Raw genomic sequence first — 72,089 nt, forward strand, 5'->3', positions numbered from 1 at the left:
ACAACATCACCGCTTCTTTGAGAAACTCTGTGTGTGACAGGGTGCATTTCACCACAGACACTTGGACGAGTAGGCATGGACAGGGGCGTTACATGTCGCTGACAGGGCACTGGGTAACTATGGTGACAGCAGGACAAGGGGCTGCTGTTCAAGTCTTGCCATCCCCGCGAGTTGTACGTCAATCCTCTTTATCTAGAAGTTCCTCCACTGCTTCTGCCTCCTCAACCTCCTCTCGGTCCTCCACCTGCACCCAAAGCCTGTCTGCTAATGCCACCTGCTTTCTAACTGCACACCTCCTTACTATGCTGGCAGCAGGGCTCAACGGCATCAGTGTTTACTTTGAAATGTCTGGGAAATGTGAGTCACACAGCTGAGGACTTGTGATCAGCTCTGGAGACCCAGTTTCATGAATGGTTGTCTCCACTGGACCTGCAACCAGGGAAGGCCGTGTGCGACAATGCTGCAAACCTGGGTGCGGCCCTTCGCCGGGGCAATGTTACACACGTGCCTTGTATGGCTCACGTGTTGAACCTGGTTGTCCATAAATTTTTAGCCCACTATCCCGGACTAGATGGCCTTCTGCAGAGGGCACGGTCGCTGTGTGCTCACTTCCGCCGTTCACATCCCGCAGCTCAACGACTTACATCTCTACAGAAGTCGTTGGGCCTGCCAGTTCACCGGCTGAAATGCGATGTGCCGACACGGTGGAATTCAACTCTGCACATGTTGCAGCGACTGTGGCAGCACCTACAAGCCCTGGTGCAATAGTTTCTGACGTATAGCCTGAGCCAACGAGATCCAGAGGTGGGGCAAATCACACAGCAGGAGTGGTCTCAGATCAGGGACCTATGAAGTTGACGCGCCCCCTGGGCCGTGGGGTACCTGGAGCCGGGCCGGTAGACGCTGGGGGTTGTAGTCACTGTGGCAGTGACCCGGTCAGTGACCCAGGGCGGTCAATCCAACGGTAATTTGTATATATGGATTTTATAATGTCCGACTACGCCACCTGTGGAGTGCGGCCAAAGGGGCCGCCACTGCGGAACAGTCCTCTGAAGCTGGTGGTTTTGCTGCAATGGTATTATTACTCACCACAGGAAGAGTGTAGCTTCAGGGCAGTGTGGGTGGATGATGGTGGTTGTAGTGCAGGGAGTCAGTAATGAACACAGAGTCCGTGTGATGCAGTCCCAAGATCTTTACTCACAGTTGTTGCAGTCCAGATTACAGGTACCAGAGCTATCTCACCCGTCGTGCTGTGCGTACTCAGTGAGGGGCTCAGTCCACCCCCAGATAGCTCCGGAGTACTTAGCAGGACCCCCTTCTGTGTGTCCTTTCTCTGGCCTACTCCCTGCACCTCACACCCAGTGACACTTCTATCCGGTATCCTCGGGCCTTGGCGGGCGACTTGTGTTCCGTCCCCTGGGTCCTATGTGGCTACCTTCTTAGTGAGACTGGTGTGGACTTTTGCCTGCAGTACATGAAATGCTGCAGCCTCCGGTTTCTAGTTGAGCCTTTCTGTTTCTCCTCTAGTTGAGGGACCGGTTCCCCTTATCTGGCCTGACCCCTCTACCTCCTGGTAGCAGCGGGAGTACAGGTGGCCTTCTGCATGGCCCGTAGCCCTAGGGTCCCTTACGGTTCCTGGAGCCTTCCTGCTCCCACTCCTCTCTTCTCTCCTTCAGTCCTGGGCCTCCCAGGCTAGGCCCGCCTCCGGAGCAGAGCTCATGCCGAGCCTCTGCTCCTGTCACTATTCCTCCTCTGACTGGCTTGCTCTTTCTAAGATGGCTTCCTATTTATACTCTCCCTGTCATGTGCTCCCCTAAGCTGCTCCTCTAAGCACCCACTACATAGGATCCTCCCACCAGCTAGGGACCTGGGACTGTGCTCTCCCTTAGGAGCAATCTCGCCCTAACCCCACTGCGGGTATGTGTTGGATGCAGGTGTTAGGGTCCCGAGCCATACGCCTTCCTTACCTGAGGGTGAGATACCACACCTCTGGGTGAGATGCAGTAACTCTGTGGTGACTGCACCCTCAGGGGCGCCACACACCTTTCTGCACAGTTTTGAAATGGCGACGAAGATGTTTAGTGCTGACGACGATGCCATTATCAGCATAACTATTCCGGTGATTTACATGCTGGAGCACACATTAAACAGAATTCAGAGTCAGGTGGTCGGACAAGAGGAGGTGGAGGAAGTAGAGGAGGAGTCGTATGCGGAAGGGATAACATCTCCAAAGTCCAGACGGTTGGCAGCACCAAGGAGGCAGGCATGGGAGGGTGGGGGAGAGGGATTAAACAGGGCGCATGGTAGCAGCCAAACTGTTGAGGAAGGTGCAGGAGCCGAGAAAGAAGTGGAGGATGAACTGGCGATGGGCATGGAAGACTCATCAGATGAGGGAGACCTTGATCACATTTCTGTTGTGCGAGGTTGGGGGGAGAGGGCAGAGGAAAGAAGCATGATTCTTACCTCGCTACCAACACAACAAGGACTTGGTCCTCCTGGATGCGCAAGACACATGAGTGCCTTCTTGCTGCACTACCTGCAACATGACCCTCAGATTGCAGAATTCGAAGTAATCTCGACTACTGTGTTGCCACACTCTTAGATCCCCGGTACAAAAGTAAATTTGCCGAAATAATTCCTGCCATAAAAAGGTATTGACGCATGCAGGAGTATCTGCAGACGCTGTTGCAGAATCTTACATGTGCTTTTCCACAAAACACCAGTGGTGCACGAAGTGAATCTCACAGTTCTAACTTGCCAACCGCGGGACTGTCGAGTCTTCATCACTCAAACCGGAACAGTAACACAGTATCTGCTGGTAACAGCAATTTTGTGAAATCGTTTCACCACTTTTTTAGACCATCCTTTGCAAGGCCACAGGAGACAAGAAGTCTGACACATAGTCAATGCCTAGAGAGGATGGTCCAGGAGTATCTCCAAGTGAACATCGAAGCCATGACTGTGTCACTGGACCCTTGCTCATTTTGGTATTCCAATCTGGAAAAATGGCCAGAGCTCGCCACTCACGCCTTGGAGATCTTGTCATGCCCTGCAGCCAGTGTTCTCTCTGAACGTGTGTTCAGCGCTGCTGATGGTGTGCTGACAGATAAGCGCACGCGGCTGTCCACTGAGAATGTAGACAGACTCACGTTCATAAAGATGAACAAATCATGGATTCGCAAGGACTTTTCTAATCCTGTGTTATCCTTGGGAGGCTAAAAGCTTGAGGATTTGGTAATATCACCTCACCAACCGTTTTAAGCAACTGTGGGGCAATTGATGCCACTTAACCCTAGAACGCATGACCATAAAAATCTACACTTTCATATACCTGGGGCCTTTTAGGCCCGTGTGCAAATAACATTGAATAACTCAAACTCAAATGACAAACAACTATATACATGAAGAATACCTAGAGTTTCAAAATTCTAACTAAAGTAATCTTGCAGAAAATAGAAAACAATTAACAGGGCGGGACTGCGAGGCCCCAGGTATGCATTCTAGGGTTAAGTGGTGTCTGTGCCACAATTTTGGGAAAAAATGGAAACTCTTTTTGGAGTCCCCTTGCTGTGTCTTACGTGACGTTGGCATCGTCAATTCCAGGTGGGTTGGGTCGCTCCCCCCCCCCCTTTTAACTGTAAGAAACTACATACACTATGGCTTGGGGTAACACAGATGATTGAGTCTGAAGAGCTGTTTACTCAGAGGTCTGCTCCAAATATTCAGTGTCTGCTAGTCAGTGCAGAATTTTTAACTGCATCTAGCCTAGGCAATACTTTGGGCGTAGTAGCCCAGCTGCGAAGCAAGCTGCACCGCCTGTGTATCTAATAAGAATTTTTAAATGCATCTAGCCTAGGCAGACTGTGGGGACCCCCAACCAAACCCAAACGCTCAGCCCCCCTACCGCCCCCCTTTCCTTGACAATAAAATAATGTAACTCTTACAACTGGATGGGTGAGGATCGGTCACAGCTTTATTAACTCTTTATACTCATTCCATTAGAAAGACATTTTATTTCTAAAATAATTCAGCTTGTTGCAGCATGCCCTGGGTCTCCACTCCGGCAACTTGGCCAACAAGTGTAACTCTCCAACATGTCCTTTCTATTTCCAGGCCACGGAGGATCCTGCGTACTCGTATGCAGGACTCTGACCCCCACCCATCACTCTTAACGCTTGTTCCACTCCGTCCTGGAGTCCTGACAGGAATATGTCCAGTCCAATATCCATTAAGTGAACACCGTCGGGCCGTATGAGGCCTGCTTTATCTCCTTCCAGTTGTCGGTGTCGTACCACTACACCACCTCTGTCTCTTCTAAATTTTGTGAAAAATTCTCTGAAGCGCTCAGTGTCTAGTTTCATTATTGCCATTAGTTATGCGCTCTTGTGATGACCTAGGTTGTTTCCCCCGGCCTGTATAACTAAGATGACCAGACATCTTGCCTCTCTCCCTACCTTGATTACCTCCATTAGTACCTGTGGCCATAGCAGGCCTCTAATACCTCTCCAGTTGAAATATGTGTTATGAAACTCTAATTTCCTCCCGCCTGGGCGGACTTTCGCCCTTTAATCTGCCCAATATATATACGAGTGGCCTATCACCCACACTGTTGGCTTAGCGTCACCTGTAAAAGAAACAAACCACGCTAGGATAACAAGTCCGGTCTTATGTATCTTGCCAAACACGTGGATCACCATCTCTCTATTCTCTGATTTTCCGTTTCTGACAGTCCTGCTCTTGCTGCTTCTGTGGCCGCGCCTATGCGGAATGAGTGTGTCCCGTAATCTTTGGGGTGGTTCCCTGCCGATGTTATGCATTTATTAAATATAGCTTGGAAGTGGTATCTTGATAATGGCGTCCCATCAATGTGTGATAGGAACAAATTACTTTGTGATCTGATGGTTAGCTATGGTTTTTCTATTGTTACCCGACTCAGTGTACCGTTTGTGGGTTGTAGAAGTACCCAAGTGCCCCTGCCCGCTGGAACCATTTTCGATTTGTGTATGCGTAGACGTATTGCATTATTGCCTATGACTACGTCCTGGTGTAATAAGCCTCCACTGGTGCTAATTTTGGATTGAGGGACTAATTCGCTTATGCATAGCGCCCCGTAGAAGGCGATCACAAATGCAGTAGACAGTAGTGTTGCTTCAAATTGTGAGTGTCATGTTAATGGTGTTAGGGATATGATGTGAGAAATCAGTTTTAGTGACACGGGACGGGACGTCTACACTCCTGACTTGGCTGACCCCTTTTCCACCCTTTTATGGATTGTCTGATGATGAATCTTTGTCACATCTCCCCAATTCAGTAGTTGGAAGTGAAATGCTACTCCGGTCAGACACCGCTGCGCTGACGCCCCTGATATGCCCCTCATCATTAGCTGGTGGAGAAATTCTATGGTGACTTGTGATCTGGCTTGTTCACATTGGTCAACCCGTCTGCCTGCTACTAGTCGTGTCCACTCTTCCCATGCCTTACCGTATGCTTGCCACGTCGACGGGGCAACTGACGCTCTGATTAATGGCATCAACTATTCGCCACTAGATCCCATAGGGAAGGTGGGCAACTGTTGTCCCGATGGGTGGGCATTGTGGAAGAGCTCTGTGAAAATCTGCCAATTGAATTGTTATAAAGCGTTAGCAGCAGCTTTAGACCCCTCAGCATAGTGGCTAGCGCGGACCCATACATTGTGTTTTAGGCACAGGAATGCTAGCCTGGGTAGTAGGCCTAGCACTGGGAGAGACGATGATGCCATCTTATTAATGCAGTGCGCTAAGCTGGTGTTTTTTGTTATGAAGCATATATTTTTGTAAGCCAGGAGCGCGCCCCATATTTCTATTGCTACCACTATTGGGAAGAAAAATTATTTTCAGGGCTAGATGCAGCGAAAAATTATTATTAATTGAAAAGCTGGTGGAGCTTGGTATAGATGGCCTAATACAATGAGACCCACACACTGCTAGAAGGCCAAATATTTTTTCAGAGTTAGATGCAGAAAAAAATTATATTCAGTTTGCAACCTAATGTAGGTCAGTATAGATGGACTAATAGAACAAGTCCCACACACTGCTAGAAGGCCAAATATTTTTTCAGAGGTAGATGCAGACAAAAAATTATTTTGAATTTGCAACCTGATGGAGGTCAGTATAGATGACTAATAGAACAAGTCCCACACACTGCTAGAAGGCCAAATATTTTTTCAGTGCTAGATGCAGAAAAAATTATATTCAGTTTGCAACCTTATGGAGGTCAGTATAGATGGACTAATAGAACAAGTCCCACACACAGCTAGAAGCCCAAATATTTTTTCAGAGGTAGATGCAGAAAAAAATTATATTCAGTTTGCAACCTGATAGAGGTCTGTATAGATGGATTAATAGAACAAGTCCCACACACAGCTAGAAGCCCAATATTTTTTCAGAGGTAGATGCAGAAAAAAATATATTCAGTTTGCAACCTGATGGACGTCTGTATAGATGGATTAATAGAACAAGTCCCACACACAGCTAGAAGCCCAATATTTTTTCAGAGGTAGATGCAGAAAAAAATATATTCAGTTTGCAACCTGATGGAGGTCTGTATAGATGGATTAATAGAACAAGTCCCACACACAGCTAGAAGCCCAATATTTTTTCAGAGGTAGATGCAGAAAAAAATATATTCAGTTTGCAACCTGATGGAGGTCTGTATAGATGGATTAATAGAACAAGTCCCACACACAGCTAGAAGCCCAATATTTTTTCAGAGGTAGATGCAGAAAAAAATATATTCAGTTTGCAACCTGATGGAGGTCAGTATAGATGGACTAATACAACAAGTCCCACACACAGCTAGAAGCCCAATATTTTTTCAGAGGTAGATGCAGAAAAAAATATATTCAGTTTGCAACCTGATGGAGGTCTGTATAGATGGATTAATAGAACAAGTCCCACACACAGCTAGAAGCCCAATATTTTTTCAGAGGTAGATGCAGAAAAAAATATATTCAGTTTGCAACCTGATGGAGGTCTGTATAGATGGATTAATAGAACAAGTCCCACACACAGCTAGAAGCCCAATATTTTTTCAGAGGTAGATGCAGAAAAAAATATATTCAGTTTGCAACCTGATGGAGGTCTGTATAGATGGATTAATAGAACAATTCCCACACAAAGCTAGAAGCCCAATATTTTTTCAGAGCTAGATGCAGAAAAAAATTATATTCAATTTGCAACCTGATGGAGGTCAGTATAGATGGACTAATAGAATGATGCTATGCCCAAAAGATTTTACTTCACTAGGTGCAGTAAAAAAATTGATATTCTATACACAGGTGCTATATCTTGCAACACAGATAGGCTACTCCACTGACTAACACACTCTGCAATAGGCCAAAAAGGATTAACTTTGCTAGATTCAGCCAAATGCTGTGAAAAAAACTTGCACAGCCCTGGCACAGACCTGCCTGGCAAAAACTGATAGGAACTGATGTAACCTAGTCCTGAAAAGGACTCCAATTACAATTAGTCTTTACTCCCACAATCTATCTATTTAAGAGCACAGACCTGCCTGATAAAAGTCGTAGGAAATGCTGTAACCTAGTCCTTAAAAGGACTGCAATCACAACTATTCCGTACTCCCAAGCTATCTGTAGATTTGTGCGAAAATTGGCTTGAAATTAACAAGGTATAGCGCACACAGCAACAGCGGTGCCGTCTAACACGCAGCTGCAGCAGTGAGAAAATGGTGACGACGGGGAAAATGGCTTGGTCTTATAGGGCAAGGACATGTGACATACACTGCCAATGACACATGCCCTTGCTTGTGTGAAAAAAAGCACTTCGCTCCGTGTGTGCGCTGCTGATAGGCTGACAGATTGCACCTCCCCACTGCAAATGCGGGAAAGAGAAAAAAAAATGGAGATCTTCATTGTTCCTGCAGAGATCCATCCCCTGCCCCTCCCCACCCCGCTGTACACTCAAACTGCGTATTAACATTAATTTTCATCATTACTGAGAAAAAATCCAGTTATGATTTTGGTGCACGAACAGTTATCGAACATAACCTCGAACAGCCGAATTTTTCTCAAATTGTTCGTGTTCGCCGAACGACTCGAACAGCGCCCAAAACAGCTCGAATTTGAGATTGGCGAACAGTTCGAGTAGAACAACGCTCATCTCTAATGGTAACCCGATGTGGTCATGATGACCACCGGGTCTGCCAGCTACAGTGGACTGTTTGGACCATGTCCAGAACATAGTCTACAAGAATTCTATCAGTGTAATCAGTGTAACACAAACAGGTATAATAAATTGCTGGTGCACTGCAATGCATTATATCAGCGATTAGAGTATTAAAAGTTAACCCCTTTACCCCCGAAGGCTGTTTGCACCTTAATGACCAGACATAAATTATGTGGTAATAACTCTGGAACGCTTCAATGGATCCCAATAATTCTAAGAATGTTTTTTTCGTGACATAATTTACTTCATGATAGTGGTAAAATTTCTACGATATGACTTGCATTTATTTGTGAAAAAAATAGAAACTTGGTGAAAATGAAGAAAATTTTTAGCAATTTTCAAACTTTGAATTCTTTTGCCCTTAAATTAGAGAGATATGTCACAGAAAATAGTTAATAAATAACATTTCCCACAGGTCTACTTTACATTAGCACAATTTTTTTAAACAATTTGATTTTGTTAGAAAGTTATAAGGGTTAAAAGTTGACCAGCAATTTCTCATTTTTCCTGCAAAATTTACAAAACCTTTTTTTTAGTGACCATATCACATTTGTAGTGACTTTGAGAGGTCTATATGACAGAAAATACCCAAAAGTGACACATTCTAAAAACTGCATCACTCAAGGTGCTTAAAACCACATTCAAATAAGTTCATTAATCCTTCAGGTGCTTCACAGAATTTTTTGGAATGTGGAAGAAAAAAAATAACATTTAAATTTTTAAAAAAAAAAATTTAATTTAGGCCCAATTTTTTTTATTTTTACAAGGGTACATGGAAAAATTCGACCCCAAACTTTGTTGTGAAATTTGTCCTGAGCATGTCTATACCCCATATGTGTGGGAAAACCACTGTTTGGGCTCACACCAGAGCTTGGAATGGAAGAAGTGCCATTTGACTTTTTTAATGCTAAATTTGCTGGAATAATTAGCGGACACCATGTTGTGTTTGGAGAGCCCCTGATGTGCCTAAACAGAAGAGAACCCCACAAGTGATACCATTTTGGAAACTAGACCCCTCAGGGAATTTATCTAGATTTGTGGTGAACACCTTGTACCCCAGATGCTTCACAGCAGTTTACAACATTGAGACATAAAAATAAAAAAATCACATTTCTCACAAAAATGTTTTTAGCTTCAAATTTTGAATATATAAGGGTAACAGGAGAAATTGCACCATACAGTTTGTTTCGCAATTTCTCCTGCCTGAGTGTGATGATACCGAATATGTGAAGAAAAACTGCTGTTTGGGTGCACAGCAGCCTTGAAAGGAAAGGAGCGCCATTTGACTTTTTGAATGCAAAATTTGCTGGAATAATTAGCGGGAGCCATGTTGCATTTGGAGAGCCCCTGATGTGCCTAAACAGTAGAGACCACCACAAGTGACACCATTTTGAATGTAGACGCCTCTGGGAATTTATCTAGATGTGTGGTGAGCACCTTGAACCCCCAAGGTGCTTCACTTGAAGTTTATAACATTGAGCCACGAAAATGTCATATTTTTCTCCCAAAAATGTTCTTTTAGCACCAATTTTTTTATTTTCAGAATAGTAACAGTTGAAAATGGAAAGCAAAATTTGTTGTGCAATTAATCCTGAGTACCCAAATACTCCACATGTGGGGGTAAACTACTGTTTGGGCACAAGGCAGAGCTCAGAAAAGAAGGAGTGGCATTTTTGAACACAGTTGGAAACACAGACTTTGATGGAATGGTCTGCGGGAGTCATGTCGCGTTTTTGAGAGCCCCTGAGGTGTCTAAAAAATGGAAATCCCATACATGTGACACCATTTTGGAAACTAGACCTTACAGGGAACTTATCTAGATGTGAGGTCAGCACCTTGAACCCACAAGTGCCTCACAGAATTTGACAACGTTGATCTCTGAAAATGAAAGAAAAATATTTTTCCCAGAAATATGTTGTTTTAGCCCCCAATTTTGTCATTTTCACAAGAAAAGCAGGAAAAAATGGATGCCAACATTTGTTGAACACTTTCTCCTGAGTACGCTGATACCCCATATGTGGTCAGAAACTACTTTTGAGGCACATGGGAAAGTTTGAAGGGAAGCAGCACCATATTGGAGTTCATATTTTGCTGTACTGGTTTGACCGTGCCATGGCACATTGGCAGAGCCCCTAAGGTGCCAAAATAGTAGAAACCCCCCATAAGAGACCCAATTTTACAAACTACTCCTCTCAATGAATTCATCTAGGAGTACAGTGAGCATATTGACACCACATGTGCCTCAAATAATTTTACACCATTGAGCGGTGAAGGAAGAATAATTATAATTTTACCACTAAAGTTTTGTTTTAGCCCAAGATTTTACTTTTTCAAACTGGGAAATGGGTAAAAATGGCACCAAAAGTTGTCACACAATTTCTACTGAATGTAGAAATACCCCATATGTGGCTATGCAGAACTGCTTAGCCACACGGCGAGACTCCAGAGAGATTGAGCACTATTTGCCTTCAGGAGCACAGATTTTCCTAGAATAGTTTTCTGACTCCATTTACAGAGACCTTAAGTACCAGAAGAGCAGCATCCCCCTCAATTGACCCTACTCTGAAAATTATACCCCTTTGGGAATTTATCTACAGATGTGGTGAGGATTTTTAACTACATGGGTGTTTTCCAGAAACAAGCAGCAGCGGATGTTGCTGAGTGAAAATTGCAAACTGCCGTTGTAGTGACCAGTACGTTGTAGTGAGCAATACATTATGCCCAGCTCATGCTTATGGAGACGATATTTCTGTTAACAGATGATGGACCTGAGTAGGGAATTGCTTTTTTTTGGATTGAGTCAAATCTTTTATTGTGATCCAAAATGTTATGTAAAATGACCCCATTTATATTATGCTCTACGCTGAGCACTGATATCGGGGTTTCAATTTAAATCTCTTAGTGACATAATTCAGATGAAACCCCTGAGAGATCCATTCACTATAATGAGGCAGCAGAGTTACTCTGGACTCCGTCTAGCCTCTGTTCAGAGGCGTACTTTTTTCAGAGGTGCACAAAAAAGTGGCCGACGGCGCTTTTAGGCATGCTAAAAAGACGGACAGTGCCGGATCATATGCCAGATGGTGTCCACAGTGCCTCCATCTGCCTTGTTATAGGGAATCTTCCGCCTGGGCTTGCGTCTGAATAACGTATTTCAGAGATTTACATGGAAACCCCGATTTAAGCACTCAGCAAAGGATAAATGTGTGCTGAGTCTTACTGCAATATTTGGAAGGCAGAAAGAACAAATCAACAGCAGATGAAGTTTTGGTTTTATCTATTTTTTATGCTGTTCCTCGTGCGGTATAAGTGATTAGACGACTTTACTTTTCGGGTCGGTGTGATTACAGCGATACCTGATTTTTATGGGTTTTTATGTTTGGCTGCTGTCAAACACTAAAAGACACTTTTTTTGCAAAAAATTTGCATCGCCATATTATGAGAGCTATAATTTTTCCATATTTATGCCAACAGAGTCATGTGAGGTCTTATTTTTTGCAGGACGGGTTGACATTTTGATTGGTACCATTTTCGGGCACATGACATTTTTTGATTGCTTTCTTTTCTGATTTTTGGGAGGCAGAATAAACAAAAACCAACAATTTAGGAATTGCTTCTTATTGATGCCGTTCAGCGTGTGGTAAAATTGATAAGGCAGCTTTATTCTTCTGGTTGGTACGATTGCAGAGATACCACATTTATATTGTTTTTTTGATGTTTTGGCGCTTTTGCACAATAAAAACTATTTTGTAGAAAAAAATATTTTGGCATCGCTTTATTCTGAGAGAAATAACTTTTTTATTTTTCGGCTGATGGAGCTGTATTGCAGCTATTTTTTTGCGGGACAAGATGATGTTTTCAGCAGTAACATTTTAATTTACATTCATTTTTTGATCACGTTTTATTCCACTTTTTGTTGGGCAGTAGGATGATAAAGCATAGTTTTTTCTTCGTTTTTTTTATTTTTATAGTGTTCTCTAAAGGGATTGACTAGTGGGATAATTTTATAGGTTGGGCCATTCCGGATGCAGTGATACCAAATATGTGTACTTTTATTGGGTATTTTTGTTAAAAAATCATATTTATTTATGGGTGCAATATATTCTTGATTTTTTTTATTATTTTCTGTTTTTTTTTAATTATTTTTACAATTTTTTTTTACATTTCTGTACTTTTTAACTTAAACTGACTATAGGACTTTCACTTGTAGCAGCTGATCACAGTTATAAGGTACTATAAAAAATAATAAAAAATATAAATTACTGATAGGGGTTTGTTTTAAGTCTCCAAAAATAATGGATTCAGCAGAGAATATCCTCGTAAAGCAAATAGATGAAGCAGCGACTCAAGGAGAAGTCATTATTATGGGGGACTTCAGCTACCCTGAAATACATTGGGGACAGAAACCTGTAGTTCAAGCAAAGGTAGTAGGTTTTTGACAACTATGAGAGACAATTACCCTTCACAACTGGTTCAGGACCCAACAAGAAGGGGGACACTGCTAGACCTAATATTAACCAATATGCCAGATCGCATATCAAACATACGAGTTGGGGGTCACTTGGGTAATAGTGATCACAAAATAATACTTTTTCATGTAACATTAAATAAGATGTGTAGTAGAGGGGTTACAAGGACCCTAAACTTCAGGAAGCCAAATTTCCAACGGTTGAGAGATGATCTTTGTGCAATAAACTGGGATGATATCCTGAGACATAAATCTACACAAATCAAATGTAATCAGGATGGACCCAAATGGGAGAAAAAGATCCTGAAACCTAAATCCACTAACATGCCTTCCTTGCATACATGACCTGCGGTCAAGGTTTTTGTGCACTTAGTTACTAGAGATATAGTAGCCCTGCCGGAAAGAACAGCTATATTCCCAACTGATCTGGAATATAGGAGTAATATTGATGAATTGAAAGGTTGGGATGATGTCATTTTTAAATCAAGCGACAAGGGTGGTAACATTGTTATTTGGCAAATATGTCCTGGTAGACAAGAAACAGCTGATGAATAAACAATGTTACAGACCCCTTTGGAGTGACCCTACAGAACAATTTCTGGATGAATATAATTATATCATACAGCAGGGATGGGAAAGTGTAGCAATTTTGAAGCACGAGAAGGAGTTTCTTTTAGTTAAGAATCGTAGAGTGGCAACTAGTGTTGAACCACCCCCGTAGTGTTCGAGTTCGGTTCGGTTCGTCGAACACCCGTGTGTTCGCCGAACTGTTCGTCGAACTGTTCGTCGAACACCTTCGAACACCGTTAAAACCAATGGCAGGCAAACAAAAACACATAGAAACACATAGAAAACACCTTCAAAGGTGTCCAAAAGCTGACAAATTGCTCAGAAGACACAACTAACACATGGAAAAGTGACAAGTACATATAGTCATGCGAAAAGAAAAGAGGTGGAGGAGTAAAAGGAGGGGGAGACACAGATATAGGCATGTCATGCCCTTCTAAAATCCAAAAAGTGAGAAGCTGACACGGCCAGTCCGCTCCTGCCCGTGCCACCTCGGTGTCGCCGCGTTTGTGCCAGAGCCGCGGTGAACCCTGACCGCCAGCCCCCCTCTCCCAATGCTGGTGCCTGTCCGCTGGTGGGTCGAGCGAGCCCCCCTGTGGTGGAGGCAGCTCTAAGCTTTATAATTGAAATTGTCTCTCTAATTTGAATGAATACACTTTAAATCCATTTACAAGGATCTATTGGAGGGCAAGTCTCATGCCAGCAGCCGCGTAATTCCAGCTCCAGGAGCGTCCACTAAAGCTGCTGCAGTTAAAAAGCTTTTATAAGGATCGAGCTCGGCTGTCCACCGCAAGGCATCCTACTGCCAGTCCCAGCCCCTATGCCTTGGGGTGCCTCCTGATGCTCTTCACTGAGTATTCCGTGGTCCCGAAGCATTTCCTTTGAAAAAATTAAGTGTCCAAACTACAGGTGGTGTAGCTTGCTTAACAGCCGGGATAATCCGCTGACTAGCAGACACTGCTACTAGGCACAAAGTATTTCCTGGGCTAGATGCAGTTAAAAATTTGTAATTAGATACTCTCATTGGATGCTGAGAAAGCATTCCATAGAGTCTCCTGGCACGCCATATATGATTCTCTTAAAAAGCTTGGGGTAGGGGTCTAGGGGACCCTTTTATAGCCAAAATCACGGCCCTGTATTGCAATACGTCACCTAGGCTGAAGATAAATGGAACTGTAGCACCCTGAGGGCTCGGTTGCTACAGAGGTATGGCACCTCACCCAGAGGTGTGATATCTCACTCTCAGGTAAGGATGGAGTGTGGATCAGGACCCGACACCTGCATGCATTACACCACATTGCCGTGGGGCAGGGTGACCAATATGCCCCTGAGATGGGCATGACAGTCCCTGTCCCTGGCTGGAATGGGGGGAGGGAACACTGAGGAAGGGGAACCCTGTAGTGCAGGAGCAGGGAGGAAGCAGTTCCTGGGTGCATTGAGAAGGGAGTATAAAAGGTGGGCACCATCTTAGTTCAGTGCAGAGAAGTCTGAGCAGAAGTGGCAGGGAGCAGGGGCTCTGCATGAGCTCTGCTCTGGAGGCGGGCCTAGTAGCAGAGGCCCAGGCCTGGAAGAGGGAGAAGGAAGGAAGAGGAGCTGAGAAGGAACTAGGAATGAGGAATGAAGGGATCCCAGGGGGGCAGACGGGCGAGTCACCACCGCACGCCCGAATCCACCTGCGTGAAGGGGTCAGGCCAAAGGGGGAGACCGGTCCCCGAAACTAGTGGCGGCAGGAAACGACCCTCAGCTAGAAACCGGAGGCTGTGACATTTTATGTGGCGCAGCCCCTCGCTACACCCGCTAGGAAGGCACCACATAGGGTCAGGGAAACTGGCGCCAAGTTTACCAAGAGGAGGCCCGAGGCAGCCGGACAGAAGGGTTGGTAAGAAAGGCCAGACTGTTAGAACCTTGCTCTTAGGTTTTTTTTCCTTTGCTGGTCACATGACCTTGTTGGCCTATTTAATCCTGCTCCGCCCTTTTGGCTTTGTTGGACTTCATTGTATATCTACTTTCTAGCTAGCCTGTGCTCTGTGTCTTGCTCTGTTAGTTTGCTTGGTCTTCTGACCTCTATGTTCTATATATTTTGTTTGTTCGTCTGTCTGCTACTATTTCTGTTAGGAGGTGTCCCATATTCCTCCCAGTCCTTAGTGCTTGTAGGGATTCCTTCCCCACATCTATAGGTCTCCGTACAGACTAGCTTAGGACTTTAGCAGGTCTGATCGCAGGATCAGGTCCCCTGTTACATCGTAGGGATTAAGCTGAGTTCTATCGTAGGGACAGATCTCCTCTCTTTCCTTAGCTCTGGTAGCAGAACATAACAGCAAGTCCAGCCAGCAAATTCTCTAAGGAAAGATTTTTCTGTTCCATCATGGTGTCGGTTCAGGATTTGGTTCATCGCCTGCAGGGACTCTCTCTGGAGGTGGCCGAGCTCCGTCAGCACGTGAGTAACTGTCCTGGAGCACATTTCTTGGAGCCTAAGGTATGTTTGCCGGATTTATTTTTTGGTGAACACCGAGAATTTTTTTCATTTAAAAATGCTTGCTTATTGTATTTTCGTTTGAGACCTAAGTCCTCTGGGGATGAATCCCAGCGCGTAGGGTTCATAATGTCACTTTTGCGCAAAGAGCCTCAGGAGTGGGCCTTTTCTTTGCAACCTAGTGATACATGCTTCAGATCAGTGGATAGTTTTTTTTCTGCTTTGGGACTATTATATGATGATCCTGACCGTGTCGCATCAGCTGAGACTGAGTTGAGACATTTAAAACAGGGATCAGGTAATGTGGAAAAATATTGTACTCATTTCCGTCGTTGGTCTACTCAAACAGGGTGGAACGATTCTGCTCTGAAAAGTCTATTTCTTGCTGGGCTCAGTGAAAGGGTTAAAGACCTGCTAATTGCTTATCCTACACCTGAAGATTTGCAACAGGCTATGCAATTAGCTATACGGGTGGATAGAAGACTGCGTGCAAGGGTTAATGAGAGCAAATCATATATATTAAATCTATATTACTCTCAAGGTCTGTGAATTTCCTCTCACTATTAATGGTGTTCACCATGAGAAATTGGATTTGGTAGTGTTGAATAACTTGCCTTCTCCAGTAATATTGGGATTGCCCTGGTTAAAATTTCACAATCCTGTACTGGATTGGTCTACCAGTGAAATTAAATCCTGGAGCCATAAATGTTATGACAAGTGTTGTAACGGGCGTATTGCAGCTTTGGATAGGGGAGAATTGCCTGTTCCTATTCAGGATTTTTGGAGAGTTTTTTCTGAGAAGGATTCGCAGGTTTTGCCTCCCCATAGAGACTATGATTGTTCTATTGAATTTGTCCCTGGAGCGACTCTTCCTAAAAGTCGTTTATTTAACCTTACTATTCCTGAGAGGAAGGCTTTGGAGGAATACATACAGACAAGTTTGGCCGCCGGTCACATTAGGCCCTCTAAGTCTCCTGTGGCGGTTGGATTTTTTTTTGTAAAAAAAAAGGACGGCGGTTTACGTCCTTGTCTGGATTTTCGTGAGATTAACAAAATTACTGTACGCAATCCTTACCCACTGCCATTGATTCCTGATCTGTTTAACCAGTTAATGGGGGCCAAGTGGTTCTCTAAAATTGACCTTAAGGGGGCATACAATCTGTTGCGCATGAAGGAGGGTGACGAATGGAAGACTGCTTTTAACACTCCTGTGGGTCATTTTGAGAATCTGGTTATGCCTTTTGGTCTTACTAATGCTCCTGCATTTTTTCAGAATCTGATTAATGACATCCTTAGACCTTTGATCGGCAAAAATGTGGTTGTGTATTTGGATGACATTTTGATTTATTCGCCGGATCTGGAGTCTCATTGGCAGAGCGTGCGTGAGGTATTACAGTTATTAATGGACAATTCGCTTTTTGCTAAGCTGGAGAAATGTGAGTTCGCTGTACAGAGAATTAGTTTTCTGGGCTACATTATCTCCAGCAAAGGTTTTGAGATGTATCCGGTTAAGGTTCAGGCTGTGCAGGAATGGCCTAGGCCTATTGGTTTGAAATCGATACAGAGGTTTTTGGGTTTCGCCAATTACTACAGAAAATTCATAAAAAAATTTTCTAGTATTGTCAAACCTCTGACTGATCTCACCAGGAAAGGTGCTGATGCGGTTCAGTGGTCTTCTGAGGCCATTGAAGCTTTTGTGTATCTCAAGGAGAGGTTCACCTCTGCTCCCATCCTTATGCAGCCTGATGTTACTAGGCCGTTTTTGGTTGAGGTTGATGCTTCCTCTGTGGGGGTTGGCGCAGTATTGTCTCAGGATAACGGGGATGGATTACATCCCTGTGCCTTTTTTTCAAAAAAATTTTCGGAGACTGAACTGAATTACGATATTGGTAATCGGGAATTATTGGCTATTAAACTCGCATTTGAACACTGGCGCCACTTCTTGGAAGGTGCGGAATTTCCCGTTCAGGTTCTTACGGATCATAAAAATCTGATATATCTTGATGCTGCCAAGCGCCTGAATGCCCGTCAGGCTAGGTGGGCACTGTTTTTCTCGCGGTTTAATTTCTCCGTTACTTACATCCCTGGTACTAAGAATGTTAAGGCGGATGCCTTGTCTCGCAGTTTTTCTCCCATAGTCGGTGCTGAGAAAGAGGAGAACATTTTACAAGAAGGTGTTGTGATAGCTGCTTTGGACTCCGTTTTGGAAAATGAGATTCTTAAAGCACAGGAGAATGCCCCTTCTAACACTCCTCATGGGAGGTTGTTTGTGCCTGGGACCTTTAGGAGAGATTTGTTTGTTGAGTGTCACGAATCTCGGTTGGCAGGTCATCCCGGTATCTCTGAGACCAAGAGACTGGTGGGTCGCAGTTTTTGGTGGCCTGGATGGCAGAAGGAAGTCATTAAGTGGGTGCGTCAATGTACTAAATGTGCTAGATCTAAGTCCTCACATACTCCTGCTGCGGGGTTGCTTTGTCCTTTGGAGGTTCCCAGTGCTCCTTGGACACATTTGGCTATGGACTTTATAACTGACCTTCCCCCCTCTGAGGGTTTTACTGTCATCTGGGTGGTCGTGGACCGTTTTAGCAAGATGTGTCACTTGGTTCCTTTCGTCAAACTGCCCTGCGCTAAAACTCTCGCTAAGGCCTTTGTCAAGGAAATTGTCAGACTTCATGGCGTTCCTACTGACATTGTTTCTGATAGGGCTCCTCAGTTCGTGGCTCGTTTTTGGCGTGCCTTTTGTGATAGGTTGGGAGTTCATTTGTCGTTCTCGTCCGGATATCATCCTGAATCTAATGGCCAGACAGAAAGGAAAAACCAGGATGTTGAGCAGTTCTTGCGTTGTTTTGTGGCAGACAATCAAGAGGGGTGGTCTGAGTTTCTGCCACTTGCTGAATTTGCTCTGAACAATCATACATCTTCTTCTGCTGGTTGTTCGCCTTTTTTTTGTTGTTCTGGGAGACATCCGTCGTTTGGGTCGTTCTCCAAGTTGGGATCTGCCGTGCCTGAGGAGGAGAATTTTTCCGGTGATTTGGAGAGAGTTTGGACGGATGTGCGTGGTAATCTTCAGGAGGCCAACAGAAAATCTAAAGACTACTTTGATAGGAAACGACAGGAGGTTTTGTTCGCTGTTGGTGACATGGTTTCGTTGTCCTCTAGGAATCTGCGGTTGAGGATTCCTTCAAAGAAATTGGGTCCCAAGTTTGTAGGGCCCTTTAAGGTGCTTCAGGTTGTCAACCAATCTGCTGTTAGGTTGGAGGTTCCTACCTCCTGGAGAATTAATCCGGTATTTCATGTCTCTCTGTTGAAAAAAGCTGTTGTATCGGATTGTGACGCCTCTGCCTCTGTTCCTCCGGTGGTGGAGGACGGGGAATATGAAATTTCTCGCATCCTTAACTCTAGACGGTATAGAGGTAGTTTGCAGTATCTTGTGGCCTGGAAAGGTTTCGGTCCCGAGGATAACTCTTGGGTGAGGTCGGATGATGTTTCCGCGTCCAGACTTATCAGAGCGTTTCACAGGAGATTTCCTGATAAGCCTGGTCCTAGGGGATCCGGAGGATCCTCTTAGAAGGGGGGGTACTGTTAGAACCTTGCTCTTAGGTTTTTTTTCCTTTGCTGGTCACATGACCTTGTTGGCCTATTTAATCCTGCTCCGCCCTTTTGGCTTTGCTGGACTTCATTGTATATCTACTTTCTAGCTAGCCTGTGCTCTGTGTCTTGCTCTGTTAGTTTGCTTGGTTTTCTGACCTCTATGTTCTATATATTTTGTTTGTTCGTCTGTCTGCTACTATTTCTGTTAGGAGGTGTCCCATATTCCTCCCAGTCCTTAGTACTTGTAGGGATTCCTTCCCCACATCTATAGGTCTCCGTACAGACTAGCTTAGGACTTTAGCAGGTCTGATCGCAGGATCAGGTCCCCTGTTACATCGTAGGGATTAAGCTGAGTTCTATCATAGGGACAGATCTCCTCTCTTTCCTTAGCTCTGGTAGCAGAACATAACACAGACAAAGGACACACAAAGGGGGTCCTGTGAAGTGCTCCAAAGTTATCTGGGAGTTGTCTGAGCCCCACACCTGGAGAGCACAGTACGATGTGGGCAGCCGTTACCTGCAGACGTGGTCTGGATAATAAGAACTGTGAGTAAAGGCCCTGGACTGCATCACTGACTCCGTGTCGTTTCTGCTGCTGCCCTGCACGATAACCCCCATCCTCCGCATACACTGCCCTGAGGCTATACTCCTCCCGTGGGGAGTTATGCTACTCTCTGCTGCACCCACAACACCAGCCTCAGCGGTCTGCCCTGCAGCGGCGGTTCACTCTGACCGCAATCCACGGGTGGCGTAGTCGGACATTTAAACATCAAAACCACATAAATAGTTCCGCCACTGGTTTGACCGCCCTGAGCCACGGAACCGGGTCGCCGCCACGGAGACTACAACCACCAGCATCCACCAAAAAGGGTCCGGCTCCGGGTGTCCCAAGGCCCAGGGGGTGCATCAGAACATTTTCATCACCTTTCACAATCACCAATGGGACAAGGCAGGGATGTCCTCTGTCCCCTCTCTTATACATCCTAGTGATGGAGCACCTGCTCTCATCAATTCGCCATAACCCCAATATTAGGTGGATTGAGGTGGTAGGCACCGAGTGCAAGTGCTCTCTATTTGCTGATGATGTCCTAGTATATATCACTCAATCACATATATCCATCCATGCTGTTATGGCTGAAACAGATCACTTTGTTACATAGTCAAATTTTAAAATCAATGCAGCGAAGTCTGAGGCCCTCGATGTCTCCCTCCCCAAATCCATACAGGATTCCATCCAGTCCAACTTTCCCTTTGCCTGGCCCTCACAGGGTATCAAACAATTAGGAATTCCTATTCATAGAGACCTCTCCCATCTATGTTATCTTAATTTTGGGCCCTTTATTGAACAACTCCATACAGACCACGTTTGGCAAGTTAGAATTGTAAGATTCACTACGTGAACCACTGGTGTTTTGTGGAAAAGCACATGTACACTGTGTTCCAAATTATTATGCAAAAAGTGTTTAGGAGTGATAAGGGAAGAATTTGTTTGTTTGTCAGTTAAACTCATTGATGGTGATGTGTGTCAGGGCTCTTTATATCAATGTAAGCAATTGCAGACACCTGTGCTAATTAGTTTGGCAGGTGTGTCCAATGAAAGGCAAGACTACTTAAGAAGGCTGTCCCACATTATTAAGCAGCCTACATTTTCTGCCAAAATGGGAAAGAAAAAGGATGTGTCGGGTGCTGAGAAGCAACAAATTGTGAAGTGTTTAGGTCAAGGCATGACTACAATCAACATTGTGCGATGATCAGGATGAAGTGTCTTGGCAATCAAGAAGTATGTAGCTGATTCACAGTACACACGTGTGCGTGCTGATAAGGGCAAATTGAGGACTCTTTCCTACAGGCAATTACGTCAGGTTAAAAGAGCAGCGGCAAAAAAGCCTTGTCATAGCAGCAGACAAGTTTTTGAAGCTGCTGGTGCCTCCAACGTCCCCCGAACAACAAGATTCAGGGTCCTTCAGAGGTTTGCAGCTGTGCATACGCCATCCTGTCGACCTCCTTTATCCACTTCACACAAGCAGAAACGGCTCCAGTGGGCCAAACATTACATGAAGACTGATTTCAAAACTTTTTTTTCACGGATGAGTGCCATGCAATGCTCGATGGTCCAGATGGATGGAGTGGAGGATGGCTGGTTGATGGACACCCCACGCAAACACGGCTACAGCGCCAACAAGGAGGAGGTGGAGTAATGTTTTGGGCTGGAATCATGGGGAGAGAGATTGTCGGCCCCTTTAGGATCCCTGAAGGGGTAAAGATGAACTCCATAATGTATGTGGAGTTTCTCAAACAGCACTTCCTGCCATGGTTCAAGAAGAAGAACCGTGTATTCCACAGCAAGATCATTTTTATGCATGATAATGCACCATCTCATGCTGCACATAAAACATCTGCATCTCTGGCTGATATGGGCATAAAAGGGGACAAACTTATGGTGTGACCCCCATGCTCCCCTGACCTCTACCCCATTCAGAACCTCTGGAGCATCATCAAAAGGAGTGTCTATGATGGCGGGAGGCAGTTCACATCTAAGCAACAGCTCTGGGAGGGTATTCTGTCCTCATGCAAAACAATTGAAGCAGAAACCATCCAAAACCTGACAAATTCAATGGACGAGAGAGTTCAGAAGCTCCTTTCGAACAAGGGGTCCTATGTGAAAATGTAACATCACCTAGAATAAAGTTTTGAGTTGAAAACTGTTTGATTTCAGTTTCTAATAACCTGCTAATGCTTATAATTTCAAAAATGACCATTTTTTTGGTCTTTATTAACCCCTTAAGCCCCGAGGGTGGTTTGCACGTTAATGACCATTCAAATTTTTACAATACTGACCACTGTCACTTTATGAGGTAATTACTCTGGAACGCTTCAACGGATCCCCCTGATTATGAGAATGTTTTTTCTTGACATATTGTACTTCATGATTTTGGTAAAATTTCTTCGATATCACTTGCGTTTATTTGTGAAAAAAACGGAAATTTGGCGAAAATTTTGAAAATTTTGCAATTTTCAAAATTTTAATTTTTATGCCCTTAAATCAGAGAGATATGTCACACAAAAGAGTTAATAAATATCATTTTCCACATGTCTACTTTACATCAGCACAATTTTGGAATCAAAATTTTTTTTTGTTAGGGAGCGATAAGGGTTAAAAGTTGACCAGCGATTTCTCATTTTTCCAACAAAATTTACAAAACCATTTTTTTACGGACCACATCACATTTGAAGGCACTTTAGAGGTCTTTATGACAGAAAATACCCAAAAGTGACACCATTCTAAAAACTGCACCCCTCAAGGTGCTCAAAACCACATTCAAGAACTTTATTAACCCTTCAGGTGCTTCACAGGAATTTTTTGAATGTGGAAGAAAAAAATGAACATTTAACTTTTTTCACAAAAATGTTACTTTAGACCCAATTTTTTTTATTTTCACAGAGGTAACAAGAAAAGATGGACCCCAAAATTTGTTGTGCAATTTCCCCTGGGCACGCAGATACCCAATTTGTGAGGAAAAAACACTGTTTGGGCGCACGGCAGGGCTCGGAAGGGAAGGAGCGCCATTTGACTTTTTGAATGTAAAATTTGCTTCAATAATTAGCGGACGCCATGTTGTGTTTGGAGAGCCCCTGTGTGCCCAAACATTGGAGCTCCCCCACAAGTGACCCAATTTTGGAAACTAGACCCCCCCAAGGCACCTATCTAGATGCATAGTAAGCACTTGGAACCCCCAGGTGCTTCACAAATTGATTCGTAAAAAAGAAAAAGTGAAAAAAAAAACACTTTTTCATTTTTATGAATCAATTTGTGAAGCACCTGGGGGTTCCAAGTGCTTACTATGCATCTCGATAGGTGCCTTGGGGGGTCTAGTTTCCAAAATGGGGTCACTTGTGGGGGAGCTCCAATGTTTAAGCACACAGGGACTCTCCAAATGCAACATGGTATCCGCTAGCAAATTGTCGGCTCAAATTGTTAGCGGACATCATGTTGCGTTTGTAGAGCCCCTGTGTGCCCAAACATTGGAGCTCTCCCACAAGTAACCCCATTTTGGAAACTAGACACCCCAAGGCACCTATCTAGATGCATAGTGAGCACTTGGAACCCCCAGGTGCTTCACAAATTGATTCATAAAAATGAAAAAGTGAAAAAAAAACACTTTTTCATATTTATGAATCAATTTGTAAAACACCTGGGGGTTCCAAGTGCTCACTATGCATCTAGATAGGTGCCTTGGGTGGTCTAGTTTCCAAAATGGGGTCACTTGTGGGGGAGCTCCAATGTTTGTGCACGCAGTAGCTCTCCAAACGCAAGATGGCATCCGCTAACAATTTGAGCCGATTTTCCATTCAATTTGTTAGCGGACACCATGTCGCGTTTGGAGAGCCCATGATGCGCCTAAACAGTGGAGCTCCCCCACAAGTGACCCCATTTTGGAAACTATACCCCTCAAGGATTTTATTAAGGTGTATAGTGAACATTTTGAACCCAGAGGTACGACACAGAATTTGTTTACATTAGGTCATCATATTGAATAAGTTGTCATTAGTCTTGAGCACAAGTGCTCGCTACTTGAGTTTGCATCGGGTACTCAGGTATGCACCATGTACAGCGTGTGCTCGAGTGACATGCTCAAGTCCCTGCTTCGCATGTTTCACGGTTATTAGACACCCAAAAAAAACCATGCGGGGATCGCTCGTGCATGGCAGGCAATCCCCGTAAAGTTTTTTTGGCCGCGAAGCATATGGGGCAGAGACTCGAGCATGTCGCTCAAATACCCACGATACTCAATGCATACCAGAGCACCCGATGCAAACTCAAGTAGCGAGCACTTGCGCTCAACACTAGTCGCCATATCGTCATCTTTTTTCTTACTTTTGAAAAAAATCCCAACCCCATCACAACCCTAACCCCAACCCTAACCCCAACCCTAACTCCAACCCCAGCCCTAACCGTAGCACAACCCTAACCATAGCACAACCCTAACCGTAGCACAACCCTAACCCTAGCACAACCCTAACCCTAGCACAACCCTAACCCAAAACCTAGCCCTAACCCTAGCCCAATCCTAACCCAAGAGTTTATTTTTTGCGCCTTTCCTCGTGCGGTATAAGTGATTAGATGACTTTATTCTTCGGGTCGGTGCGATTACAGTGATACCAGAATCATATCGGGTTTTTATGACTGACAGCTGTCACACACAAAAAGACGCATTTTTTGTAAAATCTAGTTTTTGCATCGCCATATTTTGAGAGCTATAATTTTTCCAGATTTTGGCAGACAGTCATGTGATGGCTTGTTTTTTGCGGGATGAGTTGACGTTGTTATTGGTGCCATTTTCAGGCACGTGACATTTTTTGATCGCTTTCTATTCCGATTTTTGGGAGGCAGAATAAACAAAAACCAACAATTCAGGAATTTTTTTTTTTTTTTTATTCTGTTCCGCGTGTGGTAAAAGTGATATGGCAGCTTTTTTCTTCGGGTCAGTACGTTTACAGCGGTACCACATTTATATCGTTTTTCTATGTTTTGCACTTTTACATAATAAAAGCAATTTTATAGAAAAAAATATTTTTTAGCATAGCTTTATTCTGAGAGCTATAACTTTTTTATTTTTCAGCTGATCGAGCTGTTTGTCAGCTTGTTTTTTGCGGGACGAGATGACGTTTTCAGCGGTACGATTTTTATTTATATTCGTCTTTTTGATCGCGTGTTATTCCATTTTTTATTTGGCGGTATGGTGATAAAGCATTGTTTTTTGCTTTGTTTTTTTTTTTTTTTTTACCGTGTTCACTGAAGGGGTAAACTAGTGGGACAGTTTTATAGGTAAGGTTGTTCCGGACGCGGCGATACCAAATATGTGTACTTTTATTGTTTTTTTTGTTTTTTTATAATAATATTTATTGATGGGTACATTATATTTTTATTTTTGGTGGATTATTTTATTTATTTATTTTTAATATTTTTGCAATTTTTTTTTTTTTTTTTTTCACTTACTGACAGTTTTTATACTTTATTACTTTGTCCCACTCTGGGACTTTCATTTTTTTTTCTCTGATCGCCTGCATGGCACAGGAATGCAGCACCATCCCTGTGTCATACAGGCTATCAGCGCTGCACAGTGAGAAGATTGTTTGGAGATGCACTGCGCATGTCCAAACAATCTTCCTGCTGTCTGGTGACCCGGATGTTGTCATGACGACATCGGGTCGTCATGGTAACACCCGGGAAGCCTTTGCAGACAGCGCTGGAAGCCGGAAGAGGAGGTGAGTATCTGCGATCACCTCCCCTTGCCCCCGCAATGCTGCGATCGACTTCGATCGCAGCATCGCAGGAGTTAATGTGCTGGGAGCAGTGCAGGACCACTCCCTGCACATAGTACCGGGTGTCAGCTGTGACAATCAGCTAACACCCGGCGGCCATCGCGCCCGCACAGCCTGTGTGCGCGCGCGATCGTGATGACGTACTAATACGGGTCTGGCTCTTAAGTCCCAGGGCACAGACGCGCATTAGTACGTCAGATGTTATTAAGGGGTTAAAATGAAAAGGTTGATCGAAAAGTTTGGGGGATCTAAGAGTGTGGCAACCAGTAGTCAGGATTACTTCGAATTCTGACAATATGAGGGTCATATTGCAGGTAGTGCAGCAAGAAGGCACTTATGTGTCTTGCGCATCTCGGAGCCCCAAAATTATTTTCCGGGCTAGATGCAGCTAAAAATTATTATTAATTTTAAATCTGGTGGAGCTTAGTATAGATGGCCTAATAGAATCAGTGCTGCACACTGCTACAAAGCCCAAATTATTTTCCTGCCAAGATACAGATAAACAAGATTATTAATTAATTTAAATCTGGTGGAGCTTAGTATAGATGGCCTAATAGAATCAGTATTGCACACTGCTACAAAGCCCAAATTATTTTCCAGCCAAGATACAGATAAACATGATTAGTAATTTTAAATCTAGTGGAGCTTATTATAGATGGCCTAATAGAATCAGTGCTGCACACTGCTACAAAGCCCAAATTATTTTCCAGCCAAGATACAGATAAACATGATTAGTAATTTGAAAGCTTAAAACGATTGGTGAGGTGATTTTAACCAATCATCAAGCTTTTACTCTCCCCAGGATGACACAGGGGTAGAAAAGTCATTTCGGATCCATGATTTGTTCATGTTTATGAACGTGAGTCTGTCTACATTATCAGTGGAGAGCCGCGTGCGCTTATCTGTCAGCACACCACCAGCAGCGCTGAACACACGTTCAGACAGAACGCTGACTGCGGGGCATGACAACATCTCCAAGGCGTAAGTGGCTAGCTCCGGCCATTTATCCAGATTGGAAGCCCAAAAAGAGCAAGGGTCCAGTGACACAGTCATGGCTCCAATGTTTACTTGGAGATACTCCTGTACCATCGTCTCTAGGCGTTGACTATGTGTCAGACTTCTTGTCTCCTGTGGCCTTGCAAAGGATGGGCAAAAAAAGTGGTGAAATGATTCCGCAAAATTGATGTTACCAGCAGATACTGTGTTTCTGTTACGGTTTGAGTGCTGAACACTCGACGGTCCCACGGTTGGCAAGTTGGAACTGTGAGATTCACTACGTGCACCACTGGTGTTTTGTGGAAAAGCACATGTAAGATTCTGCAACAGTCTCTGCTGATACTCCTGCATGCGTGCATCCCTTTCTATGGCAGGAATAATTTCTGCAAATTTACTTTTGTACCGGGGATCTAACAGTGTGGCAACCCAGTAGTCAGGATTATTTCTAATTCTCACAATTCGACGGTCATGTTGCAGGTAGTGCAGCTAGAAGGCACTCATGTGTGTTGCGCATCCAGGAGCACCAAGTCCCTGTTGTGTTGGTGGCGAGGTAACAAACATGATTCCTTCCTCTGCCCTCTCCCCCCAACCTCGCACAACAGAAATGTGATCAAGGTCTCTCTCATCTGATGAGTCTTCCATCAGTTCGTCCTCCACTTCTTCCTGGGCTCCTGCACCTTCCTCACTAGTTTGACTGCTACCATGCGCCCTGGTAAAACCATCTCCCCCACCCTCACATGCCTGCCGCCTTGGTGCTGCCGACCGTCTGGACCTTGCAGATGTTAGCCCTTCCGCATACAACTCCTCCTCCTCTACTTCCTCCACCTCCTCTTGTGCCACCACCTGACTCTGAATTCTGTTTAACATGTGCTCCAGCATGTAAATCACCGTTCTGATTTATCATTCTGATAATGGCATCGTCAGCACTAAACATCTTCGTCGCCATTTCAAAACTGTGCAAAAGGGTGCATAGGTCCCTGATCTGAGACCACTCCTCGAGCGTGATTTGCCCCACCTCTGGATCTCGTTGGCCCAGACTATACGTCAGAACGTATTGAACCAGGGCTTGTCGGTGCTGCCACAGTCGCTGCAACATGTGCAGAGTTGAATTCCACCGGGTAGGCACATCGCATTTTAGCCGGTGAAGTGGCAGGCCCAACGACTTCTGAAGAGATGTAAGTCGCTGAGCTGCGGGATGCGAATGGCGGAAGTGAGCACACAGCGACCGTGCCCTCTGCAGAAGGCCATCTAGTCCGGGATAGTGGGCTAAAAATTGGCACGTGTGTGACATTGCCCCGGCGAAGGGCCGCACCCAGGTTTGCAGCAATGTCACACACGGCCTTCCCTGGTTTCAGGTCCAGTGGAGACAACCATTCATGAAATTTGTTCTCCAGAGCTGACCACAACTCCTCAGCTGTGTGACTCACATTTCCCAGACATTTCAAAGTAAAAACCGCCTGATGACTTTGAGCCCTACTGCCAGCACAGTAAGAGGTGTGCAGGATCCCTTCTGCGCAGTTAGAAAGCTTGTGGCATGACCAGACAGGCTTTGGGTGCAGGTGGAGGACCAAGAGGAGGTTGAGGAGGCAGAAGCAGTGGAGGAACTTTGAGATAAAGAGGATTGACGCACAACTCGTGGGGACGGCAAGACTTGGACAGCAGCGCCTTGTCCTGCTGTCACCATAGTTACCCAGTGCCCAGTCAGCGACATGTAACGCCCCTGTCCATGCCTACTCGTCCAAGTGTCTGTGGTGAAATGCATCCTGTCACACACAGAGTTTCTCAAAGAAGCGGTGATGTTGTGTGCGACATGCTGGTGGAGCGCAGGCACACCTTTCTTTGAGAAGTAGTGCCGACTGGGCATCTGGTACTGGGGCACTGCGACGGACATAAGGTCTCGAAAATCCTCTGTGTCCATCAGGCGGAAAGGCAGCATTTCTGTAGCCAAGAGCTTGCAGATGGTGAAATTCAACCTCTTAGCTTTCTCATGGCTAGGAGGAAATGGTCTTTTACTTGTCCACATCTGAGGGACCGAGGGCTGGCTATTGTGCTTAGACGGGGTTGATAAGGGTGTCCAAGGCAAACTGCCTGTCTGTGAGGAAGATGCAGGCGGACATGTTAGGTTGCCTTGATCCAAAGGTGGTGATATCGATGTCGGACAGTGCTCAACACCAGCTGGTGTTACCACCTCCAAAGAAAATGATGACCTGCCAATCACGCTGGCTGTTGCGGGTAAATAGGTGGCAGGTCTGCGCCCCAAAACAGGTGTGACTGCTGTCCCCCCAGTCACAGAGGATGAAGAGGCCGCGGATGCACAAGTTATGGCAGACGGTGGTTGGCCCGGCCGGCAGGGCCGCATTGTAGCACAGTGAGCTTCCCACTGCAACTTATGCTTCATGTCCATGTGCCGGTTCATGCATGAAGTACTCAAACTATGTATTTTTTGGCCTCTACTTAGCTTTTGCTGACAAATGTTACAGATAACACGAGTTGGGTCATCTTTATCGATCTGAAAAAATGCCCAGGCTATGCAAGGCTTAGCACCCATGCGACCTGAAGAGCCACCACGACTTGTGGTGAGAGGCAGAGTTGTGTTTGAGGATGCAGTTGTTGCCGTGCTTCCAGTGCTACGTCTCTGTCCAGGAAGGCGCAACCTGACCTCGTTGTCACTAGCATCCTCATCCACCTCCTCTGCTGACCTCATCTCTTGGCTGACTGTGGGTTGACAGTAAGTGGGATCTCCAACCTCATCATCATCACCCTGTGCGTTATCACACCCGTCGTCCTCAGAGCCAACCTGTTCCTGCCCTGACAAAAAATTAAAGTTGTCGCTCCAATCAGGTATTTGAGTCTCATCATTGTCTTCCTCATTGTCTCCACCAACAGGAGTTACAGTTTGGGAATGAGGGTCTACATTATGGTCAGAACCTTCTGCTTCTGGTCCTGGATCCGACTCATAAAGATTCTGGGCATCAGTGCAGATCATTTCCTCGTCTGGATTCACAGAAGCGATGGAGTTGACCTCTGATTCCCAGGCTATAGTATGAGTAAACAGCTCTGCAGACTCAACCATCTGTTCTACCTCATACTCAGACGGGCAGCTGGAGATTTGGGAGCTGTGAGGAAGCAAGTGCGATTGGGGTGACACCTTTGAGGACTGGAGTATTTGTGATGTTGAAGTTGATGTGGAGGAGAGCCCACTTAAAGGAACACTTGATATCCGTTGAAGCACCTGCTGTTTTTGTGCCTCATATGGAATTTGTAGCGATTGGCGTGGCCATAAGAAAGGGATCATATCACATTGTCCACGAAAAGAAGTAGACATTTTAGTTTGGCTGGAAGATGGTCTTTCTTCTGCAGATGTTACTGCTGCTTTAACACCTACCCCACGGACACAACCTTTTTTCCCCTTCCCAACACGCCTATTCCCCTTTTTACCAGCAGCAGGCCTTTTTCCACTCATTTTGGTGGTTAACTAATTCACAACTCTGGAGTTGTTTGCACAAAAAAACAATGGATGGGAACCGAGCAGAGCTGAGTGGCCAAACTGTGGTATTAGGCCAAAACTATTGGCTGGGTTAGAAGCAGAAAAAAATTATATTCAATTCTATACTGATGGAGGTCAGTATAGATGGACTAATAGAACAAGTCCCACACACAGCTGAAAGCCCAAATATTTTTTCAGAGGTAGATGCAGAAAAAAATTATATTCAGTTTGCAACCTGATGGAGGTCTGTATAGATGGACTAATAGAACAAGTCCCACACACAGCTAGAAGCCCAAATATTTTTTCAGAGGTAGATGCAGAAAAAAAATATATTCAGTTTGCAACCTGATGGAGGTGAGTATAGATGGACTAATAGAGAAAGTCCCACACACTGCTAGAAGACCAAATATTTTTTCAGAGCTAGATGCAGATAAAAATTATTTTTAATTTGCAACCTGATGGAGGTCAGTATAGATGGACTAATAGAGAAAGTCCCACACACTGCTAGAAGGCCAAATATTTTTTCAGAGCTAGATGCAGAAAAAAATTATATTCAGTTTGCAACCTGATGGAGGTCAGTATAGATGGACTAATAGAACAAGTCCCACACACAGCTAGAAGCCCAAATATTTTTTCAGAGGTAGATGCAGATAAAAATTATTTTTAATTTGCAACCTGATGGAGGTCAGTATAGATGGACTAATAGAGAAAGTCCCACACACTGATAGAAGGCCAAATATTTTTTCAGAGCTAGATGCAGACAAAAAATTATTTTGAATTTGCAACGTGATGGAGGTCAGTATAGATGGACTAATAGAACAAGTCCCACACACTGCTAGAAGGCCAAATATTTTTTCAGAGATAGATGCAGATAAAAATTATTTTTAATTTGCAACCTGATGAAGGTCAGTATAGATGGACTAATAGAGAAAGTCCCACACACTGCTAGAAGGCCAAATATTTTTTCAGAGCTAGATGCAGAAAAAAATTATATTCAATTTGCAACCTGATGGAGGTCAGTATAGATGGACTAATAGACAAGTCCCACACACTGCTAGAAGGCCAAATATTTTTTCAGAGCTAGATGCAGACAAAAAATGATTTTGAATTTGCAACGTGATGGAGGTCAGTATAGATGGACTAATAGAACAAGTCCCACACACTACTAGAAGGCCAAATATTTTTTCAGAGCTAGATGCAGATAAAAATTATTTTTAATTTGCAACCTGATGGAGGTCAGTATAGATGGACTAATAGAATGATGCTATGCCCAAAAGATTTTACTTCACTAGGTGCAGTAAGAAAATTGGTATTCTATACCCAGGTGGTATATCTTGCAATACAGATAGGCTACTCCACTGACTAACACACTCTGCAATAGGCCAAAAAGGATTAGCTTTGCTAGATTCAGCCAAATGCTGTGAAAAAAACTTGCACAGCACTGGCACAGACCTGCCTGGCAAAAACTGATAGGAACTGATGTAACCTAGTCCTGAAAAGGACTGCAATTACAATTAGTCTTTAGTCCCACAACCTATCTATTTAAGAGCACAGACCTGCCTGATAAAAGTCGTAGGAAATGCTGTAACCTAGTCCTTAAAAGGACTGCAATCACAACTATTCCCTACTCCCAAGCTATCTGTAGATTTGTGCGAAAATTGGCTTGAAATTAACAAGCAACAGCGGTGCCGTCTAACACGCAGCTGCAGCAGTGAGAAAATGGTGGCGACGGGGAAAATGGCTTGGTCTTATAGGGCAAGGACATGTGACATACACTACCAATGACACATGCCCTTGCTTGTGTGAAAAAAAGCAGTTCGCTCCATGTGTGCACTGCTGATAGGCTGACAGATTGCACCTCCCCACTGTAAATGCGGGAAAGAGAAAAAAAAATGGAGATCTTCATTATTCCTGCAGAGATCTATCCCCTGCCCCTCCCCTCGCCCCGCTGTACACTCAAACTGTGTATTAACATTAATTTTCATCATTACTGAGAAAAAATCCAGTTATGATTTTGGTGCTCGAACAGTTATCGAACATAACCTCAAACAGCCAAATTTTTCTCAAATCGTTCGTGTTCGCCGAACGGCTCGAACACCAAAACAGCTCGAATTTGAGATTGGCGAACAGTTCAAGTCGAACAACGCTCATCTCTAGTGGCAACATTCTTTATGCTCCCTAATGTCCATAAAAACCTTGAAAATCCACCAGGTAGACCTATTGTCTCTGGTATAGGAAACCTGACGGAAAAAGCAAATAAATGGCTTGATCAGGAATTAAGGGGATATGTATACGATTTTCCCTCCTATACCAGAGGCACTATGCATGTCTTACAGGAACTAGGGGGCTATCAATTGGAGGAGCAAGAAATCTTTGTTACCTGTGATGTAGAGAGTCTTTACACAAGCATAGATCAAGAGACGGGTTGCAAAGCGGTTGAATTCTTCCTATGTAAGGATCAAGAATACAATTCCGTACGTAGAAGATTTGTTCTGGATCTTTTGAAATTCACTTTGAAACGTAATTTTTTTCTCTTTGACCGCCGCATCTACCTTCAAACGCGGGGCACCGCGATGGGTGCGGCCATAGCACCAACATTCGCAAATCTATATCTAGGATGGTGGAAGGAGGAAATAGTTTTTGCCGAAAATATGTCATCATATGTGGATTGGATTGTAACTTGGAAACGTTACATTGATGACGTGCTGATATTGTGGAGGGGCACGGAAGAAAAATTTCAAGCATTTATAGATATTCTCAACAACAACTCCCTTAATTTGAAACTTACATTGGCCTTTCATAGGCAAAAGATTCCTTTCCTGGACATAATGATACAAAGAGACATAAATAATGCGGTACAAACTGATCTGTACAGGAAGGAGACCTCTACTAATAGCATCTTAGATGCTGGAAGTGCTCATTCCATTAGTACCATCAGAGCAATCCCAAAAGGGGAATTTTTGCGTCTACGACGTAATTGCTCAACTTTTGAATGCTTTAAGGAACGGGCTCGAGAACTTAAATCTAGACTCCTGGAGAGGAATTATTCAGGGAGGATGATTAAAAAGGCATATAATCAAGCCGTTAGAGTAGAGAGAAGAGAACTTCTGGTCCCTAAGAGGAATGATAGAGGTAATAACAATACCGTGAGATCTGATGTGGACCTCAGGGACTGTGTAACACCATGAGCCTCATCAGGGTATAGAAAAAATTCCCCGGTGTCAAGCCTTCTAGTATCCAGCCACTTTAAGAGAAAGAATGTGCCTACAAAAACAAAAGATCCTGGTTTCTTCCCATGTGAAATGTGCAAGGCATGTCGGATCTTGGTTCCCAGGAAATCATTTATGGATGCATTTGGGAAAAAGTGTATAATTCACCAACACATCAATTGTGCTACTAGTGGGGTAGTTTACTGTCTTGAATGCACATGTGGGCTTAAATACATTGGCAAAACAATGAGGGATCTGAGGACCCGTATAAGGGAACACATCCAAAGCATTGTCAATTATGATAGGGATGAGAAAAGGAGTCAGGAACAAAAGAAAGTCTTTACCCCAACTCCAATTGCCAGACATTTCAAGATTAAACATCAGTTACAGTGAAAGGATCTTAAGGGCTGGGCGATATGTCAAATAAAATTGGTCAATAGAGGTGGAGACTAGAGATGAGCGGTGTTCGACTAGAACTGTTCGCCAATCTCAAATTCGAGCTGTTTTGGGCGGTGTTCGAGTTGTTCAACGAACCCGAACGATTTGCAAAAAATTCGGCTGTTCGAGGTTATGTTCGATAACTGTTCGTGCACCAAAAGCGTGTCCTGCATGTCTGGCGCTATTTAGAGCACCAATCATGCAGGGATTGTCTGCCACTCACTGTAATGCCACAGCCATGGTGGTTGTGGCATTACAGTGGTTGCCCAAATCGATGGGAACAGTGCCAACAGTGAAACATGAAAAGCCGGCAATTCAGCAGCGGCATACACCTGTACCCGACAATTTAGAACCGAAAGAATAGGGCATCACACATAGATTAGATAGATAGAAACATGTCAGCCACATATATACGAAGTACAGTGACAGTGTTGCTTACTGTACTTGTCATTTAGCGTAAAGGATTTATCAAAAAAAATAATAGTGTTTTCATGCACCGTCTCTTTAAAAAAGCCGGCCGGCAATTCAGCATCTGTACCGGACAATTTATAACAGACAGAATAGAGCTTCACACATAGATTAGATAGATAGAAACATGTCAGCCACATATATACGAAGTACAGTGACAGTGTTGCTTACTGTACTTGTCATTTAGCGTAAAGGATTTATTAAAAAATATAATAGTGTTTTCATGCACTGTCTCTTTAAAAAAGCCGGCCGGCAATTCAGCAGCGGTACCCGACAATTTATAACAGACAGAATAGAGCTTCACACATAGATTAGATAGATAGAAACATGTCAGTCACATATATATGAAGTACAGTGATAGTGTTGGTTACTGTACTTGTCATTTAGTATTAAAATAAAGGATTTATTATTAAAAAAATTGGCGTGGGGTTCCCCTTAATTTTAGGCTCTAGCGGAGGTTAAGCAGACGGCTGGGGCAGATGTTTGAAGCCTGGGAAGGGGGTAATACCCACGGAGCTTCCCAGGCTACTAATATCAGCCCCCAGCTGAATACATAGCCTTTACTAGCTATTAAAATGGGGGACACCCCAAAAAAAATGACGTGGGGTCCCCCCTAATTTAATAGCTAGCAAAGGCTAGGCAGACAGCTGGGGGCTGATATTAATAGCCCAGGAAGGGAGCCATGAATATTGGCCCCCTCCCAGGCTAGAAACACCAGCCGTCAGCCGCCCCAGAAATGGCGCATTCATAGGATGCGCCAATTCTGGCACTTAGCCTCGCTCTTCCACGCTGCCCTGGTGCGGTGGCAGGGGGTAATAGGGTTGGGGTTGATGTCAGCTTATAATGCCAGCTGACATCAAGCCCAGGTTAGTAATGGAGAGGCGTCTATAAGACACCCCCATTACTAACCCCATAGTCAAAGTTAAAAAAAACACAAACACCCAGAATAAAGTCCTTTAATTGAAATAAAGACACAATCCTTTATTGTTCTAAATTAAACCATACTTACTGTCACGCCCATTCCAGCTGAAGCCAACGATCTCCTGCAATAAAAGAAAAATAATAAAGCAACCTCATCCTTACCTTTCCATGGTTCCCACGACAGCTTCAGCTCTGCTACATCGAGATGACAGGCTGGACCGCAGCAGAACGCCGCCATCCAGCCTGTCATCCCGCAGACACTGAGAAGCGCAGGCTTGCTTGCGCTGCTCAGCGTCTCTCTGTGACGACATCCAGATGAGCCGAGTTCATGTCCAATGAACTCGGCTCACCTCATGCACGTCACTGAACTCGGCTCACCTCATGCACGTCACTGACAGCGTGGGAAAATTCTCACGCTGAAGCGGTGAGTGCAGGAGAATTCTCCCACGCTGTCAGTGACGTGCATAAGGTGAGCTCATGTCCAATGAACTCAGCTCACCTCCTGCACTTCACTGACAGCGTGGGAGAATTCTCCTGCACTCAGCGCTTCAGCGTGAGAATTCTCCCACGCTGAAGCGCTGAGTGCAGGAGAATTTTCCCACGCTGTCAGTGACGTGCATAAGGTGAGCTCATGTCCAATGAACTCAGCTCACCTCCTGCACGTCACTGACAGCGTGGGAGAATTCTCCTGCACTCAGCGCTTCAGTGTGAGAATTCTCCCACGCTGAAGCGCTGAGTGCAGGAGAATTTTCCCACGCTGTCAGTGACGTGCATGAGGTGAGCCGAGTTCATTGGACATTAACTCGGCTCATCTGGATGCCCTCACAGAGAGACACTGTGGAGCGCAAGCAAGCCTGCGCTTCTCAGTGTCTGCGGGATGAGAGGCTGGATGGCAGCGTTCTGCTGCGGTCCAGCCTGTCATCTCGATGTAGCAGAGCTGAAGCTGTCATGGGAACCATGGAAAGGTAAGGATGATGTTGCTTTATTATTTTTCTTTTATTTCAGGAGATCGTTGGCTTCAGCTGGAATGGGCGTGATGGTAAGTATGGTTTAATTTAGAACAATAAAGAATTGTGTGTTTATTTCAATTAAAGGACTTTTTTCTGGGTGTTGTGTTTTTTTTAAATACTTTACTAGAAATTCATGGTGGTCATGTCTAATATTGGCGTGACCCCATGAATTTCGGGCTTAGGGCCAGCTGATAATGCCAAGCTGGCCCTAACCCCTTTATTACCCAGTGAGCCACCGCACCAGGGCCCTGGATGAGTTGGGTACAGCGCCAGAAGATGGCGCTTCTATGAACGCGCCATTTTCCGGGGTGGCTGCGGACTGCAATTTGTAGCGGGGGGGGGCCCAGAAAGCTTGGGCCTCCCTGCGCTGCAGATTCCAGCCCCCAGCTGCCTAGTTGTACCTGGCTGGACACAAAAATAGGGCGAAGCCCCACGTACTTTTTTTTTAATTATTTCATGAATTTCATGAAATAATTAAGAAAAAAAGGCCTTCCCTATATTGTTGTGTCCGGCCAGGTACAAATAGGCAGCTGGTGGTTGGGGGCAGCCCGTTCCTGCCTGCTGTACCTGGCTGGACACAAATATAGTGCGAAGCCCCACGTCAATTTTTTTTTAATTATTTCATGAATTTCCTGAAATAATTTAAAAAAATTGAAGTGGGGCTTCGCACTATATTTGTGTCCAGCCAGGTACAGCAGGCAGGAACGGGCTGCCCCCATCCACCAGCTGCCTATTTGTACCTGGCCGGACACAACAATATAGGGAAGCCCTTTTTTTCTTAATTATTTCATGAATTTCATGAAATAATTAAAAAAAATTGAAGTGGGGCTTCGCACTATATTTGTGTCCAGCCAGGTACAGCAGGCAGGAACGGGCTGCCCCCAACCACCAGCTGCCTATTTGTACCTGGCCGGACACAACAATATAGGGAAGGCCTTTTTTTCTTAATTATTTCATGAAATTCATGAAATAATTAAAAAAAATTGAAGTGGGGCTTCGCACTATATTTGTGTCCAGCCAGGTACAGCAGGCAGGAACGGGCTGCCCCCAACCACCAGCTGCCTATATGTACCTGGCCGGACACAACAATATAGGGAAGGCCTTTTTTTCTTAATTATTTCATGAAATTCATGAAATAATTAAAAAAAAAGTACGTGGGGCTTCGCCCTATTTTTGTGTCCAGCCAGGTACAACTAGGCAGCTGGGGGCTGGAATCTGCAGCGCAGGGAGGCCCAAGCTTTCTGGGCCCCCCCCCGCTACAAATTGCAGTCCGCAGCCACCCCGGAAAATGGCGCGTTCATAGAAGCGCCATCTTCTGGCGCTGTACCCAACTCATCCAGGGCCCTGGTGCGGTGGCTCACTGGGTAATAAAGGGGTTAGGGCCAGCTTGGTATTATCAGCTGGCCCCAAGCCCAAAATTCATGGGGTCACGCCAGTATTAGACATGACCGCCATGAATTTCTAGTAAAGTATTTAAAAAAAACACAACACCCAGAATAAAGTCCTTTAATTGAAATAAAGACACAATTCTTTATTGTTCTAAATTAAACCATACTTACCATCACACCCATTCCAGCTGAAGCCAACGATCTCCTGCAATAAAAGAAAAATAATAAACCAACCTCATCCTTACCTTTCCATGGTTCCCACGACAGCTTCAGCTCTGCTACATCGAGATGACTGGCTGGACCGCAGCAGAACGCTGCCATCCCGCCTGTCATGCCGCAGACACTGAGAAGCGCAGGCTTGCTTGCGCTCCTCACTGTCTCGCTGTGACGGCATCCAGATGAGCCGAGGTCATGTCCAATGAACTCGGCTCACCTCATGCACGTCACTGACAGCGTGGGAAAATTCTCACGCTGAAGTGCTGAGTGCAGGAGAATTTTCCCACGCTGTCAGTGACGTGCATGAGGTGAGCCGAGTTCATTGGACATGAACTCGGCTCATCTGGATGTCGTCACAGAGAGACGCTGAGCAGCGCAAGCAAGCCTGCGCTTCTCAGTGTCTGCGGGATGACAGGCTGGATGGCGGCGTTCTGCTGCGGTCCAGCCTGTCATCTCGATGTAGCAGAGCTGAAGCTGTCGTGGGAACCATGGAAAGGTAAGGATGAGGTTGCTTTATTATTTTTCTTTTATTGCAGGAGATCGTTGGCTTCAGCTGGAATGGGCGTGATGGTAGGTATGGTTTAATTTAGAACAATAAAGGATTGTGTCTTTATTTCAATTAAAGGACTTTATTCTGGGTGTTTGTGTTTTTTTTAACTTTGACTATGGGGTTAGTAATGGGGGTGTCTTATAGACGCCTCTCCATTACTAACCTGGGCTTGATGTCAGCTGGCATTATAAGCTGACATCAACCCCAACCCTATTACCCCCTGCCACCGCACCAGGGCAGCGTGGAAGAGCGAGGCTAAGTGCCAGAATTGGCGCATCCTATGAATGCGCCATTTCTGGGGCGGCTGACGGCTGGTGTTTCTAGCCTGGGAGGGGGCCAATATTCATGGCTCCCTTCCTGGGCTATTAATATCAGCCCCCAGCTGTCTGCCTAGCCTTTGCTAGCTATTAAATTAGGGGGGACCCCACGTCATTTTTTTTGGGGGGTCCCCCATTTTAATAGCTAGTAAAGGCTATGTATTCAGCTGGGGGCTGATATTAGTAGCCTGGGAAGCTCCGTGGGTATTACCCCCTTCCCAGGCTTCAAACATCTGCCCCAGCCGTCTGCTTAACCTCCGCTAGAGCCTAAAATTAAGGGGAACCCCACGCCAATTTTTTTAATAATAAATCCTTTATTTTAATACTAAATGACAAGTACAGTAACCAACACTGTCACTGTACTTATTATATATGTGACTGACATGTTTCTATCTATCTAATCTATGTGTGATGCTCTATCTTTCTGTTCTAAATTGTCGGGTACCGCTGCTGAATTGCCGGCCGGCTTTTTTAAAGAGACAGTGCATGAAAACACTATTATTTTTTTAAATAAATCCTTTACACTAAATGACAAGTACAGTAAGCAACACTATCACTGTACTTATTATATATGTGACTGACATGTTTCTATCTATCTAATCTATGTGTGAAGCTCTATTCTTTCTGTTCTAAATTGTCGGGTACAGATGCTGAATTGCCGGCCGGCTTTTTTAAAGAGACGGTGCATGAAAACACTAATATTTTTTTTAATAAATCCTTTACACTAAATGACAAATGCAGTAACCAACACTGTCACTGTGCTTCTTATATGTGTGACTGACATGTTTCTATCTATCTAATCTATGTGTGATGCTCTATTCCTTCTTGTCTAAATTGTCGGGTACCGGTGTATGCCGCTGCTGAATTTGCCGGCCGGCTTTTTTAAACAGAGTGTCTTCTGAGCAGTTTGTCAGCTTTTGGACACCTTTGCAGGTGTTTTCTATGTGTTTCTATGTGTTTTTGTTTGCCTGCCATTGGTTTTAACGGTGTTCGACGGTGTTCTAAGGTGTTCGACGAACAGTTCGACGAACAGTTCCTCGAACATCCCGGTGTTCGACGAACCGAACCGAACCCGAACACTACGGGGGTGGCTCAACACTAGTGGAGACTTGGACTCTATGCTTTTGAGGAGAGAAATTGAGTGGATTTTTAGGTGCAATTCTGTGAATCCACATGGACTGAAAGAGAGCTTCAGTTTTGGGTGCTTTTTGCGAGGCTCAAGTTGGGGGTCTAATCTATTGAACCATTTTATTTTATAAGAGTATGAGGAGTATATACCATTTGTCCCTCATGGTAAATACATGTGACATATTTAGAAAGAAATATCATCACAGTATAGGACCAATTTTTGGTCACAAATAATTTTTGATAATGGAGTTTTGGTTTAATAATGTTTTTCTCCTCTACCCTTTATTCTTCATTCCCCTATGAATGTTTTCAAGTAGTTCAAAAATGTGTCCATAAATTGAGAGGCAATTTAGTCATACAAAACTATGAACATAGGTAAAACAATTGGTGAATATAGGTAAATACCATCATATTATAAGACCGCTTTTTAGTCACAAATTATTATTTTTTTTAATGGGCCTTTATTGTGAAAATGTTTTCCTCCTCTATCCTCTACTTTTTACCCCTTTGTGTATGCTGTTTAGGAGTTCAAAAAGAATATGTCCATATATTGAGGGGCAATTCAGTTATATAAAATCATGAATATAGGGAACAGAATTGGTGAATATAGATAACATATAATCCCTGAGTTATTCTTTTCCCTTCTCTCTCGTTTCTTTGTCTTTAGCAATAGCCATGATTAATGGTGTGAACGATTTAAATGGATGATTCGTTTGCCCAATAAATATTTATATTGGAAAATTTATGCTTTAATTATAAGCTCTTTTTAATTGTAATTTTAAGAAAAGAGATCTTTTTGTAATGAATACATTCTGATTGGCCGACCCTCCTGTCAATCTAATTGGAGAGTATAAATTTCCGGAGTTGGAGGCCGGCCTTACCCTTAGGAAAAAGCCGGTATATCAGCGAAACTCGCGTCAGGGATTACAATCTGAGCTTGAATGAGAGTGTTTAGGGGGGGGATATGGATTAGCCCTAAGAATCTGTACACAGTCATGATGTTGCATATCTAACACAGCTTTCCGAGTGGTTTCAGCTCCAGCGGTCAGCTGTGTGACCCGGACACGCCGACCGTTTGTGCAAACAGCGGGAGCAGGGGTGTGAGGAGGTGTCCGGCACAGCGGACTGCTCCTCACTGTGACCATACAGACCAACCGCTTGGCAGTGAGATAATCACCTATTGCCGGCGGCGACCACCTGCACTGGCTTTGTGATGGGTGCAGCAGCTCATTCACACTGTGTTACTTGTGAATGCCGGCCACATGTATGGACAGCGTGATAGAGGTGTCATGAGTTGTTTGACATAACTAACTATTCCTCACTGCTTGGCGACTGTCAGTTAGGGGTATACACCTTATAGGTGTCAAACAGCTACGCCAGTCGAACACCGTCGAACACCGTTAAAACAAATGGCAGGCAAACAAAAACACATAGAAACACATAGAAAACACCTTCAAAGGTGTCAAAAAGCTGACAAACTGCTCAGAAGACACTCTCTTTAAAACAGCATGCCGGCAATTCAGCAGCGGCATACACCGGTACCCGACAATTTAGAACAGAAAGAATAGAGCTTCACACATAGATTAGATAGATCGAAACATGTCAGTCACATATATAAGAAGTACAGTGACAGTGTTGCTTACTGTACTTGTCATTTAGTGTTAAAGGATTTATTAAAAAAAATAATAGTATTTTCATGCACCGTCTCTTTAAAAAAGCCGGCCGGCAATTCAGCATCGTTACCCGACAATTTATAACAGAAAGAATAGAGCATCACACATATATTAGATAGATAGAAACATTAGTAGCCTGGGAAGCTCCATGGGTATTACCCCCTTCCCAGGCTTCAAACATCTGACCCAGCCGTCTGCTTAACCTCCACTAGAGACTAAAATTACGGGGAACCCCACACCAATTTTTTTATTTAATAAATCCTTTATTTTAACACTAAATGACAAGTACAGTAATCAACACTATCACTGTACTTCTTATATATGTGACTGACATGTTTCTATCTATATAATCTATGTGTGATGCTCTCTTCTTTCTGTTATAAATTGTCGGGTACCGATGCTGAATTGCCAGCCGGCTTTTTTAAAGAGACGGTGCATGAAAACACTATTATTTTTTTTAATAAATCCTTTAACACTAAATGACAAGTACAGTAATCAACACTGTCACTGTACTTCTTATATATGTGACTGACATGTTTCTATCTATCTAATCTATGTGTGATGCTCTATTCTTTCAGTTCTAAATTGTCAGGTACCGGTGTATGCCGCTGCTGAATTGCCAGCTTTTCATGTTTCACTGTGAGCACTGTTCCCATCGATTTGGGCAACCACTGTAATGCCACAACCACCATGGCTGTGGCATTACAGTGAGTGGCAGACAATCCCTGCATGATTGGTGCTCTAAATAGTGCCAGACATGCAGGACACGCTTTTGGTGCACGAACAGTTATCGAACATAACCTCAAACAGCCAAATTTTTTGCAAATCGTTCGCGTTCGTCGAACGACTCGAACACTGCCCAAAACAGCTCGAATTTGAGATTGGCGAACAGTTCTAGTCGAACACCGCTCATCTCTACTGATCTTTTTACTCTGAGGCCAGAGATGGAGACAAGGGGGCATCTTCTACGTCTGGAGGAAAGAAGGTTTAATCATAATCACAGACGGGGATTCTTTACTGTAAGAGCAGTGAGACTATGGAACTCTCTGCCGCATGATGTTAATGAGTGACTCACTATTAAAATTTAAGAAGGGCATGGATGCCCTTCTTGAAAAGTATAATATTACAGGTTATATATACTAGATTCTATAATGACCGGAGGTCCGAGAGAGATCCAGTGAGTCACAAACTGAGACAGAGACAGAAATAAACAACACTTTCTTTACTAAAACAAGGATTAGACTAAAACTCAGTATGGTATGAATCAGTCTCAGTTTCTACCTGGGACACTGTCCCTACTAAATACACACAATCAGCAAAGGCTGAAATCAATGTGCCAATCTCAAGGTTTCCAGCTTATGTGAATTATTCTAAAGATCTGGAACAATCCTACCACTATTAACAATAATAATGCATGAAACTATACCAATTGGTCTTATACCCCTATTATAAGGATAACCTCAGATGTAGTCTATCACAGGCCTGTGAATCGCGGTGGCTGCAGCTAGTCCTGGAAAACTTTGGCGCCAAAGCAAAAGCAATGTTCACAAAAACAGCAAAGGTTCCTTGTCTTGTCGGACGATGCCGAGCCCACATGCCGGGGACTTTAGTCCTGTAGCCTCATGTTAAGGTCTGGGAAGATCTCTTCACAAGGCTTGTCAGTATCCTCTCAATGTGGATGGCACCGGACCCCTTCTCTCCTCTCGCAGTCACTCACTCTTTTCCAGACCACCAACCACGTGCTCCATCACAGAGATGGATTCCTCAGTCTCTTTCCCTTCTCACTCGACACTTGGCTCCTTCAGCACAAAGTCTCTAGTCCACTCAGCATGGACTGCCACAAAGCTCCAAAGAGCCACACAGCTTTCCCCAGCTCAGAACTTGTTCTTAAGCAGGGACACAGCTTCACCAGGGACAGGGGTTAACAATCTCCACAGGGAAGCTTGTAGATGTTATGATAGGCTACAAGCACTAAGGAAAGACAGGAGATCTGTCCCTCCAATAGAACTAAGCTAGATCCCTACGATGTAACGGGGAACCTGATCCTGCGATCAGACCCGCTAAAGTCCTCAGCTAGTCTGAACGAAGACCTATAGATGTGAGGGAGGGATCCCTACAAGAACTAAGGACTGGGAGAAAGATGGACACCTCCTAGCAGAAATTGTAGCAGAAAAAAGACAGACAAACAACATAGAACATAGAGGTCAAAAGATCTAGCTAAACTGACAGAGAAAGGTTACAAAGCACCTGGCTAGCTTAAGAGTAGAAATTACAATGAAGTCCAGCATGGCCAGAAGGGCGGAGCAGGATTAAATAGTCAAAAAAGGTCATGTGACCAGCAAAATAGAAAAAACCTAACAGGAGAGTTCTAACAGTAGAGATAGAGTCTTCTTGCAGCTCAGTTCTCACTGATTTCCTGTCTAGCTCCTCACACAGCAGACACCCTCAGAACACACAGGCTCTCCAGCTCTGGCCCTGCACAGAGCTCAGCCAGGCAAAAGTCTCAGGGTCCTAATGCTCTCCTCATCACAGTTAACACTCTCACAGATTCCTTGATAGGGTGTTGTTCAAGGGAACTAGTCTGATTGTCGTATGGAGTCGGGAAGGATTTTTTTCATCAATGTGGAGCTTAGTGTTTGCCATATGGTTTTTTTTTGCCTTCCTCTGGATCAACATGTTAGGCTATGGGTTGAACTAGATGGACTTAGTCTTCCTTCAACCTTAAAACTATGTTACTATGTTACTAAGTTACTAGCTATTGAGCCCATTCTACACCCGGGTGGCGAGCATTTTTATTGGTATATGGTCTCCCATGCTGGTATTTGTGCTGCCCGCATTCTGGTATTTTTGCTCCCTAATCCTGTTCCCCATCCTGTTATGTGCTCCCCTCATCCCTATCCTGGTATGCATGGCAAGCCTCATCCCTATCCTGGCATGCATGGCACCCCTCACCCTCAATCCTGGTATGCATGGCACCAATCAACCTTAATCCTGATATGCATGGTACCCCTCATCCCTATCCTGGCATACATAGTACCACTCATCCCTATGCTGGTATGCATGACCCTCATCCAAATCCTGGTATGCATTGCCCCCCAGATTCCTATCCTGGTATGCATGGTGCCCCTCATCCCCCACTCCTGGTATGCATGGTACCCCTCATCCCCCAATCCGGGTATGCATGGTACCCCTCACCCCTCAATCCTGGTATGCATGGCACCCCTCTTCCCTCAATCCTGGTATGCATAGCACCCCTCATCCCCAATCCTGGTATGCATGGCACCCCACCATCCCCAATCCTGGTGTGCATGGCACCTCCCATCCCCAATCCTGGTATGTATGGCACTCCTCATTTCAAATCTGGTATACATGGCACCCCTCATCCCAATCCTGGTATGTATGGCACCCCTCATCCCCCAATCCTGGTATGCATGGCACCCTCCAGATCCCTATCTTGGTATGCATGGTGCCCCTCATCCCCTAATCCTGGTATGCATGGCCCCCCTCTTCCCCCAATCCAGGTATGCATGGTACCCCTCATCCCCAATCCTGGTGTGTGTGGTCCCCTAACCCCCAATCCTGGTATACATGGTCCCCTCATTCTCAATCCTGGTATGCATGGTCCTTTCACCCCTCAATCCTTGTATGCATGGCACCCCTCTTCCCCCAATCCTGGTATGCATGGCACCCCTCTTCCCCCAATCCTGGTATGCATGGTCCCCTTATCCCTCAATCATGGTATGTATGGTACCCCTCATCCCCCAATCCTGGTATGTGTGGCCTCCTCATCCCCCAATTCTGGTATGTGTGGCCTCCTCATCCCCCAATCCTGGTATGTTTGGCCCCCTCATCCCACAATCCTGGTATGTGTGGCCCCCTCATCCCCCAATCTTGGTATGTATGGCACCCCTCATTCCTTTCACGCTGCACTCATACAAAAAAAATAAACACTTATACTCACCTTTCTTCCCTGTGCTCTAGCGCTGCTGTGTCCTGTACTGCTGGATGCCGGTGGAGGAGTGCGGCACTGGAGCACCATGCTGTCCGGCGCCATTTTGCTGAAGACACTCTATAAATGTGTCTTCAGCAAAATGGCGTGGGATAGCGCTATGCGCATGCGCCGATTCCGATGCCTTCACTCCATCACCGGTCTCCGGCCAGAAAAGAGGCGCCGCAGCAACGCTCCTCCCGGTCAGGTTAGTATGTAATTATGGTGCCGGAGATGATGTCGCAGGGTCTCCGATCCAAGAGCAGTGGGGCTTTTGTCCCTCTGCTCACTCACCAAATGCTGCAATCGCAGCAATCATCTGACACCCGGCTACCGCGCGCGCACAGCCTCTGGACGTATCCATACGTATCCAAATCCATGCCACAGGGAAGTATGGATACGTCTCATGTCAGAAAGGGGTTAAAGTCCCATAGAGAGACAAAGTAAAAAAGTACCTGAATATTCTTTAGCCTCAATAGACTTTGTCAGTCTTTACACAAGAATACTCCAAAATCTTGGGCTGGAGGCAATCAAAAATGTTTTGCTTAATTCTGACAAGGACGATGATTTCATAACTTTTGTCATTGAGAGTATTGAATTTTTTCTCTCTCATAACAGCTTCCAATTCCTTAATAAATTGGACAAACAGTGTAAGGGAACTGCTATGGGTATACCATAGCCAGTGTTTACGCAAAAATTTTTTTATCGGTCTTTGAAACTCAGTCAATCACCACTACCACAAATCCTTATATTAAATATATTAAGTCATATTTGCAGTATATACGCGATATATTTATAATGTGAGCAAGATCAGCTTCTGAATTCTCTGAGTTTGTGTCTTATTTGAATGATGTCAATATTGAAAACATGAAATTTACTTCGGTGTTCAGGGGAACTGCTTTTAATTTTTTGGATGTTGTGATATCATTCTTAGATGATGTCATTCACACTAAAGTGTTTAAAAAACCCACTGCCGGCAATTCACTACTACATTATCAGAGTGCACATCCATCTCACACGGAGTCTGGTCTCATTTAAACCTTTAATTTCATTCAAAAGAAGCCATAATATAGGGGACTTGATTAGTACACATAGATTATTGGTTCAATCAAATAACTGGTTAAAAAATTCTAGACCAAGTTGTAACTTCAAATGTGGATCATGTTCACTTTGTGAAAACCATCTAACTTATATAGTTACATAGTTTATAAGGCCGAAAAAAGACAAGCGTCCATCCAGTTCAGCCTATTTCTTGTGCACTGCAGCTATTCCGCAGCATTGATCCAGGGGAAGGCAACAAAAAAACATGCGGTGTAGGCCAATTTACATCATTGAGGAAAAATTCACTTCCCGACACCAATCTGCCAATCAGATTAAATCCCTGGATTAATAAACTAAGCATAAGATGTAATTTTATTGTTCTCAATAAAGGCGTCCAGGCCTCTCTTGAACTCTTTAAGTGAGTTGGACATCACCACTTCCTCTCCCAGAGAGTTCCAGAGTCTCACGGCTCTGACCGTAAAGAATCCCCTTCTATGCTGGTGCAGGAACCTCCTTTCCTCCAGACGCATAGTGTGCCCCCTCGTCTTTGTCACCATCCTTGGTATAAACAGGTCATGGGAGAGATCTCTGTACTGCCCCCTGATGTATTTATACATGTTTATGAGGTCTCCCCTAAGCCTTCTCTTTTCCAATGTAACTAGGCCTAATTTTGACAACCTCTCTGGGTATTCTAGTCCCTCCATTCCCTTTATTAACTTATTCGCCCTCCTTTGTACCCTCTCTAGCTCCAATATGTCTTTCCTGAGCACCGGAGCCCAGAACTGTGCACAATATTCTAAGTGCGGCCTTACCAGCGCTTTATACAGAGGAAGAACAATGTTCTCATCATATGCCCCTATTCCTCTTCTGATGCATGCCATGACTCTATTTGCCTTCGCAGCTGCTGCCTGACACTGGGCACTCCAATTTAATTTGCTATTAACCAAGACGCCCAGGTCCTTCTCCATGTCAGATTTCCCCAAGGGTTTCCCATTTAATATGTATGGGTGACTGCTGTTTTTCTTTCCCATGTGCATGACCTTACATTTATCGGCATTGAACCCCATTTGCCATTTTTTGGCCCAACTCCCCAATTTATCTAAATCCTCCTGGGGCTGTGCCCTATCCTCATCTGTATTAACTACTTTACAAAGTTTAGTATCATCTGCAAATATTGCTATTTTACTATGCAACCCTTCCACTAGATCATTAATAAATATATTAAATAATATAGGGCCTAAGACAGACCCTTGAGGCACCCCGCTAGTAACCCTGACACCCCCTGAGCTTACTCCATTGATAACCACCCTCTGCTTTCTATCACTCAGCCAGCTATTTACCCACTTGCACACATTATCCCCCAGACCAAGCATTCTCATTTTATATACCAACCTTTTGTGTGGCACGGTATCAAACGCTTTGGAGAAGTCAAGGTATACAACATCCACTGACTCTCCCCGGTCCAGCTGTGAGCTCACCTCCTCGTAGAAGGCGATCAGGTTTGTTTGGCAGGAGCGATCCCTCATGAATCCATGTTGATATGGAGTTAGACAGTTATTATCATTAAGATATTCTACAATAGCATCTCTAAGAAATCCTTCAAACAATTTACCCACAACAGACGTTAAGCTTACTGGTCTATAGTTCCCAGGGTCACTTTTAGACCCCTTTTTGAATATTGGTACCACATTTGCTTGGCGCCAGTCTAGTGGGACAGTCCCTGTCCATAAAGAGTGCTTGAATATAAGATACAACGGCCTGTCTATCACATCACTTAACTCTTTTAGTACCCGGGGATGTATGTCATCTGGTCCTGGTGACTTGTCTATTTTGATATTATTTAGGCGTTTCTGAACTTCCTCCTGGGTTAGGTCAGTGATATTTAGCGGAGGGTTTACTTTATCACTCTGCATTTCCTCCGATAAATTGTTTTCTTTTGTGAAAACAGTGGAGAAGAAGCTATTGAGTAGGTTTGCTTTACCCTCATCGCCCTCTATGATTTTACCCAGGTTATTTTTCAATGGGCCAACTCCATCAGTTTTAATCCTTTTACTGTTTATATAGTTAAAGAACAGTTTGGGATTCGTTTTACTTTCCTTGGCAATTAGTCTCTCTGTCTCCTCTTTTGCTATTCTTATTTGTTTCTTACAGATTTAGCTTTTTTCCCTATAAGATATTAGCGCTTCCTCGCTGCATTCTTGTTTAAGTTTACCGAAAGCCCTTTATTTGTTTTTCATTGCCCTCTTGACTTCCTTATTTAGCCACATTGGCTTCCTCCTATTCCTAGCCCTTTTATTCCCATAAGGTATGTACCTTCTACAGTGACTATGTAGGACTGTTTTGAAACTTTCCCATTTTCTATCCGTGCTCCTATTACTAAAGATACTATCCCAGTCTATAAGGTGAAGGGCATCTCTTAGCTGATCAAACTTTGCCCTCATGAAGTTCAGTGTTTTTTTGACTCCCTTGCTGGGCACCCTACTGAAGCACATGTGGAATTGTATAATGTTGTGGTCACTATTTCCCAGGTGCCCCCCGACCTGCACCTCAGTTATTCTGTCTGGCCTGTTAGTTAATATTAAGTCTAAAAGGGCCGTCCCTCTAGTTGGTTCCTGCACAAGTTGTGACAAATAATTTTCTTTGATAATTGACAGAAACCTGTTTCCTTTCTGAGATCTACAGCTTTCGGTTTCCCAGTCTATATCGTGGTAGTTGAAGTCCCCCATAATAATCACTTCGTTATTTTTTGCTACTTCGTCTATTTGTCTCATTAATAGACTTTCTGTGGCTTCTGCTATATTTGGTGGTTTATAACAGACTCCTATGATAATTTTATTATTGTTTTTGCCCCATGTATCTCCACCCATAAGGACTCGACCTCCTCATTTCCCTCCCATACATCCTCCCGTATTGTAGGCTTTAGACGTCTTTACATATAGACAGACTCCACCCCCTTTCCGACTTCTTCGATCCCTTCTAAACAGACTGTAACCCTGTAAGTTAACTGCTCAGTCATAGCTTTCATCTAACCATGTCTCGGTTATTCCCACTATGTCATAGTTACCTGTAGATATTTCTGCTTCCAGTTCATCCATCTTGTTTGTCAGGCTCCAGGCATTTGCTAGCACGCAGTTTACACGATTTTTGTTTTGTTCCAATCTTCTCCCTGTGGATTGTATTAGAAGTTTTCTTACCTCTCTTCCAAGTATCTTGTCTTGGACCTTCTTTGTCGCACTTCATATCTTTCATTAGTATGTTCTCTGGTTGCATGTTCGTGTCCGGCGTTTTTCTTCCCATCCCCTCTTCTTCTAGTTTAACGCCCTCCTGATGAGTGTTGCGAGTCTCCTGGCGAATGTGTGTTTCCCGGGTTTGTTGAGGTGTAGTCCATCTCTGGCAAGGAGTCCGTTATAGAGGTAATTCACACCGTGGTCCAGGAATCCAAATCCTTGCTGTCTGCACCATCGTCTCAGCCAGTTGTTCACATCAAGGATCCTGTCCCATCTCCTGACGCCATCCCGGTCTACTGGAAGGATAGAAGAAAAAACTACCTGCGCATGCAGTTCTTTTACCTTCTTCCCCAATGCTTCAAAGTCCTTTCAGATTGTCAGTAGGTCCTTCTTTGCCGTGTCATTGGTGCCAACATGTATCAGAAGAAATGGGTGGACATCCTTGGAACTGATGAGCTTCGGTATCCTATCGGTAACATACTTGATCTTCGCCCCTGGGAGGCAGCATACTTCTCTTGCGGTTATGTCCGGTCTGCAGATAGCTGCTTCTGTTCCTCTCAGTAATGAGTCTCCCACCACCACCACTCTTCTTCCCTTCTTGGCTGTCCTCTTTCTTGTCGCTTCTGTGTGTTTCTGGGTGCTCTTTTCTTTTTTGCTTGCTGGTAGTTCCTCATCCTTAGGTGTGCCATCTTCGTCCTCCACAAGTCCTTGGAATCTGTTTCTCAGTTGTGTGGTTGGTGGTGTCTCCATGGTCTTCTTGCTTCTTTTGGTCACTTGCCTCCACTTGTCTGCCTCTGGAGGTTCTCTGATGCTTCCTTCACTTTCCGTGACCAGTAGTGACGCTTCTGTTCTGTCCAGGAAGTCTTGATTTTCCTTGATGAGTTTTAATGTCGCAATTCTTTCTTCCAGTCCCCGCACCTTTTCTTCTAAAAGAGCCAGTAGTCTACACTTCTGGCAGGTGAAGTTGGTTTCAGCTTCTGGTCGAACTGTGAACATGTAGCACATGTTGCAGCTCACCATGTAGGTTGTCACATCTGCCATGCTGCTCCTTGTCCCTGCTGACTCTAATCCTTTATATATTGGTCCAGTTACTACTGATGGGCGAGCACTAAAATGCTCGGGTGCTTGATTCTCGGATCAAGCAAATTGGAATGCTCGGGTGCTCGACTCGAGTAACGAGCCCAATGCAAGTCTGAGAAACTCGAACATTTTTCAGGTGGCTCCCCCCGGCATAAAAATTGCCCAAATCAATGAGAACAGTGCTCAAATGACATGGGAGCAGCATGGGGAAGACCCCTGGGAGGATTTCTATCTCCCAGATCACTGCTGTCAACAAAGTTGTCAGAGGTATTATGCCACTTTTACAGACTCACAATAAAACATACAAAAACTAAACCAAAATGCATTTTCCTGGGAAATATGTTAAGGAACATCCTTTCCAGAGTAATGACTTGTATATAAGGCAAAATAAATGTACAAAAATGCTCCTCCACACCTTGGGCTGTGTTCACACGTAGCGTTTTTGATGCATTTTTGCACTTTTGCATTGCTTTCAACCGTGACAAATGCATTCACCGGGAAATCTCATTGTAACATTTTACAACCTTATCTGGCCATGTGGTGTGTGAGATATGATCAGACACATCCTGTTTCATTTATGAAGGAGGGACTTTGAAACTCACAAAGCCTATTTTCATAGGGCCATCAGGCGGCCTTTACTATTCTTAAAGGGACAGCTGTCGGCTCTCACTATTCTTAGAGAGCCATCAGCTGGCTATGCTTTGTTGTTCCCATTACTAAAGAGTGGGTCTCCTATACTGTTATTGCATATGCAGTGAGTGTCAGGGCTGTGAAAATTTGGACGCACCCCAATACCCCTTTGAATATTTGGAGGCACCTTAATACCCCTTTGAAGAGACTTAGAGGAGGGCCTCCTGAAAACAATGTACCCATTATTAGAAAGTAGGCCTCCCATACTGTTTGCCTATGCAGTGAATGCAAGGGTTGCCAAAAATTTTGAGGCACTCCAATGCCCCTTGGAAGAGATGTGAAGGTCAGAGGGCCTCTTGAAAACAATGTACTTATTATTAGGAAGTGGGTCTCCCATTGTGTTTGCCTATGTAGTAAATGCAAGGGTTGCCAAAAATTTGGAGGCTCCAATGCCTCTTGGAAGAGACGTGGAGGTCAGAGGGCCTCCTGAAAACAATGTTCCTATTATTAGGAAGTGAATCGCCTATTGTGTTTGCTTATGCAGTGAATGCAAAGGTTGCAAAAATTTGGAGGCACTCAAATGCCCCTTGGAAGAGATGTGGAGGTCAGAGGGCCTCCTGAAAACAATGTTCCCATTATTAGGAAGTGGATCTCCATAGTGTTGGCTTATGCAGTGAATGCAAGGGCTGCCAAAAATTGGTAGGCAATCCAGTACACCTTGGAAAAGACGTGGAGAAGGGCCTCATGAAAAACTGTTTTTGAAAAGGAGCGGGTCTCCTATACTTGTAATGCCCATGCACTAAGTGTATGGGCTGTCAAACATTTATCCCTGGGGGGTATACATGAACATACCGTATACATTTTTTTTTACGGGCATCATAAACACCCTTTAAAAAAATGATGTGGGTGTTGCATCATGGACCACGGTCACCCTGGTGATATGGTGGCGGAGGATGAAGATGAGGAGAAGGAGGAGGACAAGATCAAAGAGCCAAAATCAGGAAGCATATACCCATGTGCGGGTGTGAAAAGGTGCATGGGAATACACCTCCCAAAAAAACACACTGAATTTAAGTTTATGTTACGCTTCTAGCTTTCGGTGGTGTTGAGAAGTCTGGCCCAATCCAGCACTTGTTCATTATTATAAGAGTCATTTTCAGTTGACAGATGGATGCACTTATCAGTTATAATTCCACCAGCAGCACTAAAAACCTGCTCTGATAAAACGCTAGGGGCAGGGCAGGCCAGGACCTCCAAGGCGTAAAGAGACAGTTCATTCCACGTATCCAGCTTGGATACCCAATAATTATAAGGCACAGAGGAATCAAGGAGGATGTTGGTACAGTCGGCAAGGTACTCCCTCGGCATCTTCCCAAACTTTGCACTCTTTGTGAGAGTACCCCTCGCCTCAGGGCCTGTGTGATGGGAGTGGCTGAGAAAATTCTCCCAGAACTTTGGCAGAGTTTCCCTGCCTCTGCTGAATTGGAGTTGGGTCTCTCTCGCCCGTAGTTCTTGGTTGTTCAAAGAACTGTGACCTCTGCCGCCAGAGTTTTCAGATGGAAAATTTTTTACTAGTTCCGCAAGAAGGTCCTTCTGGTACTGCCCCATTTTTGTAGACCTGTCCGCCTCAGGAATAAGAGATATAAAGTTCTCCTTGTAGCGTGGGTCTAGAAGAGTCAAGAACAACTAATGACTGTCACTTAAAATTTTGAGAACGCGAGAGTCATGGGAAAGGCAGCATAACATAAACTCAGCCATGCATGCCAGACTGCTAACAGGCAAGACTTCCGTGTCCTCACCAAGAGAACGAGTGACCATGCTCTCCTACTCCTCCTCCTCTCTGTCCTCTGGCCACGCTGAACAGAGAGTATGACAGTTGTGCAGGAGTACCGACTATAGAGCATGAAACTAGCTCCTGTTCTTCCTCCTGCTCTTTCTCCTTGTCACCCAATCCACGTTGGGATGAGATGAGGCTGGGCTGTGTGCAATCACCCTGTATGGTTCCTTGCTCCATCTCATCGTGCTCCACCTGCAATGCATCCTCTTTGATTGGGAGCAGAGAGCGTTTCAGAAGACAGAGAAGCGGGATGGTGATGCTAATTATGGCATCATCGCCGCTCACCATCTGGGTGGAGTCTTCAAAGTTTTGGAGGATGGTACATATGTCTGACATCCATGTCCACTCCTGAGGTCTTATGTGTGGAGTCTGAACTGAATACCGATGGAAATGTTGAAGCTGGAACTCAACAACTGCCCTCTTCTGCTCACAAATCCTTCCCAACATCTGCAGTGTAGAGTTCCAATGTGTGGAGACATCACACACCAGTCTGTGAGTCGGAATCTGCAAACGCTACTGAAACACGGCAATGGCGGTGGAAGCTGTAGGTAACTTTCTAAAATGGCCACACAGGCGACACACTTTAACAAGCAGATCTGGCAGCTCCAGGTAGGAGCAAACTGGTGTCAATAGCTTTACTGACACAATGAATTTTTTTTTAATGGAGGCCAGAAATGGCAGTATTTTCTGACAACGTATATGTTATCCGTGTGATGGAGAAAACACAGTTTTAAATACCTAGCTTGCAGGTAACTATTTTAAACAGCAAACTGGTGTCAATAGCTTTACTGGCACACTGAATTAAAGCTTTAATGGAGGCCAGAAATGGCAGTATTTTCTGAAAACATATATGTGATCCGTGTGACGGAGAAAACAGAGTTTTAAATACCTGGCCTGTAGGTAACTATTTTGAACAGCAAACTGGTGTCAATAGCTTCACTGACACACTGAAGCAAATTTTTATTGGAAGCCAGAAATGGCAGTATTTTATGAAAACGTATATGTGATCGTGTGATGGAGAAAACAGAGTTTTAAATATCTGGCCTCTAGGTAACTGTTTTGAACAGCAAACTGGTGTCAATAGTTTCTCTGACACACTGAAACAAATTTTTAATGGAGGCCAGAAATGGCAGTATATTCAGCGCAGTTATATGTGATCTGTGTGACGGACAAACCACAGTTTTAAATAGCTGGATTTTTAGCGCTATAATATAGAAAAGACATGGCTTTATTCTGCAGTGCAAACAAGCAAATGGCGCAGAAAAATAGTTTTCTCTGGATTGCTTTTTAAGCAAATAATGAGGATTAAGATGCAAATAAATTATTCCTGGCCCCTTAGTCCTGGGCCTATTTCTAGAAATATCTAACAGCAGCAGCAGCAGACAAAACTGGAATGGATTCTCTTGTGATATATGCACTGCAGTCTGCTATATACACTGCCTGCCTGCCTATATGCACTACCTGCCTGATATCTCTGCAAATGGATTATTCCTCAGAAGGACTGCTTGCTGAGATGGATATGTGTCTTTAATATAGTTTGGTATACAGTGGGAAAAAAAAAGTATTTAGTCTGTCACCAATTGTGCAATTTCTCCTACTTAAAAAGTTAAGAGAGGCCTTTAATTGACATCAAAGGTAGACCTCAACTATGAGAGACAAGATGAGAAAACAAATTCTGAAAATCACATTGTCTGATTTGGAAAGAATTTTTTTTCAAATTTTGGTGGAAAATAAGTATTAGGTCAATTACAAACAAGCAAGATTTCTGGCTCTCACAGACCTGTAACTTCGTCTTTAAGAGGCTCCTCTGTCCTCCACTCATTACCTGTAGTACTGGCACCTGTTTGAACTTGTTATCAGTATAAAAGACACCTGTCTGCAAGATCAAACAGTCACACTCCAAACTCCACTATGGTGAAGATCAAAGAGCTGTCGAAGGACACCAGAAACAAAATTGTAGCCCTGAACCAGGCTGGGAAGACTGAATCTTCAATAGGCAAGCAGCTTGGTATGAAGAAATCAACTGTGGGAGCAATAATTAGAAAATGGACGACATACAAGACCACTGATAATCTCCCACGATCTAGGGCTCCACACAAGATCTCACCCTGTGGGGTCAAAATGCTCTCAAGAACGATGAGCAAAAATCCCAGAACCACACAGGGTGACCTAGTGAATGACCTGCAGAGAGCTGGAACTAACATTACACAGGTTACCATCAGTAACACACTACTCAGATCCTGCAGTGCCAGGCATGTCCCCCTGCTTTAGCGATTACATGTCCGGGCCCATCTATAGTTTGCTAGAGAGCATTTGGATGATCCAGAAGAGTACTGGGAGTATGTCATATCGTCAGATGAAACCAAAGTAGAACTGTTTGGTAGAAACAGAACTCGTCGTGTTTGAAGGAGAAAGAAGCTGAGATTCATCTAAAGATCACCATACCTACTGTGAAGCATGGGGGTGGCAACATCATGCTTTGGGGCTGTTTCTCTGCCAAAGGACGACTTATCCATGTACTGGAAAGAATGAATAGGGCCATGTATCGTGAGATTTTGAGTACAAACCTCCTTCCATCAGCAAGGGCATTGAAGAGGAAACGTGACTGGGTCTTTCAGCATGACAATGATCCCAAGCACACCACCAGGGCAATGAAGGAGTGGCTTGGTAAGAAGCATTTCAAGGTCCTGGAGTGGCCTAGTCTCCAGATCTAAACTCTATAGAAAACCTTTGGAAGAAGTTAAAAGTCTGTGTTGCCCAGCTAAAGCCCCAAAACATCTTTGCTCTAGAGAAGATCTGCATGGAGAGATGGGCCAACATACCAGCAACAGTGTGTGCCAACCTTTTGAAGACTTATAGAAAACGTTTGACCTCTGTCATTGCCAACAAAGGATATATAACAAAGTATTGAGATGAACTTATGTAATTGACCAAATACTTATTTTTCACCAAAATTTGAAAAAAAATTCTTTATAAATAAGACAATGAGATTTTCAGGATTTGTTTTCTCATTTTGTCTCTCATATTTGAGGTCTACCTATGATGTCAATTACAGGCCTCTCTCATCTTTTTAAGTGGGAGAACTTGCTCAATTGTTGGATGACTAAATACTTTTTGTCTCCACTCTACCTACACTAACTAGAATCAAGCAAAGGCGCGCCTTTCCTTACACTGTCTGATTCCGGAGTGACTGTGACAAGCATGGCGGCGCCAGGTCTGATATAGACTTGATGACGCTGTGCGGCCAGCCATTCATTGCAATGCCACAACCAACATGGCTGCAGCATTACAGTGAGTTGCAGACTATCCCTGCATGTTCATTAGCTCTGTAAAGAACATGCAGGGAGGGGACTCGAGCTCCCGCTGAACGACCCTGGAAATACTTGGTGAGCGCTGGGCATCTCGAGCAGTGATATGCTCGGGTGAGCACCGAGCAGTAGCGAGCATGCTCGCTCATCACTACTCAGGTCTTGATTAGTGTTGAGCGAGCACTAAAATGCTCAGGTGCGTGAAGCTCGGGCCGAGCTCACCGTGATACTCGGGTGCTCGACCCGAGCAACGAGCCCAATATTAGTCTATTGGAGACCCGAGCAGTTTTATTAGTCTATTGGAGACCCCGGCAGTCTGTAGAAAGCCTAAAAAGTGCCCAAAACGATAGTGACAGTACTCAAATGACATGGGGATTGCCCCTGGAAGCATTTATTACCCCCAGGTCACTGCTGTCAACAACGTGGTCAGAGGTATTAAGCCACTTTTAAGGGCTCACAATAAAACGTTCAAAAACGAAACTGAAACTGTTTTCCTGTGAAATATGTTAAGGAACATCCTTTCTAGGATAAAGACTTGTGTATAAGATAAAATAAATAACTAAAAACAAAAATACTCTTCCACACCTTGGGCTATGTTCACAAGTAGCATTTTTTATTCGATTTTGCACTTTTGTATTGCTTTCAACCGTGACAAATGCATTCACCGGGAAATGTAATTTAAACATTTTACAACCTTATCTGGCCATGTGCTGTGTGACACATGCATGCAGTGCTGAAAAGACATGGGAACAGCATGGGGAAGACCCCTGGAAGCATCTCTGACACCCAGGTCACTGCCTAAAAGTGTGCCCATTAGAAGTAATCCTTGCCGCATCAGAAGATGCAGACTTGCAACTATCCCCATGCAAGTCCTTGTCCCAGTGTTCAATTGTACCTCCCCCATTCCTTGCAATGCAAGCGTAAATATGCAGCCAACCACCCACCCACCCGCTGGCTGCAATACTATACTGCTAGCTTGCACTTGAAATGGGGCCTTTTAGGCATGTGGAGGTGGAATCTGGCCACCACGTCATGGCTGCGTCGGCCGCCTGGTATCCATACTCAGTCCCAAACTGCCTGGCGGCCGGGTGTCCACGCTCGGTCCCCAGCCGCCAGGGGGCGGCCGGGTGTCCATACTCGGTCCCCAGCTGCCCCACGGCCGGGTGACCACACACGGTCCCAGGCCACCAGTGGGCGGCCGTGTGTCCATAAACAGTCCCCAGCTGCCCCTATTTGTCCCGGTGCACCTTATACTCAAGCGCGCATACCAAAACATTACCTGGGCCCTCCCCAGTGCATTTAGTGGGAAGGACAGCCTAACCACAAACACATGGACAAGTGAATGTGGCCAGGGATGGTCCATCTCACTGAAGCCTTCACACTGGGTTAATATTGTGGAAGCCGGGACGCAGTTGGACACTGGGATGCAACACGACCTCCAGACATAGAGGATTGCAAGTCCTGGGTCAATCAGGCTTCAACACAAAGTTCAGAAGGTAGACAGTAGTAGTGGTCGGCCTCCTACACAATGAGTAAATTATTCATGATCATGAGACCATCCATCTCCTTAGTTTTCTGTTCCTTGGAATGCAAGCGCATGTATGTAGTAGCGGCTAGGCCTGAGGCGGTCAGCTTTTTGGCGCATATCCTACCTCCTCCGAGGATTGCTGGATGTTTTCCTGCTACTATCCCAGTTCTATGCCTCCCGTTAAAACAAAGCTTCAGGTGATGAATGATGGATGAGGTGGTGGCAAAGGAGAAAGAGCAGGAGGAACAGGGACCATTCACATCAATATCAGGCCAGTCAACCACACATGTCTTGTAGGATATGTTTCTGTACTAAAATGAGCAGTTCGGTTGCACAGTTATAGGGTATACAGTGAGTGCAATGCCTACCAAAAATTTAGAGGCACCCCTTGGAAGTGACATGGAGGTCAGAGGGCCTTATTTAAACCGTTTTTTCCATTTATAGCAATTGGGTCTCCTGTACACTCTTGGCCTAAGCAGTGAAAAAAAAAATTATGAGGAACTGCAATGCCCCTTGAAACAGACGTGGATTACAGCGTACTAAAAACCTTCGACCCATTATTGGTAAGTGGGTCTCACTTAGTGTTCGCCGATGCATTGAACAGCAAAAGCGGACTAAAATTAGGAGGAAATGCAATGCCCGTTGTAAGAGTCGTGGAGGTTAGAGGTAATTAAAAACAACATTTCAATGCCCCTTGGAAGAGCCCTGGAGTTCAGAGTGGTTTAACAAGAAGGTTTTAATGCCCCTTGGAAGAGACGTGGAGTTCAGAGTGTTTTAACAAGACAGTTTTAATGCCCCTTGGAAGAGACGTGGAGGTCCCAGTGGAACAAAAAGACAATATCAATGCCCCTTGGAGGAGTGGTTTAGGTCCCAGTGGAATAAAAAGATAATATCAATGCCCCTTGGAAGAGTGGTGGAGGTTACAGTGGAATAAAAAGACAATAACAATGCCCCTTGGAAGAGTGGTGGAGGTCCCAGTGGAATAAAAAGACAATATCAATGACCCTTGGAAGAGACGTGGAGGTCACAGTAGCTTAACAAGATGATTTTAATGCCCCTTGGAAGAGACGTGGAGGTCACACTGGAATAAAAAGACAATATCAATGCCCCTTGGAAGAGACGTGGAGCTCCCAGTGGAATAAAAAGATAATATCAATGCCCCTTGGAAGAGTGGTGGAGGTAACAGTGGAATAAAAAGACAATAACATTGCCCCTTGGAAGAGTGGTGGAGGTCGCAGTGGAATAAAAAGATAATATCAATGCCCCTTGGAAGAGTGGTGGAGGTTACAGTGGAATAAAAAGACAATATAAATGCCCCTTGGAAGAGTGGTGGAGGTCGCAGTGGAATAAAAAGACAATATCAATGCCCCTTGGAAGAGTGGTGGAGGTCCCAGTGGAGTAAAAAGACAATATCAAAGACCCTTGGAAGAAACGTGGAGGTCACAGTAGCTTAACAAGACGGTTTTAAGGCCCCTTGGAAGAGACGTGGAGGTCACAGTAGCTTAACAAGATGGTTTTAATGCCCCTTGGAAGAGGTGTGGAGCTCACACTGGAATAAAAAGATAATATCAATGCCTCTTCGAAGAGACATGGAGCTCCCAGTGGAATAAAAAGACAATATCACTGACCCTTGGAAGAGACGTGGAGGTCACAGTAGCTTAACAAGACAGTTTTAAGGCCCCTTGGAAGAGACGTGAAGGTCACAGTAGCTTAACAAGACACTTTTAATGCCCCTTGGAAGAGACGTGGAGGTCACACTGGAATAAAAAGACAATATCAATGCCCCTTGGAAGAGACGCGGAGATCCCAGTGGAATAAAAAGACAATATCAATGACCCTTGGAAGAGACGTGGAGGTCACAGTAGCTTAACAAGACGATTTTAATGCCTCTTACAAGAGCCATGCAGTACAGCATATTAAAAACATTATTCCCATTATTGGGGAGTGGGTCTCCCATAGTCTTTGCCTATGCCTTCCAAGCAAAAGCTGCCAAAAATTAGGATGGAGGAACTTGCAATGCACCTTACATGAGCCATGCAGTACAGCATATTAAAAACATTATTCCCATTATTGGGGAGTGGGTCTCCCGTAGTCTTTGCCTATGCCTTCCAAGCAAAAGTTGCCAAAAATTAGGATGAAGGAACTTGCAATTCCCCTTACAAGAGCCATGCAGTACAGAATATTAAAAAAATTATTCCCATTATTGGGGAGTGGGTCTCCCATAGTCTTTGCCTATGTCTTCCAAGCAAAAGCTGCCAAAAATTAGGACGGAGGAACTTGAAATACTGGCAACACGGACCACGGTCACCCTGGTGGTATAGTGGTGGTGGAGGCTGAGGATAAGGAAAAGAGCAAAAAACAGCCGAAATGAGGAAGCGTATACCCATGTGTGGGTGTTAAGTGCTGCATGAGTGCATGGGAATACACCTCCCGAAATAACACAGTGGATTTGACTTTATGTTACTCTGCTGTCATTTGGTGGTGATGAGAAGTCTGGCCCAATCCAGCCCTTGTTCATTTTGATAAGGGTCAGCTTGTCAGCATTGTCAGTTGATAGGCGAGTGCGCTTATCAGTTATAATTCCCCCAGCGGCACTAAAAACACGCTGCGATAACACGCTAGCGGCAGGGCAGGCCAGGACCTCCAAGGCGTGCAGAGCGAGTTCATTCCAAATTTCCAGCTTGGATACCCAATAATTAAAAGGCACAGAGGAATCACGGAGGATGCTGGTATGGTCGGCAAGGTACTCCCTCACCATCTTTTGAAACTTTACACTCCTTGTGAGAGTACCCCGTGCCTCAGGGCCTGTAAGCTGGGCGGGTCTCAGAAAACTGTCCCAGAACGTTGACAGTGTTCCCCTGCCTCTGCTGGATTGGAGTTGTGTCTCTCTCGCCAGTACGCCTTGGTTAGGCAACGAACTGTGACCTCTGCCGCTATCGTGTTCAGATGAGAATTTTTTTAACAGTTCTGCAGCAAGGGCCTTCTGGTACTACCCCATTTTTGTAGACCTCTCCACCTCAGGAATAAGAGAGTGAAAGTTCTCCTTGTAGCGGGGGTCTAAAAGTGTCACGAACCAGTAATGACTGTCACCCAACATTTTGACAATGCAAGGGTCACGGTTATGGCAGCGTAACATAGTCAGCCACGGTGCCAGACTGGTAACGGGCAAGACTTCCGTGTCCTCACGAAGATGATGACTGACCGTGCTCTCCCCCCTGTCCTCAGGCCACCCATGCTGAACCGACGGTATGACAATTGTACAGGTACTACCGTCTACAGCGCATGATACCAGCTTCTGTTCTTCCTCCTCCTCCTCCTCTCCCTCATTGTCCACCAATGTACGTTGGGATGAGATGAGGCGGGGCTGTGTGCAATCGCACGCTACGGCTTCTTGATCCATCTCATCATACTCGGGCTGCAATGTCTCCTCTTTAATTCTCTGCAGAGAGCGTTGCAAAAGACAGACAAGGGGGATGCTGATGCTAATGATGGCGTCATCGCCACTCACCATCTAGGTGAACTCCTCAATGTTTGTCAAGATGGTACATATGTCAGATATCCAGGCCCACTCCTGAGGTCTTATGTGTGGAGTCTGACCTGAATATCGACGGCCTTGTTGCAGCTGGTACTCCACAACTGCTCTCTTCTGCTCACAAATCCTTTGCAACATGTGGAGGGTAGAGTTCCAACGTGTGCCGGAAGCTGCAAATGCTGCTGCAACACAGCAAGGGCGGCGCAAGCTGGAGCCAACTTCCGAAAATGAGCTGACAGGCGGAGTACTTTGACGAGCAGATCTGGCAACTCGGGGTACGATTTAAGAAACCGCTGAACCACGAGGTTAAGCACATGAGCCAGGCATGGTACGTGTGTGATCTCGCCTCGCCCCAGAGCCACCATCAGGTTACGGCCATTGTCACACACGACCATGCCTGGATGTAGGTTCAGCGGTCTCAGCCACAGATCTGCCTTCTCTTTCACAGCTGTCCACAACTCACAAGCAGTGTGTGGTTTATCACCTAAGCTTATGAGTTTCAGCACAGCCTGTTACCGCTTGGCTGAGGCAGTACTGCAGTGCTTCCAGCTTGTAACTGATGTGGTGATATCTGAGATGGAGGTTGAACATGAGGAGGAGGAGGAGGATGATGTGCAGAAGCTGTACACTGTGGGGGCAACACTGACTGAAATAGGGCCCGCAATCCTTGGTGTGGGGAGGATGTGTTCCATCCCAAGGTCCGACTGAGTCCCGGCTTCCACGTGCCATCAGGGAGATGTACCGTCCCTGGCCACAAGCACTTGTCCACATTTCCGTTGTCAGGTGAACTCTCCCAGTAACTGCGTTGTTGAGGGCATGGCAGATGTTTTGGGACACGTGCTTGTGTAGTGCGGGTATGGCACACCAGGCAAAATAGTGTCGGCTGGGGACCGAGTACAGAGGGACGGCCACCGCCATAAGGTTGCGGAAGGATTCCGTCTCCACCAGCCTAATAGGCAGCATTTCCAAAGCAAGCAGTCGTGAAATGTGCGAATTTAGGACTGTGGCCTGTGGGGCGTTGGTTGTGAATTTGCTTTTTCGTTCAAAGCTCTGAGATATGGACAATTGACCGCTGCGGTGGGACGTGGATGTGGACGTTGATGCTGTTTCTTGAGAAACTGCCATAACAAGTGAAGACTGAGAGGAGGGGGCATCTTTGCATGCAGTATGGACAGGGAATTGCCTTGTACGCACAACAGGGGGTTCTATTACACGCACAACAGCGGAAGAAGCAGTGGTGACACCTGCTGACACTGGTCGTGGTGTTAGAACCTTGCTGTTAGGTTTTTTTTCCTTTGCTGGTCACATGACCTTGTTGGCCTATTTAATCCTGCTCCGCCCTTCTGGCTTTGCTGGACTTCATTGTATATCTACTTTCTAGCTAGCCTGTGCTCTGTATCTAACTCTGTTAGTTTGCTTGGTCTACGGACCTCTATGTTCTATCTATTTTGTTTGTTCGTCTGTCTGCTACTATTTCTGTTAGGAGGTGTCCCATATTCCTCTCAGTCCTTAGTACTTGTAGGGATTCCCTCCCCACATCTATAGGTCTTCGTACAGACTAGATTAGGACTTTAGCAGGTCTGATCGCAGGATCAGGTTCCCTGTTACATCGTAGGGATTCAGCTGAGTCTCATAGTAGGGACAGATCTCCTCTCTTTCCTTAGCTTTGGTAGCAGAACATAACAGTAAGTCCAGCCAGCAAATTCTCTAAGGAAAGATTTTTCTGTTCCATCATGGTGTCGGTTCAGGATTTGGTTCATCGCCTGCAGGGACTCTCTCTGGAGGTGGCCGAGCTCCGTCAGCACGTGAGTAACTGTCCTGGAGCACATTTCTTGGAGCCTAAGGTATGTTTGCCGGATTTGTTTTTTGGTGAACACCGAGAATTTTTTTCATTTAAAAATGCTTGCTTATTGTATTTTCGTTTGAGACCTAAGTCCTCTGGGGATGAATCCCAGCGCGTAGGGTTCATAATGTCACTTTTGCGCAAAGAGCCTCAGGAGTGGGCCTTTTCTTTGCAACCTAGTGATACATGCTTCAGATCAGTGGATAGTTTTTTTTCTGCTTTGGGACTATTATATGATGATCCTGACCGTGTCGCATCAGCTGAGACTGAGTTGAGACGTCTAAAACAAGGATCAGGTAATGTGGAAAAATATTGTACACATTTTCGTCGTTGGTCCACTCAAACAGGGTGGAACGATTCTGCTCTGAAAAGTCTATTTCTTGCTGGGCTCAGTGAAAGGGTTAAAGACCTGCTAATTGCTTATCCTACACCTGAAGATTTGCAACAGGCTATGCAATTAGCTATACGGGTGGATAGAAGACTGCGTGCAAGGGTTAATGAGAGCAAATCCTCTGCTATGTCAGTTTCTGGTTATGATAATGTGTGTACTAACAGTGGTGAACCGATGGAGATTGGATCGGTGGCACCTCGCTCTCAAGAAAAAGACCGTCGTTTTTCGCAGGGCTTGTGTTTCTATTGCGGAAAATCTGGTCATTTGATTAAAGGCTGTGAGCTTCGTATGAAGAAAGAAAAAAAAAATGGTCAGTCACGCCCGTATTGCCTGTTTAAATTCCAAGGGTATATTTCTAGCTGCTTCCACGATTGCTCAGGAAAAATTAATGGAATTTCGGGTGTTTGTTGATTGCGGGTCTACACTGAATGTAATTGATGGGGGATTCGTGGAAAAACTCAATTTAAAACCTGAACCTTTGTCATCCCCCATTGCTGTGGTTTCTGTGGATGGCTCCCCTTTGAAGAATATTACTCTCAAGGTCAGTGAATTTCCTCTCACTATTAATGGTGTTCACCATGAGAAATTGGATTTGGTAGTGTTGAATAACTTGCCTTCTCCAGTAATATTGGGATTGCCCTGGTTAAAATTTCACAATCCTGTACTGGATTGGTCTACCAGTGAAATTAAATCCTGGAGCCATAAATGTTATGACAAGTGTTGTAACGGGCGTATTGCAGCTTTGGATAGGGGAGAATTGCCTGTTCCTATTCAGGATTTTTGGAGAGTTTTTTCTGAGAAGGAATCGCAGGTTTTGCCTCCCCATAGAGACTATGATTGTTCTATTGAATTTGTCCCTGGAGCGACTCTTCCTAAGAGTCGTTTATTTAACCTTACTATTCCTGAGAGGAAGGCTTTGGAGGAATACATACAGACAAGCTTGGCCGCCGGTCACATTAGGCCCTCTAAGTCTCCTGTGGCGGTTGGATTTTTTTTTGTAAAAAAAAAGGACGGCGGTTTACGTCCTTGTCTGGATTTTCGTGAGATTAACAAAATTACGGTACGCAATCCTTACCCACTGCCATTGATTCCTGATCTGTTTAACCAGTTATTGGGGGCCAAGTGGTTCTCTAAAATTGACCTTAAGGGGGCATACAATCTGTTGCGCATGAAGGAGGGTGATGAATGGAAGACTGCTTTTAACACTCCTGTGGGTCATTTTGAGAATCTGGTTATGCCTTTTGGTCTTACTAATGCTCCTGCATTTTTTCAGAATCTGATTAATGACATCCTTAGACCTTTGATCGGTAAAAATGTGGTTGTGTATTTGGATGACATTTTGATTTATTCGCCAGATCTGGAGTCTCATTGGCGGAGCGTGCGTGAGGTATTACAGTTATTAATGGACAATTCGCTTTTTGCTAAGCTGGAGAAATGTGAGTTCGCTGTACAGAGAATTAGTTTTTTGGGCTACATTATCTCCAGCAAAGGTTTTGAGATGGATCCGGTTAAGGTTCAGGCTGTGCAGGAATGGCCTAGGCCTATTGGTTTGAAATCGATACAGAGGTTTTTGGGTTTCGCCAATTACTATAGAAAGTTCATAAAAAATTTTTCTAGTATTGTCAAACCTCTGACTGATCTCACCAGGAAAGGTGCTGATGCGGTTCAGTGGTCTTCTGAGGCCATTGAAGCTTTTGTGTATCTCAAGGAGAGGTTCACCTCTGCTCCCATCCTTATGCAGCCTGATGTTACTAGGCCGTTTTTGGTTGAGGTTGATGCTTCCTCTGTGGGGGTTGGCGCAGTATTGTCTCAGGATAACGGGGATGGATTACATCCCTGTGCCTTTTTTTCAAAAAAATTTTCGGAGACTGAATTGAATTACGATATTGGTAATCGGGAATTATTGGCTATTAAACTCGCATTTGAACACTGGCGCCACTTCTTGGAAGGTGCGGAATTTCCCGTTCAGGTTCTTACGGATCATAAAAATCTGATATATCTTGATGCTGCCAAGCGCCTGAATGCCCGTCAGGCTAGGTGGGCACTGTTTTTCTCGCGGTTTAATTTCTCCGTTACTTACATCCCTGGTACTAAGAATGTTAAGGCGGATGCCTTGTCTCGCAGTTTTTCTCCCATAGTCGGTGCTGAGAAAGAGGAGAACATTTTACAAGAAGGTGTTGTGATAGCTGCTTTAGACTCGGTTTTGGAAGATGAGATTCTTAAAGCTCAGGAGAATGCCCCATCTAACACTCCTCATGGGAGGTTGTTTGTGCCTGAGACCTTTAGGAGAGATTTGTTTGTTGAGTGTCACGAATCTCGGTTGGCAGGTCATCCCGGAATCTCTGAGACCAAGAGACTGGTGGGTCGCAGTTTTTGGTGGCCTGGATGGCAGAAGGAAGTCATTAAGTGGGTGCGCCAATGTACTATATGTGCTAGATCTAAGTCCTCACATACTCCTGCTGCGGGGTTGCTTTGTCCTTTGGAGGTCCCCAGTGCTCCTTGGACACATTTGGCTATGGACTTTATAACTGACCTTCCCCCCTCTGAGGGTTTTACTGTCATCTGGGTGGTCGTGGACCGTTTTAGCAAGATGTGTCACTTGGTTCCCTTCGTCAAACTGCCCTGCGCTAAAACTCTCGCTAAGGCCTTTGTCAAGGAAATTGTCAGACTTCATGGCGTTCCTACTGACATTGTTTCTGATAGGGGTCCTCAGTTCGTGGCTCGTTTTTGGCGTGCCTTTTGTGACAGGTTGGGAATTCATTTGTCGTTTTCGTCCGGATATCATCCTGAATCTAATGGCCAGACAGAAAGGAAAAACCAGGATGTTGAGCAGTTCTTGCGTTGTTTTGTGGCAGACAATCAAGAGGGGTGGTCTGAGTTTCTGCCACTTGCCGAATTTGCTCTGAACAATCATACATCTTCTTCTGCTGGTTGTTCGCCTTTTTTTTGTTGTTCTGGGAGACATCCGTCGTTTGGGTCGTTCTCCAAGTTGGGATCTGCCGTGCCTGAGGAGGAGAATTTTTCCGGTGATTTGGAAAGAGTTTGGACGGATGTGCGTGGTAATCTTCAGGAGGCCAACAGAAAATCTAAAGACTACTTTGATAGGAAACGACAGGAGGTTTTGTTCGCTGTTGGTGACATGGTTTGCTTGTCCTCTAGGAATCTGCGGTTGAGGATTCCTTCTAAGAAATTGGGTCCCAAGTTTGTAGGGCCCTTTAAGGTGCTTCAGGTTGTCAACCAATCTGCTGTTAGGTTGGAGGTTCCTACCTCCTGGAGAATTAATCCGGTCTTTCATGTCTCTCTGTTAAAAAAAGCTGTTGTGTCGGATGGTGACGCCTCTGCCTCTGTTCCTCCGGTGGTGGAGGACGGGGAATATGAAATTTCTCGCATCCTTGACTCTAGACGGTATAGAGGTAGTTTGCAGTATCTTGTGGCCTGGAAAGGTTTCGGACCCGAGGATAACTCTTGGGTGAGGTCAGATGATGTTTCCGCGTCCAGACTTATCAGAGCGTTTCACAGGAGATTTCCTGATAAGCCTGGTCCTAGGGGATCCGGAGGATCCTCTTAGAAGGGGGGGTACTGTTAGAACCTTGCTGTTAGGTTTTTTTTCCTTTGCTGGTCACATGACCTTGTTGGCCTATTTAATCCTGCTCCGCCCTTCTGGCTTTGCTGGACTTCATTGTATATCTACTTTCTAGCTAGCCTGTGCTCTGTATCTAATTCTGTTAGTTTGCTTGGTCTACGGACCTCTATGTTCTATCTATTTTGTTTGTTCGTCTGTCTGCTACTATTTCTGTTAGGAGGTGTCCCATATTCCTCCCAGTCCTTAGTACTTGTAGGGATTCCCTCCCCACATCTATAGGTCTTCGTACAGACTAGATTAGGACTTTAGCAGGTCTGATCGCAGGATCAGGTTCCCTGTTACATCGTAGGGATTCAGCTGAGTCTCATAGTAGGGACAGATCTCCTCTCTTTCCTTAGCTTTGGTAGCAGAACATAACACGTGGACCCTGGGGTTCACCCCACAAAGTCGGGTGCTATGCTGCCATGTGCCTGATCATGCTGGTGGTGGTCAGGCTGGTAGTTTTGTCACCCCTACTGATGATGGCATGGCAGGTGGTACAATTGGCCTTTTTGGGGTTATCAGCAGAGTCTTTAAAAAAATTCCAGACTCTGGAAGACCTACCGGTTGTACCGGCAACGTCCCTCGTATTGGTGTTATTGGGAACTGTTGCCCGCCTTCTGTGTGCGGCCACCACACTGCTTCTTCCTGCCTGTTGGGGTACTCAGCCTCCCTCCCCCTGTGTGCTGCTGGCCTCGCTCTGCGTGTCCTCCTGCCTTTGGGTCAGTTACTAGATCATCCACCACCTCCTCTTCTTCCACTTGCGCACCACGATCCTCCTCCTCACTTCGTTGCAATTGTGTCTCGTCATCGTCCACCTCTTGTGACAAATTGCCAGCATCGACTTCTTGTGGCCGTGGCGGTTCAAATATTAGGGCATCGCTACATGGGATCTCCTCTTCCACCACTTCAAGCGGAGGAAGGAGCATCAGGGTGAGGAGGAGTATGTGGTCGAGACTCACAGCTACTAAAACTTGACCATGTGGAAGACAGACCGGAGGTGGTGGTGCCTAGGTAACTGGAAGTATTATCTGCTATCCAATTAATAACCTGTTTACACTGATCAGTTCACAATACTGGTGATGTAGTGTGCTTCCCTAGTAATTCGGTCAAGAAGTGGGAGCGAGAAGATGTGGCTATTGGTTGTGACACATTTTCACCTTGGCCACGGCTCCATCCTCTACACTCACCATCACCAGAACGTCCAGTTCCACGTCGCTTGCCACGCGCCTTGCCTTTGTAAAAGAAGTAAAATAGCTTATACTCACACTATCAATAGAAAAAGGGTAATAAAAAGGATATTAGAACCGTGGAAGAGGGAAAAAACAGTTATATTTCTCTGGCATACACCAGACTATTTTAAACAGATATATTTGTGTCTGAACAGTCAGGGAGACACTATTACTGTTTTTTTTACGGAAAAAATACCAAAAGCAAGATAATACAGAGATTTGACCCGTGGAACTACAAAACCACAGTTCTAGTTGTCTGGCCTACATCAGACTCTTTTAAACAGATATATTGGTGTCTGAACAGTCAGGGAGACACTATTATAGTTTTTTTTTACGGAAAAAATGACAAAAGCAAGATAATACAGAGATTTGACCCGTGGAACAGCAAAACCACAGTTCTAGTTATCTGGCCTACACCAGACTCTTTTAAACAGATATATTTGGGTCTGAACTGTTAGGGAGACATTACTACTGTTTTGTTTTACGGAAAAAATGCCAAAAGAAGTATAATAAAGAGATTTGACCCGTGGAGCTGCAAAACCACAGTTCTAGTTATCTGGCCTACACCAGACTCTTTTAAGCAGACATATTTGTGTCTGAAAGTGTCTGGGAGACACTATTAGTGATTTTTTTTACGGAAAAAATGCCAAAAGCAGGATAATACAAAGATGTGACCCGTGGACCTGCAAAACCAAAGTTCTAGTTAGCTGGCCTACACCTGACTCTTTTAAACAGATATATTGGTGTCAGAACAGTCAGGGAGACACTATTACTGTTTTTTTTTACGGAAAAACTACCAAAAGCAGGATAATACAGAGATTTGACCCGTGGAACTGAAAAACCACAGTTCTATTTCTCTCTCCTACACCAGACTCTTTTAAACAGATATATTTGTGTCTGAACAGTCAGGGAGACACTATTACTGTATTTTTTAACGGAAAAAATGCCAAAAGCAGGATAATACAGAGATTTGACCCATGGAACTGCAAAACCACAGTTCTAGTTATCTGGCCTACACCAGACTCTTTTAAACATATATATTTGTGTCTGAACAGTCAGGGAGACACTATTACTGTTTTGTTTTATGGAAAAAATGGCAAAAGCAGGATAATAGAGAGATTTGAACCGTGGAATTGCAAAACCACATTTCTATTTCTCTCGTCTACACCAGACTCTTTTAAACAGATATATTTGTGTCTGAACAGTCAGGGAGACACTATTACTGTTTTGTTTTACGGAAAAAATGCCAAAAGCAGGATATTACAGAGATTTGACCCGTGGAACTGCAAAACCACAGTTCTATTTCTCTGGCCTACACCAGACTCTTTTAAACAGATATATTTGTGTCTGAACAGTCAGGGAGACACTATTACTGTTTTTTTTTACGGAAAGAATGCCAAAAGCAGGATAATACAGAGATTTGACCTGTGGAACTGCAAAACCACAGTTCTAGTTGTCTGGCCTACACCAGACTCTTTTAAACAGATATATTGGTGTCTGAACAGTCAGGGAGACACTATTACAGCTTTTTTTTATGGAAAAAATGCCAAAAGCAAGATAATACAGAGATTTGACCCGTGGAACTGCAAAACCACAGTTCTAGTTATCTAGCCTACACCATGCTCTTTTAAACAGATATATTGGTGTCTGAACAGTCAAAGAGACACTACTACTGTTTTTTTTTTACGGAAAAAATGCCAAAAGCAGGAAAATAGAGAGATTTGAACCGTGGAACTGCAAAACCACAGTTCTATTTCTCTGGCCTACACCAGACTCTTTTAAACAGATATTTTTGTGTCTTAACAGTCAGGGAGACACTATTACTGTTTTTTCTATGGAAAAAATGCCAAAAGCAGGATAATACAGAGATTTGAACCGTGGAACTGCAAAACCACCGTTCTGTTTCTCTGGCCTACACCAGACTCTTTTAAACAGATATATTTGTGTCTGAACAGTCAGGGAGACACTATTACTGTTTTGTTTTACGTAAAAAATGGCAAAAGCAGGATAATAGAGAGATTTGAACCGTGGAACTGCAAAACCACATTTCTATTTCTCTGGCCTACACCAGACTCTTTTAAACAGATATTTTTGTGTCTTAACAGTCAGGGAGACACTATTACTGTTTTTTTCTATGGAAAAAATGCCAAAAGCAGGATAATACAGAGATTTGAACCATGGAACTGCAAAACCACTGTTCTGTTTCTCTGGCCTACACCAGACTCTTTTAAACAGATATATTTGTGTCTGAACAGTCAGGGAGACACTATTACCGTTTTGTTTTACGGAAAAAATGGCAAAAGCAGGATAATAGAGAGATTTGAACAGTGGAACTGCAAAACCACATTTCTATTTCTCTCGTCTACACCAGACTCTTTTAAACAGATATATTTGGGTCTGAACAGTCAGGGAGACACTATTACTGTTTTGTTTTACAGAAAAAATGCCAAAAGCAGGATATTACAGAGATTTGACCCGTGGAACTGCAAAACCACAGTTCTATTTCTCTGGCCTACACCAGACTCTTTTAAACAGATATATTTGTGTCTGAACAGTCAGGGATACACTATTACTGTTTTTCTTTACGGAAAGAATGCCAAAAGCAGGATAATACAGAGATTTGACCCGTGGAACTGCAAAACCACAGTTCTAGTTGTCTGGCCTACACCAGACTCTTTTAAACAGATATATTGGTGTCTGAACAGTCAGGGAGACACTATTACAGCTTTTTTTTACGGAAAAAATGCCAAAAGCAGGATAATACAGAGATTTGACCCGTGGAACTGCAAAACCACAGTTCTAGTTGTCTGGCCTACACGAGACTCTTTTAAACAGATATATTGGTGTCTGAACAGTCAGGGAGACACTATTACTGTTTTTTTTTTTCTTTACGGAAAAAATGCCAAAAGCAGGATAATACAGAGATTTAAACCGTGGAACTGCAAAACCACATTTCTATTTCTCTTGCCTACACCAGACTCTTTTAAAGAGATATATTTGTGTCTGAACAGTCAGGGAGACACTATTACTGTTTTGTTTTACGGAAAAAAGGCCAAAAACAGGATAATACAGAGATTTAACCGGTGGAACAGCAAAATCACAGTACTAGTTATCTGGCCTACACCAGACTCTTTCAAGCAGATATATTTTTGTCTGAACACTCAGGGAAACTCTATTAGTGTTTTGTTTCTTTACGGAAAAAATGCCAAAAGCAGGATAATACAGAGATTTGACCCGTGGAACTGCAAAACCACAGTTCTAGTTGTCTGGCCTACACCAGACTCTTTTAAACAGATATATTGGTGTCTGAACAGTCAGGGAGACACTATTACTGTTTTTTTTACGGAAAAAGTACCAAAAGCAGGATAATACAGAGATTTG

The sequence above is a fragment of the Phyllobates terribilis genome, unplaced genomic scaffold, assembly GCF_046119375.1.
Source record: "Phyllobates terribilis strain yellow unplaced genomic scaffold, ASM4611937v1 Scaffold_3__8_contigs__length_932513732, whole genome shotgun sequence".
NCBI classification, from domain to species: Eukaryota; Metazoa; Chordata; class Amphibia; order Anura; family Dendrobatidae; genus Phyllobates; species Phyllobates terribilis.